This window comes from Callorhinus ursinus, unplaced genomic scaffold, assembly GCF_003265705.2.
Source record: "Callorhinus ursinus isolate GAN/ISIS: 27379988/994484 unplaced genomic scaffold, GSC_fseal_2.0 scaffold64, whole genome shotgun sequence".
In the NCBI taxonomy this organism is placed as follows: Eukaryota; Metazoa; Chordata; class Mammalia; order Carnivora; family Otariidae; genus Callorhinus; species Callorhinus ursinus.
In genome coordinates, this window is record NW_027397126.1 from 600,532 (window position 1) to 663,911 (window position 63,380).

Sequence of the window (63,380 nt, forward strand, 5' to 3'; positions counted from 1 at the left end):
CTGGACTCCCTCCCCAGAGACTGGGATTCAGTAGGTCTGGGGTAGAGTCTGCGATTCCGCATTTCTGACAAGCCCTCAGGTGTCAGTGCTGCTGCTGGTCTTGATAAGAGTCTGGCCTGGGACCAGTGGGGCCCCAAGAAGCACAGAGTCCTTCTCTGTGGAGGAGGTCAGGAAGAGCTTCATAGGAGAGGTATGTGAGCTGCAACAATGTAGAAGTTTGGGCCCTGCCATCACCAGGAGGAGTTGAAGTGCGTTTATTTATTTATTTTTTTTTTGTGGTGTTGGCAGCTGAAACTAGATTGGTCATGTGGCCATTGACATTGATTGTTGACACGAATGTAATGAACGCATCTGCGGTGCTGGTGACCATTCCAAGGAAATACTGATTTCAGGTAATGCAATCTTAATGCATGTTGTTAGTTTTAGTAAGTAGATACGATGGGGGAAGATGAAGATTTGAAGGACCCTTGGTTATTTCTGAACTGTGAATTTAGATTATGGGAATCCTAATTCATTTCTAATGCCTTTTTTTAAAGCACTTTTTTGGTTTATTTTTAAATTTATTTTTATTTTCTTTTTAAATATTTTATTTATTTGAGAGAGAGAGCACTAGAGACAGAGAGAGAGCAAGCATGAGTGGGGGGCAGAGGGAGGGGAGAAGCAGGTCCCCGCTGGGCAGGGAGCCTGACGTGGGGCTCTATCCCAGGATCCTGGGATCATGACCTGAGGCCAAAGGCAGACGCTTAGCTGACTGAGCCACCCTGCTGCCCCAAAGTGTATTTTTTCTTTTTTAGTAATCTCTGCACCCAAGGTGGGGCTCAAACTTAACGGCCCTGGGATCAAGAGTCACATGCTCTTCTGACTAAGCCAGCCAGGCACCCTCTAAATCATTTAAAAAAGAGGAAAGGGGGAGGAACATGAATATGTTTCATTTCCTACCATAAAATATAATGAATTAAAAAAAATTTTTTAATATAATAAAATTTTAATAAATACTTTAGGTAAATATCCACTTCACCTCCTCCAGAAAACCTTTCCTTATTCAATAGCCGAAGACTCTACCCATCAGATGAAGAGAGTTTTGCTGAACCTCCTTATAGACTGAAACTCTTTAGTTTGGTTTAATTTTGTCTTGCACTTTTTTTTTTAGGATTTTATTTATTCGTCAGAGAGAGAGAGAGAGAGAGAGAGGGCGCACACAAGCAGGGGGAGCAGCAGAGGCAGAGGGAGAAGCAGGCTCCCCGGTGAGCAGGGAGCCCGATGTGGGGCTTGATCCCAGGACCCCGGGATCATGACCTGAGCTGAAGGCAGACACTTAACCGACTGAGCCACCCAGGTGCCCCTAATTTTGTCTTGTTTTTAAATTAAGCAAAGACCAACAGTGTTATCAATCTCCCTGGAGTTTCGTGCAGATGAACAGTGTTCATGTTGAAACCTCGCGGTTGCCCTGCAATTACCTTGTTATAAATCTGAAATCTGTTTTTGGGTTACCTGGCTGGCTTAGTAGAGCGTGCGACTCGATCTCACGGTCGCGAGTTCAAGCCCCATATTAGGTACGGAGCCTCCTTGAAAAAATGAAACATTAAAATCAAAAATCTGCTTTTGTTAAATGCAAGTTTATTTTTGCATATCTTTTAGTATTCCTTTAAAATAGACTTCATAAAGTAGCTTTCCCGCATCATAAATCATGTGTATTTTACATTTTGATTGATGCCACCAAATTGCCCTCCAGAAGTGTAGAACTCACGCCACCACTCAGAGCAACAGTGTGCAAAGGCGTTCAGTCTCCCCTAAAAGGAGGTCTTAGGAGTGAAAGGAAGGGGGGGAAGCAGAGATAGTGACCAGCCGTGGACAACAAGTTCAAGAAGGGTTGCTGAAGAGGAACAGAGGAATGGAAGTGGAAGCAGGTGGTTGAGAAAAATGGGAGATATGCGGGCATATTTGAACCACGACGGAAACAGTAGAGATGGAGAAATAGAAGCAGGAGAGAAAGGGGATAACGGAGGGTTAAAAGCTTCTAACTTGATTCATGACCAAGTGCTATTATCTCCGTATCATTAATTGATTAATCCCATCTGTTTCCTACTGATTTGAAATCTTAAAAATATGAAATTTTCAGGGTGCCTGGGTGGCTCAGTCGGTTAAGCATCTGACTCTTGGTTTTGGCTCAGGTCGTGATCTCAGGGATGTGAGATCGAGCCCCGAGTTGGGCTCTGTGCTGGGCGTGGAACCTGGTTGAGATTCTCTGTCTCCTGCTCCCTCTCCCTCTGCCCCTTCCACCCTGCTCCCACTCTCTCGCTCTCTAAAAAAAAAAAAAGAACTTTTCCCCGTGTACTTTACAGATTGTTCCACTGATCTTCCATGACTTGGGCTTCCAAGTTACTAAGACAGATTGCAGGTTATGTCCATTGCTAATTACGTCATATTTCAGCAATTATGTTACCAATTTGTTAGAACTCTGTCTCACTCCCTTGATTCCTTCTTTTTCATAGCGGACTGATTTTGTTCTATGGATGCAATATTCTCTTGGACATCTCTCCAGATACTGATTTGAATTTTTAAAACGTTTTCCACATTAACTTTTCCCTGAAAAGTCAGTGGTTTTGCTTATTCATCTTAGTTTTTCTCCGCCGGGCTGTTGGTTTTGCTCAAGTGTCTGGTGATTGGCCATTCATAGGAAGGACTAGATCACTACGGTGTGGTAAGTGGTTTGGGGTCCCCTGCGGTTGTGAAGGTCACTGTTCACCTGACGGGTTTTCTCTCCGAATGTGACAGAGCTGTGCAGGGGAATGGTTGGGGGCATGCCCATGGGAGGCTTCCCATTTATGAAACCTGCATAGGGAACAGGTTGCAGTCAGTGTCTTACCAGATGCATAGATCTTTAGGGGATTTAACTGTTCTGCCAAGATGTCTCTACATTCTTACGGCCGGCCCCCCAATTACCTGGGCACTCCCTCCTCTCTCCTACCACAAAGTCCACGCTGGGCCCCCTCTCTGGGCACAAGATGTGCTTTATTTAGAAAGCTGTTCTCACTGGCGGTAGCCAGGGGTGAAAACTACAGCAAGACACTGTGCACAGAGTTGGAGAAAGGCCCATTTGCCTTGGCAGACCTTTAACTAACTTCTCTGCTTTCTGCTCCATGACTCACTCTAGCCCCTACAAATTCAGAGCTTTTTCTGGGGCTCTATTTGGAAGATTCATAATCATTCCTCCAATATCCTTCTCTTATTCCTGTGCTAACAGGGTACGGGTTCCACATTATGATTTCCAGAAATTTCTTTTTGTTTTCGAAAGGTCACATAACAGCGGTTTAGTGCACAGACTCTAGAGTCACACGGCTTGGCTTGGACAGCTTTTGATCTCTCTGTGGCTCTATTTACTAACTGTTTTTACAGTGTTAAATTTTATTTCGTTGATATTGCCTCATTGGGCTAGCCCTAGCATCAGCAAACATTTGTTTTTTCTTTTTCCTTTTTCGTTGAAGTGTAGTTGACATAACAATATATCAGTTTCAGGTGTACAACATTTATATACATTGACCACACGGTGTTGTTACAATATTATTAACTATATTCCCTATGCCACTTATTTTATCACTGGAAGTTTGTATCTTTTAATCCTCTTCCCCTTTTCGCCCACCCCCCCTGTTTACTCATCTTTCAATTTGGATAATAATAGTACCTATTTTGTAGACTACTTAAATGGCTTAATACATGCAAATGGTTGAGTGTTGTGGAGGGCCCGTTGGAAACACTGAATAACTATCAGCCATTACATTTCTCTGGTCTGCGAGTGAGACCTTTCCTGGTTTCCCAGCACTGCTCTGGGTTTGTTCTTCTTATTTTTATATTTCTTCTGGCATTTTAGTGGGATTTGGGAAGGAAGATGAGATGAAATCCATGAACTCTGTCCATCACCTTGGACTGGACGTGAGCACTTGCATTTGAAAAGGGTAAAAAGGAGCCTTCTAGGTGGTTAATTTTCTACCATTTTGAATTTCACATTCTTGGTTTACTTAGAATAGCGTAGCGACAGGAAACCTTGGAGACCATCTAACAGAGTACTGTCTCTTTAAAAAGGAGCAAAAAATGAGACATACTTTCCCCAAGCTTGCGGATCTATTTAGAGGGACAGATCCTTGCTTCCTAGTCCAATGTCCCTACCACTAAAAATAAGTGTCTACCAGAAGTGCCCATCTTGTGCTCCTTCCTCCCTTAACACCAGCACAGTCCCTCCTTCCATCCAAAGCCAGTCCTTTCACCCGGACTTCACCCCCTCCTCTCCTGCTTTCCTCAGCATTTTCTATTATTAGTAATACCTTCTTTTTGTAGCATATTCAACCTCTTGCTTTTAACTAGATCCTTTAATCATGTCAAAATCTATCCCTTTAAGAAAAAATAACAACAGGGGCACCCGGCTGGCTCAGTCTGCGGAGCCTGTGACTCTTGATCTCAGGGTTGTAAGTTCGAGCCCCATGTTGGGTGTAGAGATTACTTAAAAAAAAAAGAAAAAGGAACAACAAAACTATTGGACCCCTCCCCCCACCCCCAGACTCTGTTCCATTGTTCTAGTCCTTTTCACCTCCAAACTCCTGCAAAGTACCCTCCCCATTGTGCTTTCCTCCCCTCCCATCCCCACTTGAATCTGCCTCTGGCCTCATCACTCCAGGACACATCCCTCATTAAGATCATGTGTGACCTCCATGCCCCTCAATCCAACAGAACATTTTCAGGCACCAGATTCTCCCAATTCTCAGCAGCATTGGACCCAGGTGACCAGCTCCTCCTTCGCGAAACCTGTTCTTCTTTGGGCTTTGGGACGCTAACACCCTCCCCTCTTTTATCCCACCTCCTTGCCCATTCCTTCTCAGTAAGGTTTGCTGGCTCGTCACCGTCTACCTGGCCAGTCGATGCTGTGGTCACACAAGGCTTGGTCTTAGTTCTCTTTTCCATCATTTTTAAAAGTAGCTCAATTCTTTCTGTCTTACTCTCTACACTCCCTGGGTGAGTTAGAGCCCAAGGCTTCAGTAGCCTTCTATATACTGTCAGCCCCCAAATTTAGATCTCCAACTCAGACCTCTCTCTCTCCTCACTGACTACTGTCATGTCTTCTTAGATGGCTCGAGGATGCCTCAAAATCAACACGTTATTTTCTCTCCTCTCAATGTTTCATAGCTCGGTGAAAGGCACACTCACTAATCGATCGAGTTACGCAACCCCCGAACCAGCATTATCCTTGGTACCCCTGATCCCCTAGATCCGATTCAGCACCAAACCTGTGTATTTTATTTTCTGAATATGTCTTGAATCCATCTGCTTCCCTCTACATCCACCCCCTTCCCCTCCCAGCCGCCGGAGGCAGCTAGCTTCATCTCTCCCCTAGACTCCTGGAGCCGCGCTGGGACTGGTCTGTGCACGGGGCCGTGGCCTTGATCTCGCAATCCGTTCTCTACACCGCAGCCAGACTGATGGCTTCAGCACACATCTGCTTAGGTCACTTCCCTCCCCTTCCCCTTCCCCACGCCCCTCCACACAGACCCCCAGCAAGCCCTCTAGTAGCTTCTCTTTATTCCTAGGAAAAAGACAAAATGCCTCAATATGGCCTGCAAAGCCCGGCCGGCTCTGGCCCCCCGCTCAGCTTTCTAGCTCATTCCTCATGTAGTGCTCCCTCTAGCGTCTCCAACGCCAGCACTGCTTCTTTTCCCCCCAACACTGTTTGCCAGGCCCCTCCCACCACAGGGCCTTTGCACTAGCTATTTTCCCTTTGTGTGGTTAACCCTTTCTCAGCCTCTCCGACCTCAGGCTCAGCATTATTTCCACAAGGAAGACAGTCTTCCCCGAGGAAGTCAGAGCTTCTTATCAGAGGCTCTTCTAGTACCAGACACTGACTTAGTACCATTGCCGTTGTACGTTTACTTGTGTGACTAAATGATTTCTCTCTCCCCGCCACTCATTCATTCATTCATTCAACAAATGTTTACTGAGCCCCCTACTGTATACCAGGCATTATTTTAGAAGGGGCGACGCGCTGTAAAGAAATAAATACGCAATATGACGGCAAGCAGTGAAGAACGGGGAGGCAGGGTAATAGGGCGGAGACTATATGCGAGGCTGCTGACTTGGGTGGGACGGTTGGAGAAGGCTTTCGGGAGCGGCGGGCAGGGCAGAGATGTAAATGCAACGAGAGGCCAAGTCCAGAGGGCGTGTGGGGGGGTGGTGGGCATCCCAGGGAGAGGAAATGGGAGGGTCAAGACAAGAGGATGTCGACCCTATTCAAGGAACAGCCGGGAACCCTGTGGGGCTGGAGTGGTGCTGAGGAGAAATGAGGGGCGCTCAGACTAGGGCGAGCCCGGGGGAGGTGGCGAGAAAACACAGCATGGAATGCATTTTGAAGGTAGAACTTTCGGGATTTGTTGATGGGTTTCTCCAGACCCTCCAGTGGGTTTCCTTTTCACTTCGGGCAAAAGTCAGAAGCCTCGGCAGGGCCGGTGAGGCCTGTCTCCCCTCCCTCCCTCCTTCCCCTTTGGCCATGTTGGCCTCCTTGCCCTTTTGTGCGCACAGACCAAGCCCGAGACCCCTTCTGCATTTGGCCTTCCTTCGGATATCAGGAAAGCAGATACCAACGTGGTTGGCTCAAATGTCACGTTACCGGAAAAGCCTTTCTCGGTGGTCCTATATGTCTCCCTTCCCTGCTTCCCTTTCCCGGTCAATTCCTCTTTGTTGTACTTATTAACCACCTGGCCTACGCATACACTGAACGCCTGTAATATGAACACCCAGGCATATAAGCGGTGTGCGTGTTTATTCCACGAAGGCAGAGAGAGACTTGGTCTGTTTCATTCACTCCAGAACAGAACTCCCAGAACAGTGCCCGGCACACAGTAGGGGTTTACTAAAAAGTTTGTGAAATACTGTTGAAACGGAGAAATGAATGGAGCAAAGAATGGCTCCAAGGTCTGGGACCTGAATGACGGTGCCGCCGCCCGAGGTCATCGGGAAGATCTTTCAAGGTGAGCGTCGGGACCGCCGGCTCCAAGCCTCCAGCTGCAGTCCCTGAACTGCTTCGTTCTGTCCCAGGTTCAGAGACGCACGCCCTCCCTCTGGGGCCCACGGAAGGCCGCGACACGTCCAGAATTCTAGGAGTCTGGGCTCCCTTTCTCTTCCCACGGCGAGAGAGGGAGAAAGTTGTGATGAGCCAAACAGACTTGCCCAGTTCCTGAGAGTGAAGGTGTCATCAATGTTTCAGACATTATTGACTCTGTGTGTGGTTTCCGGCAAACAACTGACCGCCTACTTTAAGAGACAATATCACTAAGTGCTTTTTTTTAATGCAAAAAAGAAAGAAATAAAAAAGAGCTACCTATTTTCCTCATTCCTGCAGGTGCCCAACCCGAATGACTTGTCGGAGCGCATTTTCTGCATTCTTAATAGATAGCCAGCAGGAAATGCCTCTTATAGCCCGGGCTGGAGGGGTAGAACGTAGCGAGGGGAGGGTACAAAATCCCCAGCCCCAGCTTCCGCAAGCACTGAGCTGCTCCTAGGTGGGCCAGGCAACTCTGACCATCACTTCGCACCTTTGCTCAGCTGTGGCATCTTGCTGTCTCAGTTGATGGTCAGGAATTAAGGTAGGAGAAGCTGGCGAATTCTGGGGGGCGAGGAGGGATGGAGAGTCAACTGGGCAGGAATCGGGGCAGGGGGGAGCGGTGAGCATCACATGCTTTGCTCACCGCGCTACACTCTGGTCCTTTGGGGGCTTTTGTTCCAAGTGATCACTGTGACAACCTCTCCGACACCACCCCCCCCACGCCCGAGGTGCTGGATAGCATTCTGCAGCAGGGTGGTAACCATGTCCTTACAAGCAGACTGTGGTAAAGTTGAGGCCCAAATTGCTGGCATTGGATTCCGTGTTAGAACATTTGTGCAGAAGTCTGGGCATCATTCTGAGGTCGAATTGGAGCGCTAGGTGTTTTTATTGTTTGTGCATTGGGGAAAGGTTGCAAGGTGCGGTGTACTTTTGTAATTCTGCTATTCTAACTGCACAGCTGGTAAAGCTTGACCTTAGGGTTTTGTCCGCAAGAGGTTTTAACTACAAGCCAGGGACTGGGACAGGATCATCTTCTCCTGGAAAGTAACCCCCCCCCCGCTCCGCCTCACGGCTCTCCCCTCGGTTCCAGCTTTACAGCGCCCCTTCTCTTAAGCCAGACTCCAGCCAATTCACGCCTGCATCAGGAGACCCCTCGCAGAGGGCTCACTTGGGGATGGAACTGTCCACGTTTCTGCAGAGGTGCCGTGAGATGCAGCTCTGCAAAGGCTGTAGCCAATAACGGTTCTCAGAATCTCAGTATCCCCGAGAGGCACGTCCTCTCCGCTGAGGTCTGAGTGCAGCCCGGAGAATTGCTTGTGACCTAGATCCAGAGAAGTAAGCCGTGTTCTCCTTTGAAAGGTGTGTCCGTGTGTTTGGGGAGAGGTAGCACTTGTACCCCAATCAGGATCCCGGTTGCCTACGGTCCGATCCCTTGAGAGACATTGCCTCTGACTTTCTCCCTCTCCAACCTTTCCTGGCTGTGGCCAGTGGCCTGTGGGCTCTGTGGTCCTTACCCGAGGAGACTAGGAGCATGATCCATGGCCCTGATATCCCAAGGGTCCGGCCGGCTGCCTTCCTTATAGCTTCAGGGAGAGTCTGCAAAGATAGATTTTGCAAGCTGTTTGTCAAGCCTGAGCCTAGAGCAGTGGCCATTGGCATCTCCAGGACTAAAGCCGTGACTCTTACAAAGGTGCTAAGCAGCGCTTGCAAGTAGAGGCTCTCAGGAGAAGCCTGGAGGGAGTGGACAGATGTTCTGTCTGTGCTCCCCAAAGGAAACCAGATGACCGGCTTATGGCCTGGCTCAAGGTTCCCTAGAGATCAGAAGTCAAGGCTTCACATTTGATAAATGGGGAGACTGAAGTTCATAGAGGGGTTCTGTGAGTCCCACCGGGTAGACAGCAAGGGATGGTGGGGAAGGGACGACATTGAAGCCAGAGAGCCCTAGGTTCAAATCCCAGCTCGGCCCCCACCTAGCTGTGTGGCGTGGGCAGTTCATTTCACTTTCTGGGCCCAGATTTGCTCATCTCTAAAATGCGGACAGTAGGACCTCCGTTGAGAGTTGCAAAGACTGGAGAAAATATGCATAGAGCTTCTGGCACAGAGGCGGTATTTTGTAAACTGTAGCCTTAGGAAAAGGGCTGGCTCCAACATTTGTCATGACTTTATAATTTGTAACACCTCCACTTTCTTTTTTCTTTTTTGGCTGTGTTTGGGAAATAGATTTGATGTTATGACTGTGTAAATTTAAGGTGTTACATGTTAATTTGATAAATTTATATATTGTAACATGATTGCCATTATGGTGATAATTAGCACCTCTATCACCTCGCACCATTATCCTTTCTTTTTAGTAGCTGGAATAATTTAGTCCTAGTCTCCTTGCAAGTTGGAAGACTGCTACGGTATTGTGCCTTAGATCTCGAGGGCTTCTTTACCGCTTGTAACTTTGTGCCCTGAACAACGCCGGCCCGATCCCCTCACCGCCCCCCCCCCCGGCCCCTGGTAACTATCATTTTACTCTGTTTCTAGGAGTTGGACTTTTTAAAATCCCGCGCCAAACTGATATTATAAGTACAGTTGACTCTTGAACTCCATGGGTTTGAACTGCGCGGGTCCACTTAATGCGAATTTTTTTACAGTGCAGTGCTGTAAATGTATTTTCTCTTCCCTAGGCTTTTCTTTGCATTTCTTTTCTCTAGCTCACATTATTGTAAGAATACAGCGTATCATACATAGACCAAATATGTGTTAATTGACTATGTTGTTGGGAAGGCTTCTGGTCAACAGTAGGCTATTAGTAGATTAAATTTGGGGGGAGTCAAGTTATATGTAGATTTTTGACTGTGTTCAAGGCCAATTGTACTTGCCTTTCTCTGACTCCTTATAATGTGCTCAAGGACACCTTTGCTTTATTCTTCCTCTCGATGCTGGGCATTTGGCTCGTTTCCACTTTTTGGCTATTTTAAATAAAGTTGCTGTGAACCACATGCACGAGTCTTTGTGCGGACGTACGTTTTCGTTTCTCTTGGTTGTATGTGCCTAGAAGCAGGGATTGCTGGGCCATAGAGTAAGCGTGTGTTTCACTTGCTAAGAACCTGCCCAACAGAGTGGTTGTTTGCGTGTCTTTTGGAATAAGGACACAATGGATTCGTTTTTCAGGTAGTGCCTGGTTGTGCTCAGCATGGCTGTCAACCGGGGGAAACAGAGTGATGTGCTCAATGGAAGGCTTCTGTAGGCAGCAGGACCCAGTTATGGCTGGGGCCAGAATGAGTCTGAAAGGAGACCTTTTAGGAAGGGTCCCCTGCTCGCTGCCAGATTCCTTCCTGACGTCTCTAGCAGGACCATGAAAGAATAGGCTGCAGAATTCATACTCTCCAACCTCTTAATTTTACGCAAGAGGAATCTGAATCCCAGAGAGGCCATGTGCTTCCGCCAAAATCACACAGCTGAGGAAAATCCCCAGGTCTCCTGACTCCTAATTGGTCTGATTTCCCTGCATTGTGCTTTCTCTGCATGAAATGGAACTCCGGCATTCAGCCATTTGTTTACTGACCTGCTTATGCTAGGTGCTAGGGATAAAGAAATGAATAATAAATGGCCCCCACCCTCAAGGACTAGAGAGGAACAGAGACTATTAAACTCTAAGCAGTTGCATTAGATTCCCAAGAATGAATAAAGTTGCCTTTAGCCAGAGCACACTGCCAAGTCTGGTCAGGTGGCCAAAGGTAAAGAAGCATCTGGACAGGGTACTTCTCTACTAAAGGAAGGCCGCACAGCATGTCTCGAGTGACCACTGTATGCCTGGTCCTGGCTTTGGTGCAAGAGGACAGCCCCCTCTCTAAAGGAGCTCGCGGTTAGGATGCTATGATGGAAGCCAAGTTTAAGGCAACTCAGCAAACAGCTATTGAGCATAGACACAGAGTCTCAGGCACTGTTCTAGGTGCAGAGGATATGGCGGTGAACAGGGTTGACAATCTGACAATCTTTCAGGAACTTTTCACCAATGTTGCCATATATATTAGTGTAGAGAATGTTGGTCTTTAAATCTGTACTTGGTTCAGAATATATCTGTCTGGAGGCCTGAGGACTGGTGTCCTTTGTAATTGCCCGTTTCTAGTGGGGGGTGGGGGGTGGGGGTGGGACACCATCCTAGGTAGATCAACAACAACAGCGGAGTAGGAGAATTTGATGTGTTTTATTCTCTCGCATGCAAGGGGTCAAGATGGAGAGCAATGTTTATTATGAAAAGTGAGGTACCCACTGGATTGCTTAGTCAAGCTCTCCAGGGGGGCCCAGGCCTTTGTCCAGGAGCATCTACATGCAGTTCTGGGTCAACCTTCCGCTCATTTGTTTTTGGAGGAGGAAGGCACTTCCCCAGAAGGCAAGTTGCTCTTTTGTCCTCAATGGCCTTTTTTTTTTTTTTTTTAAACTTCCTGCTGATCTTCTACTGTGTGAGTTGCCAGATAATTCTCCTGCGTGGCTCCCGGGGGCCCCTTCAGCCCTTCGTAGACCTCTGTCTTGTTCCCAGAACATCGATCAGAGGAGGCTCCTCACCCTGGTCCTCAGACCAGCGCGCATGGTGGTTGAGCTTCCTGGCACCGCTCAGGAGCCCCCAAAATGCCTCTCCTCCAAACTATAGCCAAGCCACTTGGAAAAAATCGTGCCAGTAACATTTTGTGTTCGATCCACAGCTGTCCCCTACCTGTGTTGCTCACCATGGAAGAGATGGGGAAGACTGATATCCAGCTGCAGAGACCTATAAAGACTGAGTGGAATCCCCGGTGTGTCCTCTTCACCTATTTCCAAGGGGACATCGGCAGCGTAGTGGACGAACACTTCTCCAGAGCTCTGAGCAATGTCAAGAGCCCCCAGGGATTGAGCCCCTTGAGCCAGAGCACAGATGTGATCCTGAGGAATGGTGAGCATGTTGGGAGGGAGGAGGCTGGAATTTTCGATCAAGGCTACCACGGAAAGACCTGTTCTCCCAAGCCCTTGATGCGCTGACACGTGTGTGTATTTGCAGAAGGCAAGTCACACCGTAAGTGAGAAGCTGCACCCATTTCTTGGAAGTTTAGTGTGAAAATCAACACTGTGTAATCAAGCTAGTTCACCTATTTCGTTCTTTCCTTAATTGCGTTCAATGCTGGGTTCACTGCTTAGTACACAGTTAAGAGCGCCGTGACGGTTCGCTATTATCAGCCTTCATTATTTATGTATTTATTTTAAAGATTTCATTTATTTATTTGTCAGAGAGAGAGAGAGTGCGCGAGAGCACAAGCAGGGGTGAGGCAGGCAGAGGGAGAAGCAGGCTCCCTGCTGAGCAAGGAGCCCGATGTGGGACTCGACCCCAGGATCCTGGGATCATGACCTAAGCCAAAGGCAGATGCTGATAAATAGATAAATAAATAAGCAAGCATTCTTACATCTCTAAACAATTATTTCAAGATAGCTGTGTCAAAGAGTGCTCATGAAAATACCCAGGTTTGGAGAAAGCTATAAAAATTAAGCTGTCAGGGCTCTAGTAGGACTTTCATAGACCCTAGACATTTCTGACTCTATGGGTCTCTTCCTCAGTACAGCTATGAAAAAGGACATTTTGTGACTCTGCATTGGTATAAACACAACTTTAATCCAGGCTGGATTCATTTTTATGTATTCATTTTTTTGTTATATTCATTTTTCTTCTAATTTTAAAAGACGTTAAAACATTTTCATGGGCTCCTAAAAAGTATCTGCGGGCCCTAGGCACTGTACTTGCTGTGCCTCATGGAGAAGTCACCCTGCAAGATGGATGGGAGTCCATTCACCACTTTGAAATGTGCAATAGACCGGGGTCTGCTTGATTTTAAGAATTCTCCGTTGTAGTTGCCCAGCACCCACGTTGAATGCCTGGCCCCCATGGGAGGATGTACATGCCTCCAAATGATTGTCCACTTTGTGCAAAGATGCCAAGTGGGGGGCCATCTGCCGGTGGGGGGAAGATCTCCTCTCTTTTCAGAAGCCATCACTCTGGCTTTGCTCTTTGGACCTGGTTGGGGAGTTGGTGTACATCACCTTTGCAGAATTTACTTCTGTCCTAGAAATTATTTTTCCAGTCAGGTGATGTGATTTTCTGAGACTCTTGGGAGTTAAGCAAACATGTGGAAGGGCACACGGTAGCAGCAGACACTAAAGGAAACGATGCAGTTTGCAGTTGCAATGGGCACAGTGGGGTGGCTGGAGGTTGGGGCTGTGATGTCCAAAGGTGTGTTGAGTAGTTCAGAGCAAGAGCAAGAATGACTGACTGAGTCATTTGGGGGAATTAATGTGTAGTTAAGAGCTGATAAATGGGGTAAGTGGGTTTCAGAGGATCTAATCAGCTCCTTGGAAGAGTCAGAACCCCAAGCTCTTCATGTGTGGACTTCACATGCATGGACTTTGGCTATTTGGCTTTGACTGAGTTGTGAACACGCTGGCTTGGATTCATTATCATCACTCCCTTGTAAGTGCCATCTACCTACAGTCCCTCACATCCTCTGTCCCGCTTGCCTGATAAAACCCAGCCTGAAATAAAACCAACTCTTGGCCTCTTGCCCCATTTCATAGGAAGACTCAAAAATTACGCCCATGCACCCTTCCTCTTCCTCTACTGCTTTTTGGAACTCCCTCCACTCAGGCTTTCATCCTTATCGCTCCGTAACCACTCTCATCAAGGTTAGCCAGTGACCTCCACTTGCCAAGTCAATGGTCTTTCCCTATCTCCATCTTTTTTTGACCTGTCAGCAACATTGGCTGCAGGTGGTTGCTCCCCCCTCTTAGAAATGCCTCTTTCACTTGGATCCCATAACATCACCTTCTCTTGGTTTTCCTCCTTCCTCCTGGGTTACTACTCCTCAGTCTCTTCTGCTGGACGTGCTCTTCTTTTCAGCTTCTAAATGTTTGGAGGCCCCAGTGTTCGGGTCTTAGACAGTTTCTCTATCTACACTCACTCCCTAAGGGATCTCTTCTGTCTCTTGGTCTTAAGTACCATCTATATCAATTTCAAATGCATTATTTCCAGCCCAGACTGCATCTCAGTCCTGTCTAGCCCGCTGCCTACTTGATCCCTTCACATATCTACTAGGAATCACAAACAATGAGTCTCAGACTGAGCTCTTAATTGCCTCCTCGACCCGCTCTGTCCACTGTCTCCCCATCTCAATATATGGCAGCCGCCTCCTTCCAGTTAACTGAGAGTCATGTTTAACTCCTCTCTTCATCCCGTACCCCATACCCAGTCCTTTGAAACAGTGGCAGTTTTACCTTCACAATATATCCAAGGTCTGACCACGTCTTCCCACCTCTGCCGCTATCGTGTTGGTCCAGGAAGCCGTCATCTCAGCCCAGGATTTTTGCAGTAGCTTCCTGACTGGTCTCCTTGCTTCCACCTTTGCTCCCCTTCCGTCTGTTCTCAAGATAGCTGTCAGAATGATATCACTAAAAGGAAAGTCTCGTCCTATGTCTCTTCTGTTCAGAACCCTCCAGTAGCTTCCTGTCTCACTTGGAAGCAAATACAGAAGTCTTGCATGGGGCCCTGTTTTCATTCTGATTTCATATCCTACCACCCCCACCTCATTTCATCCAATCTAGCCTCCTACTATTTGTAAAACATGCCAAGTACAATCCTGCCTCAGGCCCTTTGCACCTCTCCACCCCCTCCCTGAAATGCTCTTTCCCCCAGATAACTGCATGACTTCCCCCTTTTCTCCATTCAGGTCTCCATCGGAATGTCACCTCTCCAGCCAAGCCCTCTCTGCACAATCTCTTTAAAAAATAGAAACACCCCCCCTCCTGCGTCACCCTCTGTCTTCTTACACTATTTTATTTTATTTAGCATTTGTTACCACTGGGCATATTATATATTTATGTGTTTTCTTTCTTGTCTCCCCCCATTCTCTAAACTGAATTCCATGGTAGCAGGGCCTCTGTGTTAACTGCTACTTCCCAAGTCCCTAGCCCCAAGCCTGACACATGGAAGGTGCCCCGTAAATATCACTTGAATGAATGAAACTGTGATTCGCATCATAGGGTACTGATGTCTGCCATGGATGGAGTCACCGAAGAGAGTGCGGTGTGTGGTTTTAGAAACAGCTCCACCATTTATTGACAATGTGGTCTCAGGGCACATCACTTCCTCTGTCTGTGCCTCAGCTCCCTCCTCTCTAAAGCTGAGGATCACTTAACTATAGGAGGGGTCCATGAGGTCGTGCATGGCCGCTGACACATAGTGCCATGTAGGTGTTCGTTATGTTTGCGTGGTGGTATGAAAGCTTGACATGTTTTTTGAGTGGTGAGAGTGGGTATGGGGGCCTGCTTTCAAAGCACTAAAATCACAGAGCAGCAAGCACCTCCTGGAAGCCTGCACGTTTTCTAGGGGCTTCTGCCATGTGACAGCTGTATGGTTTCCTATGCCTTCTTACTTCATTCTATTCTGTGATGCTCCTGTGCGTGAAGGGAACTTGGACGTGGCTCTGTTTCTTGCCCAAGCCAACCTTCCGAGGCCAAACAGAGAGACAGCCATCTTCTCTGCCTACCTTCTTGGTTGCATTTACCCTGTGAGAATCTCACGGGTCCCTTGACTGTGACGATGTCTTCCTCACAGAGTGCGGGGCAGGTGGGGCAAATGTTGGTCCAGCTGACTGAGCAAAGGGAGGTCTGTCTTCCTCCAGGCCTCTTATCACGGTTAAGAGTCAAGTTTCTCATAAGCTGTGCTGCCTCACGGGAGGCCCCATGAAAGACCAGTCCCCCAGCAGTTCTCACAAGAGGTGTTATGTGAGAGCCCCACAGCTTCGGAAATGGTGGGAAATCCATAAAGTGGCCTTTCATTACTGCCCGTTAGCAACCTCTCAGGCCCTGCAGGCCAGCCCCAGGCCGCCGAGCCCTGGCTGAACCATGCCCAACAGAACAGGCTCCCATTCATGGGCTCCCGTTACCGACGCGGCCACTTTCTAAGGGCGCTCTGTCAAGCCAAATATGCAAAGCCCAAACACAGAGGCCCATGTGGCTAGGAAATGCCATCGAATTTCCTGGCTGTTTTTCCCAAATCCAAATTATTTTTTTATTTACTTATGTATATTTTATACTGGCTGGACTTTAGAAAAGAAAACACAGGCTGAAGGCATTTTTGAATTATCTCCCTTCTAAAAGGACACTTGAGGATTTCAGAGTAGGTGACCAGAGAAGCTGCGGTAGTTGCCACTTCTGGGGGGCGGGGGGTCAGGGTCCGGATGCACATCCCACCCCACTGAGCTCCCAGAGGTCTTTTGTAGCGAGACTCAAAAGATCATACCTCCTCCTCTCTCCTCTCAACCATAATCCAGTAGGGGTGGGGAAGAAACACTGGTTTGTTTGTTTTGAGTGTGAATAACCATTTGAGAGAGAGTCATGCTAGCTGTTCCTGGCCCTTGTGAACACTGACAACCTCGCGTCTTTCTTTCTGGTGAGGGAGAGGCATCCGCACCAACGCAGAGTGAGGCCCCACTGGACACTAGACACCATGGGCCAGTGACCAGTCACTTCAGTCCTCAAAAGCCACTGTGATTTCTGAAGGTCAAAGATAGGCAACCTGAATCTGGTGTCAGAAGACAGGAGAGCGGTTACCTCCGGGGAGGTGGGCTTCCCGGGGTGGCGGCCATGTTCTGTTCCTTGATCTGGGTACTCGTTACCTAGTTTGTGAATACGCCCCTGGTGGCACACTGGCACATTTTCCTGCATGCCTGTTGTATTTCCCAAAGCCACTTTACAAGGGATATTAATGTCCTCACTTCACGGAGGAGGCAACGCAGCCCAGCTAGGGTTAAGTGTTGAGATGGGTCACACAGCCTGTGAGTGAGGGCTACAGGTTGAAACCCAGGTCCATCGGACTCTTTACTAGCCCGCTGTCCTGCCTTTGTAGACCCTGACAACACCCCAGTGAGAGGGCTAATACTGTTGTCTATGGCTAACAATGATGGAACACGTCCTGTGTGCGGGGCCCTTTGCTGGGGGCTCCCACATGGATTAGCTCATTGAATCCTCACACCAGCTATTGGTTAACCCGCACTGTGCCCATTATCCTGGGGAGGAGACTGAGGCTCAGAGAGCCAAGTGATTTGTCCAAGATCCCACCGCCAGTAAGGGGTGGCTATTTGAGACCAGGCCAGTTTGACTCCGATCCTGAACTCTCAGCCACTTGCAAATACTGCACACGCTCTGTGTTTCATCTTCATTTTCATCTGGATAAAGGCTCTGGATAGTCAGCAAAAGACTGGGTACCCCGGGGAGGCGACGGTAAAGGAGGGAGTGGGGCCGAGCAGGCCGCCCTAGTGCCCTGGAACAGGACCGTGTCCCGTAAGCTGTCCTGTCCCCGGTGTTGTTTCAACCTCGGCTTAATACAAACAACATCCTCTTTGTTTCTGGGGTGAATGAATAAGAGGCCAGCACCACTAGCCAAGAAGGCAGAGAAGGAAAAGTCAGTGCGTACAGATCGGACAGGCCGAAGGTTGGACTGTCACGGTGCAAGATGTTCAGAGGGTGCTTGGTCTTAACCTCATCATAAAGCAGGATTTGTATTAAAGGCAGAGACAGAGAAAGGGGAAGAGGGCGAGAGGGAAGGGTGGGTGGAAGGAAAGCAGGCCATTATGGATTGGTCTTTTACAACTGTGACTCCAATTCAGTGAGTCAAATGGTTTCCTCAGTTTTTACTTAAAAAAAAAAATAACTTTTTCGGGGCGCCTGGGTGGCTCAGTCGATGAGCATCTGCCTTCGGCTTGGGTCATGGTCCCAGGGTCCTGGGATCGAGCCCCACATCGGGCTCCCTGCTCCGCGGGAGGCCTGCTTCTCCCTCTCCCGCTGCTGTTCCCCCTGCTTGTGCTCTGTCAAATAAATAAATAAAAAAATCTTAAAAAATATATAACTTTTTCTAATCACAAAAGTACTGTTATTTTTTGAAAATTAGAAAACAAAGATAAGCATTCAGGACATAAGCACACGTGCATCTATGCACACATGCGAAGTTTTACAACGAACGTAACATCATTTTGTACATAAATGATCTCCCAGGATCATGACCTGAGACGAAGGCAGCCGCTTAACTGACTTGAGCCCCCCCAGGCGCCCCTACAACATCATTTTAATGGCTCCAGAGTATCCTTTTTATAGATGTACCGAATCTATTACAATTTTTGGACATCGGGTTGTTGCTAATTTTTCACTATATTGTAAATATCCTTTTGACGATCCTCGTAGCTACATTTTTTGCACACATCGTTGATTATATCCCTAAATTGTTATAAGGGGAATGACTGGATCAAAGGATGCATTCAAATTGCCCCAAGAGATTTTATGCCCACCTGCCACCGTCCAACCCCAGGAGTGTGTGAGAGCGCCCAGCTCACTGCAATACCGAGAGAGGGAGCTGCAAAGGGCGCGAGTTTTGGAATCAGCCAGCCAGAGCATTGGCCAACTGCGTGGCCTTAGGCAAGCCGCTCCAAGTCTTTATTTTGTCATCCGGGTCGCTGTGAGGATCACGTGAGCTCATGTGGGCAGAGTGCTAAGCAAAGCGCCTGGCCCATAATAAGTGCTCAGTAAACAAAACTGTTGTGGATTTGCAACCGCTCCTATCCGCCTCTGGTGTATCATTTCCTGGAAATGGACGTGCACTGAGCAATGGCTTCTGAAAATTCTCTTCTGCAACTACTGTCTACACCATCCACCCTCCACATCAGCCCTCAAGTGTTGTTACTGCTGCTGTGGGCTCTTGTGCTCAGCCCAGGACGCGCCCCCCCGCCCCTTCCCCGGCACTCTCTGAGGTTAGGATGGGACTGCGAGGCAGGGTCTAGATGCTCAGAGTTGGGAGTATATGGAATGGAAGCCTTTTGTATTCCTACTAAAAGGAAAATCCAGGCGGCCCCAAGTGTCCTAGAACCCAGATGTTCCTGGACTGGTCTCCATTCATTCATGTAGTCTGGGGTTTGATAAAGCAGCACTCTTCCCCAGGGCTCCCTCTCTCTCATCTCTAGAGGTAACTAAGAGTGGGGGACCTTGGGTAAGAAAGGGTCACCAGGGTCACTTCTAGCGGTGGCAACAGCCGCTTGAGCCAGTCAGGACTGTGACCTAGAAATGCCTTCAGAGTTCACAGGGTAGGTGAGCGTGGTTGCTGGAAAGAGTGCCCCCCCAAATTCAGGGTCTCCACCCCGTGGGTCACCAACATCCAAGTCTGCTCTGGAAAGATGGCTTTTGCCAGGTCACCCAGGGTCCACTATGGGGTTGCTGTGAATTTGGGATTTGGGACACTGCCTCCCCCCATGCTGCCGTCCAAACTGTGCTCTAGTGCACTCCAGATGGACCTTGGACAGTGGCATACCACCCACTCCCCTGAACATTTCGATCACAAAATTCTGGAAGGCCTAAAAGAAAAAGAAAAGAAAAGAAAATTCTGGAAGGGAAGCAGTTAAAAGAAATATTCAAAAGCCACTGGGGCCCTGCCTTGCCCATTTCAAGCATTCAGCCTCTAGGTCATATGTATGAGATCTGTAAGGCCAGTTCAGATGGAAACTGCCCGCTTGTCGGGCTACACATTGTTTCTAACTTGTGCTCAGAACATGCAGTACCCTTATTGAACGTGAAGCACGCCTAGTGATTATACTAAGTCAGCTTAATCACTCTCTTTGTGCTACACAGTGCCCTGAATCGCTACCAGTCTGTAGATATCAATTTTCAAAAGTAGCATTCATCCCCAAGAACAAATTTTAACGTTTTCATGCCCTTGGTTTCATTAAAAGAAGCCAACCGTCGCCCCCCCCCTCATTGTGAGCAATGTGAAATGTTGGGTGAATGTCTGTGCCACGTAAGTTACGACTTCTTTTGCTCTTCCCGTCTGTATTACATGAAAAGCTATGATGGGAGGGCAGGCGGGGGGCGGCGCTCCAGTGTCACTGTGCAGACCACTCAAGATGCTTTTATCTTGTACAACAACCAGGCAAGTGGAACATTCAGGAGAGCTGGGAGAGACACACGTGGGGCAGGGGAGGTGGGGAGGGGACCAGACAGTCTCTCCAGCCCTCCAATCTTCCTTTGTCTTCACGCCCACACCCCTCCTTCATTATCTTGGATAGATGAGAGGCTCTAGGCTTTAAGCACCATCTGCCAGAGCACTCTCCCTCCTCCTCTCTTGCCTGAGCGGGTGTTGCGAATGGGGAACACATCCATCCATGTCGTGAGCTGCCCTAGACTTTTGGAACACTCAGATTCAGCTGGTACCCTAGGCACAATTAGAAGAGTATCTATGAGACCAAAGGAGACTCCATCCCCCCTTGCTAGTCCACATGAACTTTGCGAGAAGAAACTGAGTCACCGCTTGACCTTGAGCATTTTGCTTTTGCAGGAAGAGATCCAAGCAATCACTCACCGCTCCAGTTCAGATCCCTACTTGACTAACCTGCTTTGCTAACTTGGTCCAGTCTTAGCATCCCCATGCCCCTGATCCCTCTAGAAAATGGGGTTTCGACCCCTAGACTTGTATGAGTGACTTATTAACAGGTGAGCATTAAACCCTTTATAAAATTCTGTGGTGTCCTTCCATTTGGTGTATTCAAACCACGAGCTATAAAATCAAGCCAACCAGCAATGACCAAACACAAATCACCTTTAATCAAGCAATTTTACTTCTAGAAAAGTTTCCTTGAGGGGCTCGGTGGACACGGGTGCAAAGATGTTCATCACAGTGTTGTGTATATAACTGAATAATACTGTGCTGGTGCTGGCTCTGTTCGTTGCCAGGGGAGGATATTTGTGATCTTTTAATGTTGCAAAAGCCGCCTTAAAAATCCCATGTGATGTGAAAACCATGTGGACCTGAATAGAAACAAATCCTAGAAAGAAGTATACCTAAAAGTAGACATTGGTGGTCTCTGGATATTGGAGTCAGAGTGGGGTTTGGTTTTTGTTTGTTTGTTTGTTTGTTTGTTTTACTTTTTCTACACCTTCTTCATGTTAAAAAAATAGAGTCTGTAGTAACCAGAAAAAAATTAAGCTATTTCCATTTTGAAAACAATAAATACCTAACATGTCTTGTAAATCTTTCCTTCCCAGATAGTGACATGCCTCCAAATCAGTGGCGTTTCTCTTCTCCGTGGACAAAGCCAGAGCCAGAAGCATCTTTTGCATATGGTGCCCCCAACTGCAGTCTCATGACTCCGGATCAGTATCCACTGTCCCTGGCGGGGAGCCCCTCCATTCAGTCTGATGAGCTGTGGCATTACCCCTCCCTAGGCAACCCCAGCTCCTCAGAGTCTGGCTACTCTCAGGCCTACTCCAGTGGGCACATGGTTCCAGAGCCCCAGCCTGAGGGGAAATATGAGCCTTTCCTAAGTCTCCTCCAGCAAGACCGACACCTAGCCCATCCTCAGGAATCCACAGTGTGGGAGGATTGCAGCTCTGCCCAGGTAGCCAGAAGTGTGGGATTGCTCTGTGACTTGCCTCCCAGCTCAGCCCATGGTAAGGAAATGCCTCCAGATACCTGGAGGACTGCCTCTGATTGGTTGTAGTTGAGAGGGAGTTGGCAATGAGATGGGGCGCTAAGGCTAATTGCTCCCTCTTCAGACACGGGGCTTCTGAGGGATGGAATGTTCTGCTTCAATGTTCCATAGATCTTCACTAAGCTTCATCAACATTCACAGATTAATGATTCAGGGTTACATAGATAGCCAGCCAGATGGACTTGGCCCCAAATGGTCACCCCAGTCTGTTGACTTGGACTTGCACTAGAAAAACGATTTAGGCTGCTGCCTAAAATCGCAGCGTCCTGCATTCACCTCGCCGTCAGACACCAAATAATCCACTTGTAAAACAGAACTCTCCGACATACCTACAGGCTCAAAACTCTATCCTCTAAACAGGTTGGCAACTTGCAGTGATGCCAGGTTCCTGGGCAGAAACAAGGGCAATCTATACCAACCGTCTGCTCCAAACATTAAAATTCAAAGTCGCTGTAGAAGCTGTCCCACAGCAGCCTGGAGACCGCCACGGCTCGGTCTCCCTTGGGTGTCTGCGCCCAGGCCACCACCCCTCCCCCTGAACTAAAACCCCCTTAAGGCTCATTCACTTCTTCATTCACTCATTCGCCCAACAAATATTTAATCAGTGCCTACTAGATGCCAAATGCCTACCAAAAAACAAGACTCCCTTCTTTGTAAAGGCTCGGGGAGAATTGGCCTGAAGTATACTTTCACCAACAGAACAACCCAATCTGCTACAAGATTTGCCTTTCATATGAAACATTGGTAATAATATATATATTTTATGGTTTCATGGGGCCAAATCCACATCCTCTGGCATTCTGTACTCTGGACAGATTTTCTTTTACAGCCCCCTAGTCCATACATGTCTATAGTTCTAGTGTTCTATGCCTGAAAGAAATTGCTAGACGTTGCCTTTACTCGGAACTAACTATACAGTACACAAAGGGCCTGTTCAGCATAGCCTACCTAAGTCAGGCACTGTGTTCCAGCCTAATGTCAAAAACAAATTTCTCATTAAAATACCACTCTATCATTTCCAGAGTTTGATTAGGAATGTACTTCAAGAGTAAATCATAAAAATGTCATGCATGGGAAACCCATGAAAATTCCCACTCCGGTACTCTTTTTCAAAAATTTGTTCCTGCTGGATTCAGAGGAAAAATTAGGCCAACTGTGTTCGCATACACACAGCAGTTAGTTAGAACACAGATGGCTCAAATCCTCACCTCCCAAACATAACAACTATACAGTTCAAACCCAATTCAGCAAATACTTAGTGAACATCTACTATACGCCAGGCACATCATGGCAAAATTATGATGCAAGCATGATCCTATTTCTGAAACCTCTAGACACATTATTACATGTCTATCACCAAGTCTGACTACTGAAAACTTCACGCTCTCCTACTAACATGGACGTCAGTTGTATTCATTGGCCTGATGGTCTAGGATCTGTTGGGGAAGTCAGGAACATTGCCTGTAAGATGGGAACAAGACCCCAAGGTACCTTAAAAACAGAAACGTCTCTGTTTTTGTAACATCTGATAAGAGAAAACATGCTCGGGGTTTATAAACTGAGGGGCAGGGGGCGCCTGGGTGGTGGCTCAGTGGGTTAAGCGTCGGCCTTCAGCTCAGATCATGATCCCAGGGTCCTGGGATTGAGCCCTCCCCCGAGTCTGGCTCTACACTCAGCAGGGAGTCTGCTTCTCCCTCTGCTTCTGCCCCTCCCCCTGCTCATGCTCTCTCTCTCTCTCTCTCTCTCTCTGACAAACAAATAACCTTTAAAAATAAACTGAGGGGCAGACCATTTGGAGTCCCTGGAGATTTCTAATCATGTGTTCTTCCTTTCTAGATAAGAAAATATATTTCCCCCCAGATGGTGGACCTGCCAGTGCCAACCTTGCAAGTGAAAGTCGGTATCAGGTTCTGCCTTAGATACTTTGTCCCTACAGCTTGGGAATAAAACTTGGGGAGAAGCTCATAGTGTGAAAACCAGGCTCTTCAACTGATAAGACCTCGATTTCTGTTACTTAGTATTTTCATGGCTGGAATTTGTTTCATCTTAGTCTCAAAGAGCCCATGTACTTTGTGCCTTGTAAAATGTCTTGACCATTTTTTTTTAAACCATTTTCTTATTTTGCTATCTGAGCAGCTCTATTGCGTTCTCTTACCCGAGCTAGATTTAACCCAGATGACTCAGCGAAATGAGCAAATTCATGAGGATTAGTTTGCTTGTCCCAGATGTTTAGTTTTCAGCCTAGAACATAGGGCTACCCCAGGACTCTGAGGCCCAGGAAAATGTCACCTGAGGCTAAGGGCCAGGACTCTGGGCTCCACGCTCAATTCAGAAAGTGTCAGTAGTAACTTCCAAATGGGAACGATATGGGTCTGGGGGGGAAAGGCATGAGGCTCTTTATGGCCTGGCTTCTAATCCGGGCTCATGACTTACTAGCTTCAGAAACTTGGGCACATTTCTTAACCTCTCCGCTCTTCAGTTGGCTCATTTGTGAAATGAGGATTAAGATAGGGTGCCCCCCCAATAGAGTTTCTATGAAGATTAAAATGAAATAATATATGTAAATGCTTAGGATCTAGAATGTTAGCTCCTTGAGGGCCAAGACTTTGAGGGGTGTATACCCACATCCCAGCATCTGGAACAGAGCCCGGCACAGAGGGGAATACATATTTGTTGAGTGGATGGATGAGAGAGTGCTGGAAACAATAGAATGGTGAAGAAGGAAATAGTAAAAATACATTGCCAACACAGTACAGATTCTTTTGTTTGAAGCCTTTGTGTAAGACAGACGAACGGACAAGCCATAAGCTCCCTTGGTGATTAATTGGCCATGCCCAAATGAGGAGATGGATTTAGGGCTGGTTCAAGAGCTTTAGCGTGGCGGAGTCAGGCTTCACATCAATCTCTACCCAAGAGGATGAGTTCTGCTGGCCTACTAATTAATGAAAGTCAGGATTATAAAGTCTCCTCTAAGTACTTGTTAATAGTTTGTACATTTTTTAATGTTAAGCCTTAGAATTACTGAAAACTTGATGCTTTAAATAGTTCCTTTAAAAGGCGAAAAAAATAACAGCAACACGTACGGGTGGGGACTATGAGCCGGATCCCACACATGCCGTCCTGCTCGGTGCCCACAGTGACCTTGTGAATTGTGTATGTGCATATCTTTGGTGCCTTACACAACAGGTCTTCAGGGAATAGGGATTGAACGAATGCATAAATATTCTCATTTTGTACATGAGGAGACGGAGTCTCGAACAGGCGACAAGACTTGCCTTAAGATCACCCAGCATCAGGTGGCAAGGGGTATTCCTCTCTTTGCTCTCAGTCTTAAAGCCATCCTCAATCATAAATGACAATACACATTAATCCTGAGAAACAATTCCAAGTTAAATCAAGTGTACCGTAGTGAGAGTTGGCAATTGGTAGGATCGTTTCAGGGCATATGGGTTCACGGTCTATCCGTGGCCAGGACACCGTCCTAGAATAAGGGTAATATGGGACAGCGGGCACGGGAACCCTATTACCTTGGGCAAAGGGCAAGGGGATGGACTCCCCGAGCCGAGACTAGTTGAGGGGAGATGGGGAGTGGGTACCCGGCTATGCCAACCGTCCCAAGTCAGCTCTCCTGCCACTGTGGCTCTGGACAGAGGGAGGCAGCAGGGCACGGGCACTGCTGGGCACGGCCACTTCCGGGCACCCCAGCAAAGTCCCTGCTCCTCAGCACACCACCAGGCTCCCAGTCTTGGCTGATGGTGAAGACCACGGGGGAGCTTGAAATGCACAGATTCCACGTCCTCACTTCCGGTAGATTTGGCATGGAACTCCATTGCCTCTAAACGTTTGACTCTTTGTATATTTTATATGAACCTGGTTTCCAAGTGAGCTCGATGAACGTTTCAGTAGGAATTTCAGTAGTTCTGAAAGGTTTCCTGTGTGAGGCCCCAGATAAAGATTGGTCAAAGGAAAGAAGGAAGGTCGAGTCTCCTCCTGCCCCTCCAATATGGGCCCAGTCCCCTCCTGCTGGCCGAGGCAAATTACTTAACCTCTCTAAACCTCCCTCAGCAACTTTTCCTCTCCCCCCATCCATCACGCTCACCCGCCAAAACCTCCATCCCGGATGAACTTCACTGTCTCCCTTCTGTGCATCACGCTAACCAAACAGCACTCAGGAAAATCACCCCACCCCGCTGTTTCTACTTGCGACTCCTGACCTCAAACTTCAGCTGGGCACTCAGGAAGCTGATGACTCCCATACTTGCCCACTTTTCGACCCCCAGATTTGCACTCTCAGCTGAGGCTCTTGCCCCAGAGTTGATGGAGAAAACAGAGGTCATCTGCTCGGCGGGGTGCCTGCTTCTACCTCTCCCTCTCCTCCCAACTCCTGCTCTCTCTCACTATCTCTGTCTCTCTCTCAAATAAATAAAATAAAATCTTAACAAAAAGATTTTATTTATTTGACAGAGATAGACAGCGAGAGAGGGAACACAAGCAGGGGGAGTGGCAGAGGGAGAAGCAGGCTTCCCGCGGATCGGGGAGCCCGATGCGGGGCTCGATCCCAGGACCCTGGGACCATAACCTGAGCCGAGGGCAGGCGCTTAACGACTGAGCCGCCCAGGCGCCCCCGTTTTTAAAGATTTTATTTATTTATTTGAGAGAGAGAAAGAGAGCAAGGGAAGGAGCAGAGGGAGAGGGACAAGCAGACTCCACGCTGAGCGCGGAGCCCGATGGGGGGGGCTCCATCCCGTGACCCTGAGGGTATTTGCAAGTGAGTGACTGTAACAAGGGAGCCTGGTCTCTGAGCTGCACAAAGAAGGGAAAGGAGGCCAATGGGGGAAGACGGGTAGTGGAGGCTGATGGACTGGAGGATTAGGTTATGGAAACATGTAGTGTGAAGACTACTTAGGCCAATGACATGGGAGGTAGTGGGTGGAGAGTAGATGTTTGAAATTGAAATGGCAAGGGTGCCGCCTGTGTAGGCGATGACAGAGTCTAGCTGTCTGGCCATAGGAATGGCTGGCTGAGGTGGAAGGAAGTAAAAGGTCATTAGAGATGAGAACGATAAGATTCACGGAAGTGAAGCAAAATAAGAACCAGTAGCTACCTACAAGGCAGGTGCTATTTTTAATCCTCATTCACAGGATGGGAAAATTGAGGTTTAGGGAGGTTAAGTAATTTGCCCAAAGTCAAGGTGAATGAGTGCCAGAGTCTGCTTTCTCTGACTTCCAAGTCCTTATCTTCCCTACAATGCCAACTCTATTCTACTACATATGAAGACAGTGCCTCTTTTTAAAATATATATAAAGATTTTATTTATTTGAGAGAGAGAAAGAGAGTGTGTGTACGTGTTGGGGGAAGGGGCAGTGGGAGAGGGAGAGAGAGAGAGAAGCTCAAGCGGATTCTCTGTGAGCACTGGGCTCGCTCTCACGACCCTGAGATCATGACCTGAGCCAAAACCAAGCGTCGGATGCGTAACTGACTGAGCCACCCAGGCGCCCCAAAGACATGCCTCTTTAACAAAAGAGTAGCTAACATCTATTGAGCATATATGTGCCAGGCACTGTTTGAAGTGCTTTCCGTGTGTTTAATTCACTTGCTCCTTTCCGGAATCTTGGGAGGTAGGTTGCATTAGTGGCCTCGTTGAACAGATGAGAATGTGGGGCTCAGACAGGCTAGGTAACTCGCCTGAGGTCACACAACGAGGCAGCGGTGGAGTCAGGATTCAAACCGCTTCTTCCTCATCACGCTTATCCTGTTTTTCAGAAAGCCAGTCTCCAGAGCGAAGAAATGTGTTCTTTTATTGAACCTCAGTCCGAAGAAGAGAATTCCTTTTTCCAAACCTGCTCGTGATTTTCTACTGTGAATCTAGAGGGTCTAGAGACTGCACCGTCCTTTTTTCTCTTTCTGTCACTACAGAGCATTGCGCCAGGAGCACGTTGCTGTTCCCCGCAAAATCTGACACTTCTCTTCCTTGGCACCTGCGCCCTGTGGCAGGAGTTTTCCAACTTGAGTGACTCACCGGCACGTGAAATGGTTAAAAGAGCAGTTCAGGGATGGGAACCATAGAGGCCCCCCACTGCCTGCTTCTCCCACCTTCCCTGCACCTGCTGCCCTCCTACTTAGAAATCAGTCCCCTTAACCCTCTACCAGCAGGGTCTTTCAAACCAAGACACCATATGGTGTGCTATGGGGTTGTCCCACTTTGCCAACTGAATGGAGGAGATACCAGGAGTGGCCTGAAGCTGTCTAGCCTTAACCCAGACTCTGGCCAGCCGGCCTCATGCTTCTACCAAAGGCAAAATGAAAATGGGGTGGGCAAGACCCATGGAGGAAGTTGAGGCTGGGCATTCCCTGCATCCTCAGAGTCTGGAAGGAAGCTGAAGAGGTTCGGGAAGGCTCTCATGAATGAAGTCCTTTCGCTTGGAATTTTTGACTCCTCAGTTCTAAAAAAAAAAAAATGATTCCAAATGGAGTTGCTGAGGAATCTGAGAACTAACTTACTGGAAATTAGTTAGCAGACTGCCGCATCCCAGGCTGGGCCTAGGCTAAGTTCTGTGCCAAGAGCATTTCTTAGTTGCGGCTCCATGAGTTTCTTTCTGCCCTCACTTTGAGGATGAGGACTCTGGCATCTGACCCCCCCCATAGGTGTTCAGCTGGACCTTGGTGACATCTTCCAGCCTTCCACAGGAGCCCACCTGGCTTCCACAAACAATGAAGCCTTCCCTTTAGCTCTTTCACTGTTAGTGACATCTGGGAACCATTAGCTCTTTTCAGCACAGAGCCTTTGGGGCCACCCATGTGGATAGCCACCGCATCTTAGATGTGGCAGCAGGACCTCCCCACAGATTGTTCCAGATAAGATGACAAATTTCTTCAAACTCCTTCATGTCTCTAATCTAGTAGAAAGCCTTGTGGCCAGTGTGAGCTTGGTGCTTAGCCCGTGACAACCCCAGAAACCCCTGCTGTCAATGTTCGCCATCCAAGCAGCACCCCTCCCCCCACTTGCCCCTGTGTAATAGCTCAGAGGGTGGACAATAAAATGACTTTTTTGGGTTATGCTCTTCTCTGTTCCAAATTCTTTCACATCATGATCTCATGCCGCCTTCCCAGCAACCCTGGGCCTGGCATTACCTCCATGTAATACATGTGGGTACTGAGGCTTGGTAAATGACCTGCCCAAGGTCTCCCCACCATACTACTTAACAAAGGTTAACATTGGCCTGGCTCTTCGATCTTTGTCCTCCCATCTGCTGTGTAAATAAAGACCACAGCTCTTGCATGAGTGAATCCATGACCGTGGCAGTTTATTATTATTTTTTAAAGATTTTATTAGAGACACAGCGAGAGAGGGAACACAAGCAGGGGGAGTGGGAGAGGGAGAAGCAGGCTTCCCGCCGAGCAGGGAGCCAGATGTGGGGCTCGATCCCAGGACCCTGGGATCATGACCTGAGCCAAAGGCAGATGCTTAATGACTGAGCCACCCAGGTGCCCCTATTTATTTATTTATCTTAAAGATTTTATTTATTCGTCAGAGAGCACAAGCAGGAGGAGTGGCAGGCAGAGGGAGAAGCAGGATCCCTGCTGAGGAAGGTACCCGATGCTGGATGATGTGCTGGACGATGCAGGACCCTGGGATCATGACCTGAGCTGAAGGCAGATGCTTAACCGACCGAGCCACCCAGGCATCCCGACCTTGGCAGTTTAACATAGTAACGGTCTCAAGACTACAGTTTTTCCAGTGTGTTGCATAGGTTTTCTAGATTAGTGAGAGAAAAGATACTTGGCTATTAAGTTTCTCTCAGAGTTATTTACCTTCTAAAGCCATGTTCTTTTTTAGGTGATGGTTGGGGAAATTCAGGGTGGGGGCTGATTCTACCACTTGTGATGCTTAATTATACAAGTGTGTGTTTCTCTTGGCTCACGCTAGAAAGATTCATCTGTGCTCAAAGATGATAAGTACCATCAGGATTGAACTCTTAATATGCTATTTAGGGAAAAAGAAATGATTCCAAGAAGGCTGGCATCTTCTGCAGCCTGGTAAAATCTGGTAACATTTCCTTGCAGATTCCGAAGCTCGCCCTTGAATAAAGCTGAAAGCCGGAATCTGTTTTCCCTCTATAATAAAGAGGGAAGACAAGGCCTGCCTCTGAGAGGCCCCTGCCCCTCTGACATACACCAGTAAATCCCCACCCAGATCAACTCCTACTCAATCCTAGACTTAGACTTGTGCCTTTCTATACACATCCTTTCCTTTCTCACCTCACTTCCAAAAAAGCTGACTCGAAAAGCATTTCTTTGACTCACCTTGGCAATTTACTCTCAGAATTACAAATTAACACTCAAAGGTGGGGTAGCTGGCCCTGTGTGTTGTCTGTGGTTTCATCTACACTCCTAGTTGATAATCTTGTGAGATGCTAGTTTGGAGGTGAGGGGTGTAGAATTAGCAGATGGATCAAGGTTTGAACCTGGGAAGTCGGAGCCCAATAGGGCTAGAGTCCACAAACCTCATTCACATCTTTATCTACAATTTTGGGAAATGGGCAAGTGACCTGATTGACTGACTCACCAGCTGCCGCCCCTCCCCCCCCAACACATGCCCATTCCTGAACTTGACAGCCGGGAAGAATGGAAATTGCTTCAAATGGGAAACTCCCGCACTTGAATGATGCCTGTACCGAAAAAGCAAGAAAAAGGTGACAACTTCCTTTTTCTAGTAGCGAAAACCATCTTAAGAATTCCAAGTCAGAGGGGTGCCTAGCTGGCCCAGTTGGAAGAGCCTGTGATTCTTGATCTAGGGTCATGAGTTGGAGCCCCATGTTGGGTGTAGAGATTACTTGAAAAAATAATTTAAAAAAATTTTTAAAGATTTATTCATTTGACAGAGAGAGACACAGCGGAGAGAGGGAACACAAGCAGGGGGAGTGGGAGAGGGAGAAGCAGGCCTCCCGCGGAGCAGGGAGCCGGATGCGGGGCTCGATCCCAGGACTCTGGGATCACGACCCGAGCTGAAGGCAGATGCTTAACAACTGAGTCACCCAGGCGCCCCCCAAAAATAATAAAATCTTTAAAAAAAAAGAATTCTAAGTAAGAATGTTGTTTGCAGATCCAACTGAGCCTGGTGTTGGAGCACTTTTCCATTCTACAAATCAGCATCACAGGTAGTACTGGAAATAAAGTCATCCCTCCACAAATCAATGCTAACTAGAATATAACCGTTCTCTCTCTCCCATAAAAACGATTTCTGCCCTTTCCATATGGTTTCCCTAGCTTGATATAATGCATTGAAAATAATTTAGTAAACCATTTGTATCTTCCACACGTGCAGTTAATAATGCAATAGCCCATCTCCATGCCTTTACTTGGGTAAGATTTTAAAACCGTATGTCGCTGTGAATTTTTACAGATTAGTGGGGATGAAGTAGGCTCTTGCATTTTTATAAGGCTTACAGTTTTGTTGCTATTTTTTAATAAATTTAATTAAGATTAAGTCTCAAAGATCTTCTCAAAGAGCAGTCTGGTTATATTTTTTTTCTTTTAATGATTATGCTTTGATGCAAGTTGAGTCTATTTATAGCAGTGATGGTTACTTTTTTGGTAAAAATGGTGACCCTCCACTAATCTTTCCAAATGAGCAGCCTTTTTTTTTTTTTTTTAAGATTTTATTTATTTATTTATTTGAGAGAGGGAGAGGGAGAAGCAGGCCTCCTGTGGAGCAGGGAGCCCGATGTGGGGCTCGAGCCCAGGACCCTGACAACATGACCTGAGCTGAAGTCAGACACTTAAACCGACTGAGCCACCCAGGCACCCCTCTTTTTTTTTCAATATTTTTAAATTTATTTTAGAGAGACAGTGTGTATGCGAGTGGGGGGAGGGGCTGAGGGAGAGGGAGAGGGGAGAGGGGAGCAGGGAGCCCGACAAATGTCTCCATCTCATAACCCTGAGATCATGACCTGAGTGGAAACCAAGAGTCGGACCCTTAAGGGGCTGAGCCACTCAGACGCCCCTGAGCAGCCTTTTCCTAATGCTGCTGCAAACCCTGAGTGAGGACCCCCCACCCTCCCGCCGTGTTCCTGTCCTGACTCCGCAGGTCGCTAGCTGTCCTCTTGATTGAGGCCCCCCACCCTGCCAGGTCTCCGTTTCTCTATGTGGAAAATGAGATGATCCCTAAAGTCATTTCCAGCTCTGCCGAGCTACATTTTGAAACAAATGTATTTACAACAGGGCCTAGCAACAGTTGCTATCCTGGGGCTCAAAGAAGAGAACAGGATCGGGGCGACTGAAGAGCAGAAGGGAGAAATCCGGCCCCAGATTTGCCGTTCGGCGGCAGGAAGTGCAGTTCACTGTGTGCCTGGTTCGAGTCTCTCTCTGTTCACCTCTGTTCCCTCCCCCCTTATACCTTTCACAGGTTGAAGCCCCCCAGAAGCTCGCCCCCCTAACTTTAGTGCCTGGTTCCTCTTCCATTGTCAAGGATCCTTGTGATTACCTTGGGCACCAGATAATCAGGATAATCCCCCTGTTTTAAGTGAACCTGATTGGCAACCTTAATTCCCTCTGCACCCTTAGTTCCCCTTTGCTGTGTCGCTGGAGATAGTCACAGGGTCCTGGGATTAGGACGGGGACCTCCCTGGGGCTATTATCCTGCCCTGCTGCATCAGGGCTGGCAATCGCCTACCTACCTCTGAATGCCCCCCCCCCCCGCTATCATATCGGAGGACCCCTGTGTAACAAATCTGCATGACAGAATTGGCAGTTTTTCTTTGAAATGAAGCGGCCACTCCTCCAAATAGGCATACCCCTTGGCCTGGCAACCTCACCTCTAGGAATGTATCTGAGGAAAATAATTTGACAAATGCACAAAGATTTCAGTGTATAGGTGTTCAACACTGCATTGTTCATAATCGTGAAAAATCAGGAACAGCATAAATCCCCAGCCGCAGGGCATTTGTTAAACAAATGACGTTTCATCTGTCCAATACGATATAATGTACAACCTTTAAAAACGATGCTATAGGGGCACCTGGCTGGCTCAGTCGGTGGAGTGTGTGACTCTTCATTTCGGAGTTGTGAGTTCGAGCCCCACATGGGGTGAAGAGATGACTTAAATAAATAAATAAATAAATAAATAAATAAACTTTTAAAAAATGCTGCAGATCTATAGTCATGAAAATGCATATTAAGTACAAAAACTGTCCACACATGCACTGCACACATACGAGTACTTAAAGCTCATTGTAAAATATATGCCTATAATTCAAAGAGGTGTAATTGTTTATTACAGTATTAGTAGTAGCAAGAAAACTAGAAGTGGTCCCAGTTTCTGTCAAAAACAAATTGGCTAAATAAATGATAATACATCTATACAATCAAACACTGGGGAGCAGGTACAGAGAGTTGGGTAGATTTATGTATGCCGAAATGGAAAGCAATATCATTAATTGAGAAAAGCAGGTTACAAAATAGCAGTTTGGTATTATCCCTTTGTGGTTCTTTTGGAAAAGGAGATGTTAGTGTGTGTGTGGGGGGGAAGTTGTTGCTTTGCACCGTATTACACAATTTCAGGGGTACCATTCACATTTATCATGATGCTTTTTTTAAAAAAAGATTTTATTTATTTATTTGACAGAGAGAGACACAGTGAGAGAGGGAACACAAGCAAGGGGAGTGGGAGAGGGAGAAGCAGGCCTCCCGCTGAGCAGGGAGCCCGATGCGGGCTCGATTCCAGGACCCTGGGATCATGACCTGAGCTGAAGGCAGACGCTTAACGACTGAGCCACCCAGGCACCACTAATCATGATCTTCTATGTGACTAAGGCTCTCTCTGAAACACAGGGCGGGTGTATGTATATGCAGGCACGCATGTGTGTGTATGTATATATGTAGCCAGTATATGTGTGTTTGTACATGTGTGGCACATGCATAGATAATTAGTGGGAGAATCTCAGACAATCTGTCAACGGTGATTTCCTTTGCAGAGTGGGTTCGGGGAGCTGATGTGTGTGCAGTGTGTATGTGTGTGTGGTGGTGTCGGTCAGGGCCATTTTACTTTTCACGATATACCCTTTTGTGCTGTTGGAGCTTTTTACAAGCATTTTCATAAGTGTCTTACACAGAAAATTCTTAGAAAATGAACAGTGGTTCTCTCTGTGGGGTGTGATCACTGGGAAGCACCAAAATCGGTTCTGTTCTTTCAAAGCTCCGCTGATAACCCAGAGCCATTCTCTTTTTGAGTCCTGTTCCTTTTGTGAGACTGGAAGAGAGTGATCCACTCCCCAGGTCAGACAAAGCTTCGAGAGATGACCCAGGCCAGACCAGGCCCCTGCCTTCAGATGCATACGTTATTTAAGTGATCAGGACAAATCACTGTTTATCAGGACAATATTAATAACCTTCTTTGGGAAATACTAATTACCTGTATTCAATGATTATTTTCTTTCTTGATTAGTTACAACTCTGTAGACTTAAAAATGAAATTTTTAAAATATGAAAATTTTAGAAACATCTATTGTCTGTTATGAAGTTATTTCATAGGCATTGCTGCATTTTGAACCTCACAGTGACCCGTGCAATTGACAGACAAGGAAACTGAGGCTCAGGGAGATATGTATACATATTGCCAAAAACGGGAGAGGGGAGGGAATGAGTGTTTAATGAGCACCTCCTATGTGCCGGTTACAGCACACAGCTTACTTCATTTTATCTTTAAGACAGGTAGGTATTGTTATTCCCATCCTGCAGATGAGGAAATCGAGGCTGTCGGAGGTTCAATAATTTCCTTCAAGGCCCCTGTCTTGTTCCATCAGAGTTGCCATAACGAATTACCCCAGACTGGGCGGCTTATGAACCACAGAAATTTCTCACAGTTCTGGAGGCTGCAAGTCCAAGTCCAAGGCGCAGGCAGATTTGGTGGCTTGTGAGAGCCGGCTTCCTGGGTCATAGGTGGCCATCTTTTCGTTGTGTCCTCAGGGGGTGGGGGGGGGAGAGACGAGGTTGCTCTTGGGTCCCTTCTATAAGGGCACAGTTCCCATTTGTGAAGCCTCCACTCTTAGGACCAAATCACCTCCCAAAGGCCCCATCGCCAAATACCGTCACTAAACACTCAGGGATTAGGTTAAAGCCTAGAAGTTGGCGGGGGCTGGGGGGGAGGGGGGGAGGCAGACAAAAACACAGCTGGAAACTTGGTCGAGCCTCAATTCCAAACCGGCTCCTTCCTTTCTCTCTATTAGCCCCCTGGTGAGCCTGGAGTTCCTTTGACATAATCCTGCAATTAAAAAAATACTAATTTTAACTTTTTCTTTTACAGAATCCTGCATTTAAAGCTCTTGAAACTCCTGCTCCCAGACTTCGTGAGCAAGGACGGTTGGCAAACAGGAACTCCGCTCAGAGATTTGGTTAACAAAAGATAAGGCCTCACGACTTCAGAATCATTCTTTGGTTCCCGAGGTAGTAGGTCGGGAAAAGGAGAGAGCCCTTTGTTTTTGTGGCGATGACTGCTTTTTTCATGACAATTATTCATTATTCACATATTTCTGTATTATAATTTAATAAGAACGGTAAAAACACGGGCCCTTAGAGGAATATCCGCCTGCAAGTAATCCGTTGGTAAACTCGGTTAGTGGAGGAGGGGAAATCGGGAGCTGTGGTTCCCCAGAAACGGTTTCCATTTTGCGAGATGAAAAATTCTAGAGTTCTGTTGCACGACAACGTGAATGTACCTGATACCACTGAACTGTACACTTAGAAATGGCTAAGGTAGTCAATTTTATGTTATGTGCTTTTGACCACATTAAAAAAATCGTTTTAAAAGCCGCTTACAAAGTTCTGGGAGTTTTTAAACAATGTCCAAGGAAGAAAAAGAGCAAAGTGGTGAACACGTTCTGTTCTTCGCTCTCACAGTGTGAGTGTGTTCCTCGCTCTTACTTTGTGGTTAGTGCAGACCTAGTAACTGCAGACTGCAGACCTGAATCTATCGTATTCACGACAGGTGAGGAATCAAAGCCACAAAGCTCAGAATAATAGCAGGGTGAGGAAGCTGACCATCTCCTTGCACCTGCAACCTCTGTATGAAACAACCCTCAGAGACTCTCTTAAAGAACTGTGAACTTAAAAAAAATTTACGTATCAGCTGTATTGGGACGCACCACTAGATGGTACAAAAAACCTAGATTTCTGGTAATGATTTGCTCATGCTGTGAAGGCAACAGCAGGGTATGTAATTTGAAGTACTCTAAATCCATTCTCTGTTAGCTTGCTTTCCTCTAGCTAATGACAAAAAAGCACTTTGGGGGAAGCCAGTTGGGATCCATTTTCAAAGATTTCCAACCCTTTGGCTGGGATTTTGTGTCTCAAAACCTAATTGCAATGGTGAGATGTCCACTCGAACGGACTTAACCCCAGCAGCTTCCAGCATTATTGAAATTATGAAAGGAGCCTTTCCAATTCTAGGTCAGAAGAGCTTGGTACCTTGAAAGTATACTGCCATTTGTACTGAAAAGAAATACTTTGGACTTCCAAAAGAGGAAGTAGCAGGATTCCATTTACATACAGTTTAAAAACAAAAGCCGGGCAGAACAAACCTATGATGTAAAACGTCAACGTTCTAAAAGGCATAAGACTACAACTGAAAAATGAAACCAAAAAAGATAAACCTCGGTGTTAACATGTCTGCTCATATCACTGACATTTGACTACACCCTCAAAAGCCGAAGGTCGGTCTTCAAGACCCCATCAGCTAATAGCATAAGGTACAACCATGCCGGCAGGTTCTGGAAATGCAGGGACACTTTCCTACTCGCAAACCAACGCGTTCTGTGATGCAAAAAGAACAGATAATCAATGGATGTTTAAGCCAGGCAGAAACCCAACCAGTAGGATCTTCAGTCTTAGTTCTTGTGTTGTGTTACCGCAGCTGATCCAGTTGATCATTCTGAATAAACTGAAAAGCATCACTGCTGCTACCTCCTAGAGAAAAGAGCCAGCTTTCAGAAGGCAATCCTCATGCCTGAGTCATCTCTGTATTTTATCATGCCTAGCACGGTGCCCGACACAGGGACCTCATTCAGTAAATTGTTGTCCAATAAATAAATGAATGAAAATAGCATTGCGCAATGCTAGGCATGATAAAATACAGAGATGACTCAGGCATGAGGACTGCCTTCTGAAAGCTTTACGGATCCTTCTTGGACCCCCACTTCGCCCCCACCCAAGGCTCCCACAGTTGTCCCTTAGACGGGGGCGCAGGCCATTCCCTGACACCTGGGCTCTGAGAGACTGAAGGCTGGAGGAAAGAATGGGTTGTTCCTCTAGAACAAAGTTGACAGGGGAGATTTCGCTCTAGCCATCAGGTGTAAGGCCTTTTGGCTTCAGACACACAGGGTTTGAGGTCCATCTCCAGCGCTTTATGACCAACTTTGGGCCATCTGAGCCTTGTTTCTTTGTCAGGGTTTGTTGCGAGCATCTTATCACTGCTGCCATGGCCCACCCTCAAGGTGAACGCATAAGTGTGTGTGCGTGGGTGTAGACTTCTTAAACTATTTGAGTAGTAAGTGCTCCGATTTCCCGCGTACTCACCGTGCACCAGGCTCCGGGCTAAGTGCTTTAGATGCATCAACTCATTGAATCATCACAATAAGCCTACGAGTCATGAATTAGAGTCACTCTTTTGCAGAGAAAGGAAAATAAAACTCGGAGTGCTCAAGCGAGGGACCCGGCCCACGCAGCTGGGAAGCTGCAGAGCTGGGATGGAAGCCCGGTTTTGTCTGACTCCAAAGCGCATACTCTTAACCCCTACACTCAACTGCTGTAGCATAATTAAGGGGCATTAAAATGGAACCCTGTAAAAGCCAGAGAATAAAGTAAATAAATAGAAAGCTTTTGCTTTCGCTTGAAAGGCCATTAGTCCCAGCGGCCTTTCGGTGTCAAATGGGAAAGATAATAAGGTCGGCCCATCAGTTAGTAGAAGCAGGCAATCCACTTTACCAGTATGCTGGGCCCTTCTTCCCACTGCTCGCTAAAATAATTACCGTTCATTCAGCCACTTTAATGACTCCCAACCTAGGCCTGGGCGGCTTTCATTTGGCTCTCTACTTCCCTGTAGAACATCAAATTATATGTAGATAGGCAGCCCTCTCGAAGGGACCTTTGAAAGCGCTATTTAACAACAACAGCAACAAAAAAGCAGAACTTTCCAGTTTCCAATCTTCTAAAGCCAGGACTTCTTTCCAAACTGTGCAAGACCTTTTGTCAAACGCATTCAAGTGGGCCGCTCTCCTGCCCCGCAGAGTTTGACTCCGTGGATGCTGTGCCGAAGTTCACACTGGGAATGGCCTTGGTGACTAAAACTGCTCCCGTTGCCCTAGTTTCAGGCCGAAATTTGCAAACTGCTTAGGTTCGGGGAAACATTTTAGTCAAACCGGGCCCGATTTCCACCCCTTTGGAGAGAGGCCAAACGCGCGCACGGTTAGAGAGGGAAGGAGGCCCGGCCCGGATGCAGGCGCGGGGCGGGGGGTGGGGGTGGGGTGGGGAGCGAGGGGCGGGGGGCTTGTGGGCGGAGGGGGCCGGACTCGGGGGTCTCTGCTGCTCTCTGCAGGCCGGTGCTGAAGACAGATTCCCAAACAGAGACTTTAGAATCGAGTGCAGTTCGTGCGACGAGAGAGAGAGCATCGAACAGGATCTCTGCGCTCTCTCGAGCCGCATTACTGAGCCGCTACTCGGTGTCACTGTCAAGTGAGAGTCCGTGCGCAGAGCTTTACTCCTCTTAGTACACATCTCATTTGAGCATCACAACAAACTGGTGAGGTATGCAGAGCAAATATGAATATCCCCGTTACATAGATCAGGCAACTGAGGCTCAGACGGGTTGCCGGCGTTGCCACATGGGGCATGGCTGGCTGCCAGGTTACAGAGCTTGCCCTTGACTGACTTCGAACCCACTCCCTTCGCCGCAGCACACAGCTTTATGCTGCTTGCCGAGAGCTTGGAAGAGCAACAGTGAAGGCCAAGTGCTCTAGCTGTGTAGTAGCGTCAGGCACACTACTTCTCTTTGCCGCGTTTCCCCCCTCTTTTTTTATTATTATTATTTTTAAAGATTTTATGTATTTTTTGACAGAGAGACCCCGAGAGAGGGAACACAAGCAGGGGGAGTGGGAGAGGGAGAAGCAGGCTTCCCGCCGAGCAGGGAGCCCGATGCAGGGCTCGGTCCCAGGACCCTGGGACCATGACCTGAGCCGAAGGCAGACGCTTAACGACGGAGCCACCCAGGCGCCCCTCCCCACTCTTTTAAATGGGAAGAAAAACAGCTCAGTTTTCAGTCTTCGGGGGGATGATACCTTTTCCTCTTGTCTGCAAGAGTCCCTGCAGGAAGAACAGAGCTACGGAAGCGGGAAGAACTAATTCTGCCCTGGAGAGGTGACCTCTGCCGTTCTGAGGGCAGGGGCAGGGACAGGCGGAAACTGCCAGAAGGATCAGGATGTAAGAGAGAATTGTAAAATATTCTTGTTAAAAACAATCTCAACAGGGGATGGGTGACCTGTCAGTACTGCGCCGGACTCATTGGTGAAGAATTGCATGCCATTCCTATCAATGACCAGACTTAGGGCTTACACATTAGCAGTCTGTTTCAATTATATTTTAAAGAGACAAAAAATGCATGGTATACATTTTAATAATTAGAATTGGCTCTGATTCGCAGCCCATGTATCAAAGAAGGTCCTTATAATACGGATACACATATGCAGTTGGAGAATTTTATCTGGCTGGAGGTAAATGCATTTTGTAGCAAAAGGGAAAAAAAGAATTGAAAAACATTGAAAAAATTCTCAAGAGAATTTTTTAAACTATAGAGAATTTGTCAGTGGACAAAATTCATCTTATCCATAGCTACAAAACAAGGTCAGTAGGGGTTGGTCTTGGGAATGTAGGCGAGGACTTAATTCTACAACAGCACTGAAATGGGATTGTCTCCCTATCCCAGCGTTCTGGATCCCATGACAATCCCTGCTCCCCATTTGCTCTTTTCCTTAAATCTCTCTGAGACTCCTCTTTGGCATCTTCAGGAACTCTTCTTTCCCTACCATCTCCTAAATGTTAGTGTTCCCCGGGGATTTCTCGTTGGCCTACAGCTTTCACATACTACACCCTCTTTCTAAGTACATCGTTTCCCATAACACCAATGACCACTGATGACCGAGATGATTGCTCCAGAATCCCTGTCTCCTGCCAAGACCTCTCCTGGGAGCTCCAGACTCGTCACCCACCTGTCTTCTGGACATTGGTACCCAGAAGTCCCACAGGTACCAGCCCTTCCCAAATGTGTTCCTCCACCTGTTTTCTCTGCATCATTTAGTGAAGCCATCCTTAACCTAGCCAGTCAAGGTTAAGAACTTGGAAGTCATTTTTTTTTTAAATTGAGATATAATTTGCATAACCACCCTTTTACAGTGTTCAATTCAGTACTTTTTAGCAAATTCACAGTTGTGCAACTGGTCCCACAATCTAGTTTTAGAACATTTCATCACCCCCAAAAGATCCCTCCCCATTCCCTGCTCCTTCCACCCTTGAAAACAATGAATCTACTTTCTGTTTCTTTGGATTTTGCCTATTCTGGGTTTTTCATATAAATGGGATCTTACAGTGTGTGGTCTTTTGTGACTGGCTTCTCTCACTTAGCCTAATGTTTGCAAGGTTCAGCCATGTTGTAGCTTGGATCAGAATTTCATTCTGTTTTATGGACCAACAGTATCCCATTGTATGTATGTACCACAGTTTATTTATCCATTCATCAGTTGAGGGACATTCGGGTTGTTTCCAAATTTTGGCAATTATGAACAATGACGCTGTGAACATCCACCTACAAATTTTTGCGTGGACATATATCTTCGGTTCTCTTGTGTGCATACCTAGAAGTGAAGTTTCTGGATCATACGGTAATCTATGTTTAGGTTTTTGAGAAACTGCCAAACCATTTTCCAAAGTGAATGGGTTGTGGTATGCCCACCAGCCTTGTGTAAGGGTCAAGTTTCTTTGGGAGTCAATCTCGATTCTTCCTTCTCCCTGAGTTCACACGCAGCTAATCAATCACCCAAGTCTTGCCAGTTGAACAAACTCAACATCTCTCCAAACTGTATCTTCTGCTCCAGTCCTCCTACTATTGCTTTGATCTGTCCTACATCATCTCTCACCTGGACCACTGCAATTGCCTCCAGACTGGTTCTTGACTCTGCCTTCTCTCCTCCACTCACTGTCACAATGGGCTCTCTAATAAAACAGGCACTTGACAATATCCTTGCCCTGCTTGTGCTTGAAACCCTTTAATGCAGTGCCTCTCAACCCTAGCTGCATCGCAGAGTCCCTTCGACAGATTTCTTTTTTTTTTTTTTTAAGATTTTATTTACTTGGCAGAGAGAGAGAGAAAGCATAAGCAGGGGGGGAAGCAGGCAGAGGGAGAGGGAGAAGCAGGCTCCCTGCTCAGTAGGGAGCCCAACTCGGGTGAATCCCAAGACCCTGGGATCATAACCTGAGCCGAAGGCAGACGCTTAACCGGCTGAGCCACCCAGGTGCCCCACCTGGACAGATTTCTAATATCCTGATGCCTGAGTTACACCCAAGGCTGATTAATTCGGAATCTCAGGGGTTGGGAATCCAGGCATCAAGCTCTCCCAGTGATTCCAATACGTAGCCAAATAGGAGGAACACTGCTTTCGTGGTTCCCTATTGCTCATATGATAGAGTTCTGGCTCCTTAGCATCCAGATTCTTCACCATCTGACCCCTGTCCACCTCTTCATCTGCATCTCTTTACCCCTCCGGGCCTCACACGGAAAACACCGGCAAGTTGACACTGCCAATGTCATGACTCTGGGTGCTAGGGTGGTTTTAGATCCCCGGCCCAGGACTTCCTCTTATGTCCAGGATCGTAGAGACTACTCCAAGGGCATTATTTGGACCCAATAGGGGACCACCTCCACAGGTTTCCTACCTCTCAGGACTTTAAGAGTTTATTCCCATTGTTTCACCTCTATTTGCAAAGGAGACCAAAACCCACTCTTCTTTGCGGCTTGGCCTTTTAAAATCCTCCCTTCTGGCTTTAATTTTTGGCTTGTTCTTTCCTGTGTCCAAACTGAAAGCCCAAAGTGAGAGAAACCCACGCTGCAGAGTGACTCGCTGGGGTTTGGTGCCAAAAACCTTACGACGCCCACTTTCCAATCAAGGGTGACTAAATTATGAACTAGCACCACCCCCACCCCCTCCTTTTTAGTTCCTCACTCGCCTGCTATCACCTATTTTATAATTAGTAGTTGATTAGTATGAAAAAGATCTTCCTTCCTGAATGAGGCCTCACAATTGGGTTTTTCAACTTCTGACCCAAATTGCCGGACAATTTAGGGTTGTTGTTTGCTTGCCTGCTTGCTGGCTTTTTCTTTTCACTTGCCAAATCCTTGAAGCACATTTGGAACAAAGCAGCTTGAAAGCAGTTAGCCTGTGTCTGCACACAAACAGAAGAGCACCTAAGTTCGTCTTTCCACCAACGGTAGAAAAACTACTTTTTCCTTTTGTAGGAAAAGATAGAGATCAACAGCCATGGCGACCAAAATTGAAGCTTCACTTGAGGGGAACCGGATTCCGTTTTCCACGTAACACTGGGTTTGTCTTCCCAGGGCAGGACTCTACCAAATCAGGGCTCTCTCATTTCCCGGCAGCATGTGGATTCTACGCAGTGGGTTTTTAGGGTGCACCGATGGATGGCTTTGAAACGTTTTCCCACCGGTTTATTACCGGCCAAGACAGAGGTAGCACTGACGCTCTTGTCCCTGAGAAGGCTTCTCTCACAAAGCGTCCCACTTCCTTTGCAAAGTTTACTTATTTTGCTCATCAGCAAGAACGTGAAAATGTCTTTTTCACTTCTTTGTGATCATCTCCCCAGCTCAGCAACTTCGTGTGCCCCTGTCACTTTGATTTATTCAAATGATGAGAAATGTCAACCTATTGAGATCTGGAGGGGACCGTGGGTAGTGTCACCCAGTGCCCTGAAAAGCCAACGGATTTCAACTCTCTGAACGGATGTCAGAGAGGGGCAAAGCTGAGCCCGTGGGACCTCTTCTTGCCATGCTTCTCAGTGGAGTGCTTCAGGGTGATTTGAACACACTTACTGAGGAAGCCACATGGCACCATCTTGGCCAAAAAGAAAAGAGTCACTGAGAAAACGAAGCAGAACCTGTTGGTCCCAACCACCGTCTGATCTTACTGGATGGGCAACAGCCCCAGGGGAGTGACAATCTTTGTGAGGGTGCCACTGGTGGAGGACTTCATGGGAGGCCCCATTAATTAGTCTGTGAGGATGGCATCTCACGGTGCTTGGCACCAAGGTAGGAAGCCCGCACTGCTCGTTAGTTCTTGCTATGATTAATAAAAGTTCATTTCCATAGGGTGCCGCTAATGGCTGACCTGGCCTCAGACATGCTGTGACCCTTCCCGGAGTTCTTTCCTGATGGTGGCCGGCCTGGTGCTCTGGTGTAGTCAAAACCATTACAAGGACCCTCAGGGGAATGTCTCAATTCTCCTAGTGGGCTGGAATTCAGGGAACTCTAATGGGTCTTGAAGTAACTGGATCCAGGTCTGAGGCCCAGAAAGGCAAAAGTTCTCTTTCGCTGTATGGGATTCAGTGCGAATTTCACAGGAAGACTAGACCTATAGTACCTGAGGAAGCAAGCTGGTGGTCACCCCTCAAGGAAAGGCTAAGACACTCGGCAGAGCCTTGCGCTGTCTGTCAACAGGCAGTGACATATTAGCTCAGCGTGAAGGAAGTCGGTCATGAGGTGCTATATATAACAGAGCTCCGACCTTGTTCTTAGCTGAGGTCAGGTTGGCTTCCTCTAGAGCCCTTGCCAAGTGGCCTTTGTTGTTAAACAGCACACTGAGCTCTCTCTTAACTTCTTTAGAGGGAAGACAAAAGGATGGATTTGCCGGGCTGGCTGCAGTGAACGTTAAGTGAGTGTCCTCCGTAAAGAGGGCTGGACGGGTCCCAGCCAAAGTCCACCCGAAATTCACAGTCTAGGTGGGGACGCAGACGGTGACAGGTTGCAGCCAACTCCTACTGGCTCAGGAGAGTTCATAAGTGTTCGGGGATATTGGAAACCGGCTGTGAAACACACGGGTATTACAAATTAAATTATATAAACTTACCATTAGATAAAATAGAATTAAAACAAAGGTAACAAGTACTCAAAGTTATCACTTCCTAACCCTTTTTTCCCTGCCTTTTATTATTCTCTGTGCTCTTGAGGTAATCTACGGCTCTTGGATCTCTATGGTGCAAATAATATATACAATATAAAACATAATAATATGATATATAATACCCCATAATGCTGTGCTGCTGACTTTTCTTCCCAGCTCAGTGTTGAGGGACCTCACACTGGTAGCCTGAGATGGGCCACGGCAGGAGTACTTATATCATGGAAATCAGCGATCATTAGAATGGAGGATTTTTTTTTTCCTTCCAGAAAACCAGTTATTAAACATTCACCAGCGCTGCACCAGAGACAGACCAGCACATGGGTGATTACGGTAAATCCAATGGGCCCCACAGCTATGGGATTTCAGCGTAGGAGGCGGGGGGGGGGGGGGGAGTGTGAGGAAGTGTCACAGAAGGCTTCAGAGAGAAACCAGTGCTGAAGCAAGCCCCTGAAGGATAATTAGGAGCAAAGGCCCAGAAGCCAGAACTGTTGGAAGTGTTAAGATGTGTTCTTTGCCCTTGGGGCCTTCTCCGTGGGGTGAGAGAGACCAATGAAGAAATAGGTGGAAGGAAATGCAGGGTCAAGGGCGCTGCTGGGGACTGCGGGTCGGGGGGACTGCTCTGGAAGCACAGAGAAGGGCACCCCGTTAGTGGGGGGGGGGAAGGAAGGCTTCCTGGAGGAGGTGATGTGATACTTTATTTTTAAATGATTTCTTTAATTCTTGCTGAACTATTTTGTAAAGCTTATTTGTTTGTTTGGGTTTTTTTTGTAATCGCTACACCCGACGTGGGGCTCCTCACAACCCTGGGGCAGGAGTTGCGTGTCTGGGGCGCCTGGCTGGCTCATGCGGCAGAACATGCGACTCTTAATCCCGGAGTTGTAAGTTCGAGGTCCACGTCGGGTGTGGAGATGACTGAAAAATAAAATCTTAAAAAAAAAAAAAAAAAGAGTCGCATGCTCTTCTAATTGAGCCAGCCAGGTACCTCTAGGATATGATATCTTAAGCTGAGCTCGAAAGATTATTAGGAGTGGCCATCTCTCTTGGAAACAGGTAGAAAAATCATGTCTTCTTACATATTAAAATGTTACCCAACATATTCTTCATAAAAGAGTAATAATTATTCTCCCACACGATGTAGGACTTTGCTTTATATCAGCCCTGACCGAGGGCTTCCAGCTTCTGCCCCTGAATATGGGTGTGGTTGGGGGGGTAGAAATTGGGAGCATTTGTTGAATTCTGACCTAAATGGGACCAAATCCCTTGTTTGGGGGAGTGATTACTAAATCCTATACTCAAAGGTCTGGTGTTTGCTAAGCCCTTGGATTTCATGGACAATGCATAAACCACACCGTTCTCTTCTCAATACTGTACATTCCTATAAACACCACGGCCTGACTTATCCAAGAAAAACTGGCCCCGGATAAGGATGGAGTACATTCTGGCATACGCATCAGGATCAGGCCCTTTGAATTGTGAACAGGTCCCTACCTACAGAGAATCTAAGAAATGGTGTTGTCTCACTTTGGTAAGAACACTTGGGGAAAATACCTACTCTCTCTTTGCATTTGGGGCCTTAAAAAAAAACCCAAAAAACTAAAGGTCAGATTAGCAACCTAAAAATGAAACTAGAATGGAGGCGAGGCAAGGAGTGGTGTAACATTTGAGTCCCTGCTGAGAGGAGGCCGATGGAGTTATCCAAGCACCCGGATGTGAAATGTTCGCCCTCCGTGTTACCAACAGGATTAACCCCTCTGCAAATAAACTCTTGGAAAGAAACCTGGGCTCAGCTTTCGCAGACACTTTGAGTTTTCATTTATTCCTTTGCGTTCTACTCAAGTTTCTCCTTTGCAAGGAAGAGAAACCCATCAAGCTAGTTCGGATAAAGGATGGGCGGGGGAATTGAATTAATTCAGAAAGCTTTACTGAGCATCCACTGTGTGCCAGGTTCTGCGCTAGGAGGCCCTGATAAGCAGTGACTAAGATGGACACAGCCCCTGCCCTCCGAGAGTGTACCATCTAGCAGAAAAAACAAGCACCAAACTCAGAATTACACACTTTATCAAGGAACCGTAAGCGCGATGTGCCCTCTAAGGGAAAGGAACCAGAGACTGTGAGATCCCATAGGATCCCCACCTAGTGGGACTGGAGGAAGGGTCAAAGAAAGCTCCCCTAAAGAAGTGACATTTATCTCTTCATAATGTATATACATGTTGAATCATTATGGTGTACACCTAAAACTAACATAATATTGCATGGTGACTGCACTTCAATTTAAAAAAAAAGTGATATTTGAAAACACTTAGGAATTTGCTTTTAGCTGGGATAAAGGTGGCACATCTGGTCCAAAATCAGGATGAAAATTGAAAAAATTAAAACTCAGAAACAAGGTAGAAAAACAATCTTCCAAATCTATTTTATTTTATTTTTTGTAAGATTTTATTTATTTATTTAACAGAGAGAGAGAGGGAGAGTGAGCGCACAAGCAGGGGGGAGGGGCAGAGGGAGAGGGAGAGGGAGAAGCAGGCTCCCACCAGAGCAGGGAGGCCGATGTGGGGCTGGAGCCCGATGTGGGGCTCGATCCCAGGACCCGGAGATCATGACCTGAGCCGAAGGTAGACGCTTAACCAACTGAGCCACCTAGGTGCCCCCACCCCACTTTTTAAAGATTTTATTTAGGGACACCTGGGCAGAGGGAGAAGCAGCTCCCCACCCTCTTGATCAAGGAACTGGATGCGCAACTCCAACCCAGGACCCCAGGATCATGACCTGAGCCGAAGGCAGACGCGTCACCGACTGAGCCACCCAGGTGTCCCTAAATAAAATCTTTAAAAAGTGGGGTGAGGGGCACCTAGGTGGCTCAGTTGGTTAAGCGTCTGCCTTCGGCTCAGGTCATGATCCCGGAGTCCTGGGATCGAGCCCCACATCAGGCTCCCTGCTCTGCTGGGAGCCTGCTTCTCCCTCTCCCTCTGCCCTTTCCCCCTGCTTGTGCGCTCTCTCTCTCTCTCTCTCTCTCTCTCTGACGAATAAATAAATAAACAAATACAAATAAATAAATAAATTAATAATAATAAATAAATAAATAAAATCTAACCTATTTTATACTTGCAGGATCCTCCAATCAGAACGCTCAGTTATGTTCCCAGATCTTCCATTCACCCAGGGCATTACTGTTTGGCTATTCCTGACAAAATGCCATCTACTATGGCATTTCAAATGTGTGCATCTACAGGGCTATACCCAGCCAGCACCCCAGAAAGGAATTTTCATTGGTGAATGGATGGTCTTAGTCATGAGAATGATAGGACCCAAAGGCTGTGGGAGTGCTGACGGTTTAAACAGGACATTATTGGATTTTAAAATTTTGACTCTCTGGCTTCACCAACGACTGTCTTAGTCTGTTCAGGTTGCTTTAACAGAATACCCTACATTGCAGAACAGAAATGTATTTCTCATGGTTCTGGAGACTGGGAAGTCCAAAATCAAGGCACTAGCAGATTCAGTGTCTGGTGAGAGCCCTTGTCCTGGTTTATAGATGGCCTTGTGTTGCTGGGTCCTCACATGGTGGAAGGGGCAAGGGAGCTCTCTGGGGTCCCTTTCAGAAGGGCACTGACCCCATCCATGAGGACTCCACCTCGTGACCTCATCATCTCTCAAAGGCTTCATTTCGTAAGACCGCCATCTTTGGGAGTGTGGTTTCAACATATAAATTTGGTGGGGGGGGACACACTCAGTCTATTTCAACAGTGATTTATTTTCCCAGTGCTGTAAAGTTAATAACACCGTTGACTTGAGTTTCATTACTTCACATAGCAGGTATCATGTGCTTTTGAGAGTGCTGCTGTGTTTCCATAGTTACTTCCCATCTGAGAAGTTGGAGAGGAGGCATTGGCACTGACGCCTACCCATGATGGCCTCATCAAACTTGCCTCTGACTAAGAACGAGTAAGAGCAACCACCTAAAGGTGCCTGAATACATCGGCAAACACTGAGTCACTGGACAGGATCCTATCTGTACCACTCTTACCAACATCTCTCTGTCAACCCCCCCCCCCCACCGCCGCAAGATAACTGCTGGGTAGAGAAGAGGGCCTCTTCTCTTCCCCCAGCTAGTTCTCTCTTCAAGGCATATGGCTCTTGTGGTGTAGACAACACAGTTGTCTAGCCTAGGAAAGCCAACTGACCCAAGGTTTGTGCGAACCTCAGCACTTTCCATTTTGCAGAAACTTTTTTCAGTTACATTTGCATAAAAGAGCCTTTCCTCTTTACATTTCACTTTGAATTCTACCTTTGGCTGAACCCAAATATCAGAGTGAAACTCAGTCAAAACCACAGTGTAGACCCCAAAGAAGTAAAGGTTTACTTGAAACCTGAAGATTTTCTCAAAAGTTGTTGGGAGGGTACAGACAGAAAGGACCAGCCTTACTCAGATTTACAATAAGGACTGCAATCTCAAACCATGGGTTCTAAGGCCTTGGCTACCACTAGAGGTAGGTGGTGAAATAATAATGATGATACCACCAATAACAACAACAATCACGACGACTACTAGTAGCACCACTGTGCATTGGGCTTTTACAGGATGCCAGGAGGTGTCATGCTAAGCATTTTTTTTTTTACTCTCACTGGCTCATGCAAACAACCATCTGGGGTAGTTATGATTATGACCCCACCTTACAGATGAGGAAATGAGGCTTACAGAAGTCAACACAAATGGCTCACGTTCTCACAGCCTGTCAGTGTCAGAGCTGGGATTTGAACACACGTTTACCTTGACCGTGACTGTGTTCTAACCCAGACCAGGTAGAGTGGGAAATATTTGAACTCATCCTAAGCTCATTTCCAAAGCAAAGGAGCAGAGTGCCATTATGTCTGGATTCCTATAAAATAATGACAAATATCACACCTCTTATATATACAATTATATATACATATAGGCTCTCTAAAGTTTAGGATGCCGGCGCTCTTGATAATTCTTGTTCTGACTAGACATGAAGTTCACCCTTAGGCAAGTGCTTCTTATTGTGTTAATAAAAATGTGTTTTCTTGGGATGCCTGGGTGGCTCAGTTGGTTAAGCGTCTGCTTTTGGCTCAGGTCATGATCTCAGGGTCCTGGGATCAAGTCCCGCATCGGGCTCCTTGTTCAGCAGGAAGCCTGTTTCTCCCTCTACCTGCTGCTCCCTCTGCTTGTGTTTTCTCTCTCTGACAAATAAATAAAATCTTTTAAAAAATGTGTTTTCTTCCCTGTCTTGAAAGCAAGGAAGGACTAAGAGGAGGCAGCCTGATAGAGGACCTCATGCTTTAGCCAGGTTAAAAAAAGAATCTTGGTTTTCCTTGGGTTGACCACACTGGGCAAAGCCGCTCACTTTGGCAATACTATTTGGGGCTGTTATACGTGGGGACAAGTTCGGATCAGGAAGGTAGGTGAGTAACAATAGCACTAATAAAGAACATATATACAGACCTCAGTTGATGAAGGACTTCATATATGGAGTCTCTCACTTGGTCTCCAGATGTTTTTTGTACCATTTTATGTTGAAATAATTATAAATTCCTAGGAGGTTGCAAAGAAATGCACAGTGAAGTCTGAAGCAGTCTTCCCCTAGCTTCCCCTAATGTTGATATCTGACACAACTCTGGTACAATATCAGTCAAGAAATTGACATTAGTAAAATCCACAGAACTTATTCAAATTCTACCCGTTATACACATATACATGCACTCGAGTGTATGTGCTCGCACTTGGGTGTGTGTGTGTGTGTGTGTGTGTGTGTGTGTGGCTCTGTGCAATCTTGTCACGTGTGAAGATTTGTATTAACCACCACCACAATCAAGATACTCAACTCTACCATCACCACAAACTCTCTTGTTTTACCCCAGAGCCACACCCATCCCCCCCCCCCCAGCCATCCCTGGCAACCACCAGTCTGTTCTCCATCATTATAGTTTTGCCATTCTGAGAATGTTATATAAATGGACTTACACAGTAGGGACTCTTTTGAGATTGGTTTTTTCTCCCTCAGCATGATTCCCTTGAGACTCACTCAAGTTGTTGCATTTATCAGGAGTGCATTCCTTTATATTGCTGAGTAGTATTCCATAGGGTGGATGCCTGCCCCCCTCAGTTTGTTTAACCAGTCACCCATTGAAGGACATTTGGGTACTTTCCAGTTTGGGCTATTACGAATAAAGATGCTATCAACATTTGTGTACAAGTTCTTGCATGAGAATTTAGAACCATGAAGTTGTTTGTGGTATTCCTTTATTTTTCTAATGGCTGTAGCCTCTGCTGTGATATCCTTATTTCATTCTTGATATTGGTGATTTGTATCTTCTCTCTTTTCGCCTTTTCAAACTTGAGTGGTTTATCAATTTTACTGAGTTTTTTTTTTTAAGAACCAGCTCTTTGTTTCATTATTTTTCTCTATTGATTCCGTTTTCAATGTCACTAATTTCTGTTCTTACCACTATTTTTTTCTTCCTTCTGATTTCTTTGTATTTATCTCGTTCTCTTTTCTAGGCTCTTAAGAAGGTTAGATTATTGATTTGAGATTTTTTTCCTTTTCTAATATAAGCATTTAGTGCTATAAATTTCCCATTTTGCACTGCTTCAGATGCATCTCATACAAGTTGATATATTTTCATTTTTATTTAGTTCTCTATATTTTCAAATTTCTTTTGAGACTGCATCTTTGACTCATAGATTATTAAGTGTGTTGCTTAGTTTCCAAGCGTTTGGGGATTTCTCTTTTATCTTTCTGTTATTGCTTTCTAGTTTGATTTTGATCAAAGAACATACTCTGTATTTCCATTTTTTTAAATTTGTTGATTTTTTTTTTTTTAAATGACCCCGGACATGGTTATCTTGGTGAATGTCCCATGAGTGCTTGAAAAAGAATGTGTATTCTGGGATGCCTGGATGGCTCAGTCAGTTGGGTGTCTGCCTTTGGCTCAGGTCACGATCTCAGGGTCCTGGGATTGAGTCCCGCATCGGGCTCCCTGCTCAATGGGGAGCCTGCTTCTCCCTCTGCCTCTGCCCCTCCCCCCCTGCTCGTGCGTGCTCTCTCTCTCTCTCTCTCAAAAAAAGAATCTTAAAAAAATCTTTAGGGTTCCATTTTATTTATTTATAATGCGTTTCAGTAATTTGCTTTGTATAGTTTTCTTAGTGGTTGCTCTGACCATTACCACACACATACATATATTATCACAGATTTCTAATGTTAACATTTTACTACTTTGAGTGAAATATGGAAACCTGAATTCCATTTAGGTCCTTTTACCCTCCCTACTTTTCAGATATAATTGTCTTAAATATTTTCTCTACCTGCATTGAGCTCCAGTCAGATAGTGTTATATTATTTGCTTCAGCCATAAAATATTATTAAATACACTCATGAGATGAAAGATAGTCTATAATGTTTACTTCTATGTTTACCCATTCCATGTTCTTTTTTCCTTTTTGAAGGTTGCTGCCTTCTTCTGTTATCATTTTTTTCCTCTTTAGAGATCTTCCTTCAGCTATTCTGTCATGAAAGTTTGCTAGTGGCAAATTCCCTTAGTTCTCCATAATCTGCGGATGTCTTGATTTCCCCTTCATTCATGAAGGATAGTTTCAATGGATACACAATTTGTGGTTCACAGGTCTTTTCTTTCAGGACTTGAGAACTGTTGTGCCACTTCCTTTTGGTCTCCATGATGTCATATGAGAAACCCACTGTAATTCAAACGGGGTGTTCTCTATAGGATTATCTACAATTTTGTGGTTCTCTTTGGCTGCTTTCAAGACTTTTTCTTTGTCTTCACTTTTCAGAAGTTTGATGATGCTGTGTCCTGGTTTGAATTTGGGGGTGTGGGGGGTTTATCCTAACTGAAGTTTGCTCAGCTTCTTGAATCCATAGGTTTATATCTTTTGTCAATTAGGGGGAGTTTTCATCTATTATTACTGTGAATGGTTTTTTTTTTTTTTTTTTGGTCCCAGTCTCTCTGTTTTCTCTTCTTGGGACTCTTATAATATGGATGTTTTTATGTGTTTCAAGATAATTTGTAAATTCAAGAGAATTTTCAATAGGTTGTTGACGCATTTTTATGGCATCTGCTTTAAAGTCCTTGTCAGATAACGGCAACATATGATTCATCTCAGTATTGGTATCAGTTGATTGTAATTGTTTTTTTCACTCAGATTTTCATTTTCTTGGATTTGGTATATGACAGGTGATTTTTAGGTAATTTTTTATTGTATCCTGTACATTTTGACTATTATGTTAGGACACTCTTGATTTTATTTAAATCTCCCTTTTTATCATGTAGTTGCCCTGCTTAGTTTAGCGTGTAGGTCCCAGTCTATATGTATGGGCTCTCGTGGCAATGAAAAGTTAGTTTTCTGAGCCTTTAGAAGCCATCATCTTGTAGGCATCTGTTCTAGGTTTAGGCTGTCTCTCAAGATTTAGAAACTCCCAAAGGAAACTGATTTTAGTGTTCCAAGCTTCTATGAAGTCCAAGGGGTTTCTGTTCAACTAGAATTTTCCAAGACCATAGAGCTACAGCTCAAAACCCACTGTTCTGCTAATATAGCTGCCAGTATTTTAGTAAATTATGTTAACTACAGAGGATTTTCTCACAATAATTGTGATCTTTTTGTCCACTCTATTTAAAGTTGGTCTATGCTGGAAATTATACCTTCCTAAATGTCATGCATATACCCTTTCCTTACTAACAGATTTCCTTACAGAATTTGCTCTAAAACAGTTTTCCCTCTGTCAGCTTCATGAAATGATGGTAGTTCATTGTATATATTTATTGTAAACAAATACATTTTAACTTCAATTAAGAATTTTCAAGGATATTCTTTCTGATGGACTAAGAAGAGTAATACTATATAACTTTTCTATACTCTCATTTTTAAAAATTATTTTGCTCTCCATCATAAAGAAAGTAGTGGGTGCAATTTTCGATAGGGTAGTCAAGGAATGCCATCTCTAAAGAAGGTAACATTTGAACTGAGATGACACAATGAGAAGGCAGCTATACAAACATCTGGGGGAATGGCCTCTAAGGCAAAGGAAACAGAAGTGCAAAGGCTCTGAGATGGGAACATGCTAAGCGGGTTTGAGGAACAACAAAGAAATCAGTGTGGCTGCAGCAGCATGAGCAAGGGGGCAAGTAATAAGGGATGAGATCAGAGAGAATAAAAGCAGTCAGTCCTAGAAGACCCTATAGACCATCGTCAGGACACTGGATTTAATTCTAAGGGATTTCACTTAGGTGGGTAGCAAGGCATGGAGGGTTTTAAAAAGATTTTGAAAGACATGATCTGACTTACAGTTTAGAATGATCACTCTGGCTGTGATGTAGAGAATGAAGTGGAATGGAGCCAAGAATAAAATCAAGGAGGCCAATGAGGATGCCATTACAGTGGTCCAAGCAAGGATGGCCAGTTTCTCTCAAACATACTTAAACTAGGGGGGTGGGTAATGATGAAGATGATGAGAGGTGGTCAAATTTTGATATACTTTTTAGATGTAGCCCATTGGAATTTTTGAGGGTTTGGATGAAAGGGATGAAGAGAATGTAAAGAATCAAGAATGACTCTTGGGTTTTTGCTTGAATGACTATTGGACTATGGTGCTATTCACTGAGATGGGGAAGGATGTGACAAGGATCAGGTTTGTGAGGATGGGGTAGAAGACAGGGAATCAAGTGTTCTTCTTTGGCCATGTTAAATTTGAGATGTCTATTGTACATCTAAAGAAGTAGTTAAGCAGGAGATAGTATATATGAATGTGGAGCTCAGAGAAGAGGTCTGGACTGAAGATAAAAACTTTGGAGTCATGAATATGCATAGATAATATATAAAGCCATGGGATTGGATGAAATAATTTAGAACGTGTAGGTAGATCTAAGAGTTCAAGGTCAAATTCTAGAACATGCCAACACTTATAGATGGGATTAAAGGGAAAAAACCAGCAACAAAATTGAAGGAAGCAAGTAATTTGGGTAGGAAATTATGGTGTCACTGAAATCAGGAGAAGTAATTATTTCAAAAAAGAAGGAATGTTCAATCATGTTGAATGCTTAAGAGTTCGAATAACATGAGAATAACAAAGTGACTACTGAATTAAGCAATGTAGATGTCATTAATGACTTTGACAAATGTATTTGCAGTGGAGTGGTGGAGATGAAAGCCCAGTTGGACAGTATTGAAGAATGGATGGGTCAACTGATGAATGGATAAACAAAATGTGGCATATCTGTAAAATAGAGTATTATTCAGCCATGAAATATTTATCCATGCTACAACATGGATGAATCTTGAGACATTATGCTAAGTGAAAGAAGCCAGTCACAAGATACCACATATTATATGATTCTATTTATGTGAAATGTCCAGAATAGTTAATTCTACAGAGACAGAAAGTAGATTAGCGGTTGCTTAGGGCTTGGTAGGATGGGAGGAGTATAGAGGGTGATAGCAAAGGGTACAGAAATCTTTCTGAAGATGAAAATGCTCCACCTCTATGAGTATACTAAAAGCCATTGAAATGTACCCTTAAAATGGTGAATTGTATGATATGTGAATTAAATCTTTAATAAAGCTGTTTTTTTATAAAAAAAAAAGAGTGAATGGAAAATGAAAAAGAGAATATAGACTTTTTTTTTTGCAAAAATTCTTTGCAAAAATTTTGCTTTGAGAGGGAACAGCTGGAGGGGCATGTAGAATCAAAAGGGAATTTTTTTTTAAAGATTAGTAATTATTAGAGTATGTTTGTATGTTCATGGCCTTGATGCAGTAGAAAGAGAAATTGGTGATGTTTTAAAGAAGGGATCCCCACAGATATTTCCAACTACCTGCAGGATAGCTCCACCTGGAGGTCCTATTGGCTGTAACTCAAAATTTTATCCCAAATCCATTCAGTGTACTCCACCCCCGCTTGCTATGGTTGTGGCCCACGCCATCAGCATTGCTCACCGGACTCTTGTAAAAGCCTCCTAACCTGGTCTCTCTGTGGCCACTCTTGGTGTTCTCAAATCCATTCCTTACCATGCAGCCAGAGTGATCTTCCTAAACTGTTGATCTGATCTCAATTCCCCTACTTAAAACCCATCAGTGATTCCCCATTGCTCTTACAATACAGTCTGAGCTCCTTAACTTGGCCTATAAGACTCTCCAAGATCTGATCCTAAGTCTATGTCCTCCTCCCTGACCGTTATCACCTTTACACATTAGGCTGCAGTCATAGTGACCTTCTTTCTGTTCCTGGAATTCATCCTCACGTCTTTTCTCACCTCTGAACCTTTGCACATGGATATTCTCTCTTCTCACAACTCATTTCTCACCTCATCACCCTAGTGGCATGCCTTACTTCTACTCATCCTTTAAGACATTTTTTCTACGTTGTCTTCTCTGACCACCTATATTAAATTAGGTCCCCCTTTTTTTATTCCCATAAATCCCTGAGCTCTTGCTCTCACAGCGGGTGGCATACATTTTTGTATCTGTTTATCTCTCTTCCTCACTAAAGTATAAGCTCCAGGAGGACAGAATCTAGGCTTTCCTTGTTCACTGCTTGTGTTACGTTGCTAAGCCTACTGTTACGAAGTACCACAGACTGGGTGGCTTAAACAGCAGAAGTTTATTGTTTCACAGTTCTGGAGACTAGAGGTCAGAGATCATGTGTGGGCAGTGCTGTTCTTCGGAGGGCTGTGAAGGAGAATCTGTTCCAGGCCTCTTGCCTAGCTTCTGGTGGTTTGCTGGCCATCTTTGGCATTCCTTAATTTGCAGATGCATCATAGAGATCTCTGCCTTCATGTTCATATGTGCATCTGTGTCCATGTGTTTCTCTGGAGACTGGGCCCCTAGTCTTCCATCAGATCCTCAGTAATTTGTGGCCCTACAAGTGCTAAGACCCACTAGTTTATAGGGCAAACACTGCTTTGCTATGATATAGGAGCCCATCATATGGCCCCACCTAGCTTTGCTGCCTGACCTTTTACATGTCCAACACCTTGTCTCCAGTCACTCTGAATGAACTGTGGATTCCCTTCATGAGCCATTCTCTTGCTCATCTCTGAGCTTTTGTATATGCTGGTGTCACCTCTGCCTAATCCAGAATCCATTTTAGTTCATCTGGCAGATTCATACTCATCTTTTAAAAAATCAGCTCTGGGATTAGCCCCTCCAGGAGAACTTTGACCTCTCTGGAGAGAGGTAAGTATTTCTCCTTTTGGGTTCCCATGTTCACACCTTCAGTAAAGAATATACCATAGACAAATACGTCTGTGTCTTCCACTGGACGCTGATATCTTGGAGAATGAGGACCAACTCTTACCTCTGAATCCCTACATTAGATGAGTGTCATTTACAGAATAAGCCTTCAAGAATGAATTTTAAAAAAAGAATGACTGCCCTGAGGAAGACAGGTTCCAACTTAAAGAATAAGTTTCTCACTCTAACAATAAAATGTTATTTTTGCCTCTAGACACTGCATGGCCACTCATGATGGATGATACTCTAGAAAGAGGATATGCACAGGTGAGAGGCTGACCTGCATCTGGCCGCCAAGTTCTCGTCCAAGTCTGAGAGTTTCTGATTCCCTGAAAGCTTGACCTTCATCTTTAATTTCCTTCTGACTGGAATGGGGCTTATGAATTGGATGACATGTCACCTTTGAACTGACTGATTAGGCCAGGGTTAGAAAAGGTACTTTCCAGAAGTTCACCATCCCAGGCAGACTCATAGTGCCTGGCTTTGTCTTCTCAGCACCTCTGACTTCCCATCTGAAAACTGACTAATACTTGCTAATTTATGTTCTGAAATCCTTTGATGAAAATGCCATATATGTAAGTATCAAGTAGTGTTATGAATAATAAAAAATGGATGAAGTTTCTATTGCTCACTCCTTGAGTGGCACTATAAAAAATGGATGGCTTTTGCAAAATTACAGGTCATGTCTGCATTGGAGAAAAGAGACTGGTAAAGCATATTCAATCCCTCAATCCTTTGAATTCAACATAGCAATGTATTTGCTTTTCCAAGACTCTCCTGTCTTAGTCCATTCCGGCTGCAGTAACAAATTACCATAGACTGGGTGGCTTTTAAACAACAGAAACTTATTCTTCACAGTCCAGGAGACTGGGAAGTCCAAGATTAAGGCACTGAAAGATTCGGTGTCTGGTGAGAGCCCACTTCCTGCTTCATAAATGGCCATCTCTTGGCTGTGTCCTTCCATGGCTAAAGGGTGAGGGAGCTCTCTGGGGTCTGTGATCAAGACACTGATCCCATTCATGAAGGCTGCATGCTCATGACCTACTCTCCTCCCAAAGGCCCCACCTTTTAATACCATCACATTGAGGGTTAGGATTTCAACATATGCATTTTGAGGGGGTCACACACATTCAGTCTGTAGCATCTCCTGATTATGAAAATGCCATGGAACCTTTCAGTGTCACTGTGGGCTGTGCTCAGCAGACTTCCATCCCAGACAATGGAGCCTCACCGCAGTGCCTATCCAGTGCTCTGTCTACTCAAAGCCGTGCTCCCTTTCTGGGAAACGCTCCTTTCTCCATTTTAGCCATGCATGGGAAGGACTACAGCTATGTTCTTAGAGAACTCTGTTACCTGGGCACAGTGACTGGTATAGATATGGGCACTTGATCCAAGGTAGGCCAATCCTTCCTAGGATCTTTTAATACTTGACATTAGAAAGAGCGAGTAGAAATTCCTCTCTGGCAGAAACTCTGGGAGGTCTGAGCACAGAACTGGCCAGCTGCCATGCATCCGGCTCTGCGGAAGAAATTTTCTGAGAGAATGAAGCTGACACTCAGTGAGGCAAGGATGGGAGTCAGAAAAAGAAAGGGAGAGGAAAAAGGAAAGAGAGAGAATTCAAGTCCTTCATTCCAGTTGTCTCTGCCCTTCCCATGACTTGGTTATGTGAACGAGTAGGTCTTTCTTTTTTGTATAAGCAAAATCCCAGCTGGGGTTAAGTCGCTGGCAAGCACAAGAATCCTGAGTAATATACACATGGAACATGCTATTAGCTCTGGAAATGAGTGAGGAGCCTTAAGCCTCCAAGTACTTTCAGCTCAAGAGAAGGTATTTTCTTTTTTCTTTTTCAAACCACTTTATTGAGGTATGACTCACATATGAAGAGCTATACATTAAATATCAACATATAAAACTTGATGAGTTTGGAGATAAGTATATGCCTGTGAAACGATCATCATAATCTTTTTTTAAGTTTATTTATTTAAGTAATCTCTACCCCCAACGTGGGGCTCAAACTCATGACCTGGAGATCAAGAGTCACATGCTCTTCCAACTGAGCCAGCCAGGCGCCCTTTATAATCTTTGCCATAAACATATCCATCACCTTCAAAGTCTCCTCCTATCCTCTTTGTCATCATCATCATCATCATCATCATCATTATTTTGTGATAAGGACACTTAAATATAAGATCTATCCTCTTCACCAAAATTTCAGTATGCAGTGCAGCATTGTTAACTATAAGCACTGTGCTATACCATAGAGCTCCAGGGCTTATTCATCTTACAACTGACACTTAGTACCCTTTGACTAATAGCTCCCGGTTTCACCACCCCCAGCCCCTGGCAACCAACATTCTACTCTCTGCTTCTATGAGTTTAACTATTTTAGATTCCTCATTTAAGTGAGATCATATAGTGTTTGTCCTTCTGTGTGTCTGGCTTTTTTCACTTTACATAGTGTCTTCCAGGTTCATGAGACAAGACATTTGCTATCCAAGGCACTTTTCTCAAGACTCAAGAACGTCTCCTCCTCCCATGGCAATAACCTGGGCGGGGGGCAGTGTAATAGGAAAGAGAAGGAGCTGACTTGCACATGAAAAGGGCCTTACAGATCACGTGGTCAAGGCTTCATTGTACAAATGGGGAAATGGGGCTCCAGAGAGGGGATGAGATGATGCTCCCAAAGTCACACGGTAAATCAGCAACATAGCCAGAACTAGATTCCAGTCTTCCTCATTTCTTCTAACTCACTGGTTTTCCATCTGAAATTATATAAAGGAAATTGTAGTGCATTTTTGAAAAAACACCAAACTTTGTTTTCTTCACAGAATGTGCATCAACCTCTGATCCCACTTGTTCTATCCTTTCAAGTTAATGACTGTGCAAAATGTCAGGAATTTCAATTTATGTATCTGCTGGAGAGTTATGGCCATGACACTTAAAATTTTAGTTCTGCCAACTACTTTGACTCATATCCAATTCTCAACTTTGGCATGAAAGTCTAATGAAGGATCAGGTCCTTAGTCTGTCTTTTTATTTTTCCTCTTATAAAACTACTGCTCTATCTGGCCTTTAAAAGAACGATGTGACCAGCTTTTATTTTGATAATTGTATCCTCAAGACTTCCACAAACTGATGAAGCTGTCATTGCTGTGGAAGTTTCCTGAAGCCATTAAGAAAGTATAATAGGTATTTTGGAAATGACGAGATTCATGTCATTGTCAGGCCCTTAAATATTTCTTCAGAGGGAAATGTGCACAAGTAAGATATTGCTTGTTATCAATCAGTTCGTTGGCCAATCAATCAATCAGTGAGTGCCTGGTAGGTACCTAACACTGCTCTAGTTGGGGAACAAAACAAGTAAGGCCCCTGAGACACTTAAAATATATTACCGTAGATATGTTTCCCATTTTATTTTTTTAAGATTTATTTATTTATGTTGGGGGGAGGGGGAGAGGGAGAGAGTGTCAATTAGACTCCGTGCTGAGTGCAGAGCTCGACGTGGGGTGGGGCTCTACATAGGGCTCAATCTCATGACCCTGAGATCATGACCTGAGCTGAAACCAAGAGTCGGTCGCCTAACCGACTGCACCACTCAGGCACCCCAATATGTTTTCCATTATAAACATGCAGCAGCTTCTCCATGGTGGTTTACTCTTCTTGCAATAGGAAGCTACATGGTAGACTGGAAAGATCCAAGGCTTTGGAATCAGGCTGTGGTGGAACTGAACGAAGTTTACTAATTGTGCAAACCTGGAGAAGTTACAGCCCATTGCTGCCCCTCACTCTCTTCATCTATAAAGTTATAATAATAAACAATATATGCATTAATAACTATTGATAAATAATAGCGTTTTAATTAATCGCTAATAAGTCACACTGTCAATTAGTACTCAACATCAACATCATTAATTAATGCTAATATTATTAATCAATATTGTTAATAATACTAACATTAATAATTACTATTAACATTGACATTAATTGATATTGATGTTGATATTTGTTATAAGAAATAATTTATTATTCTAGCAATTATACCTACCCTTTAGGGTTGTTCTGATAATGAAATGATATCATTTCCCTGGCATATAGTAGGTGCTCAATAAATGCTAACTAGTATTATGAAGAATGACTGATACATGTTTATGTCCAATTGTTCACGAAAGTGTGACAACTCAGGGAAGCAGGCAAGACAGTGTAGCAATCAAGAGCATGGGCTCCCGAGTCTGACAGAATTGGGGTTCAGTCCCAGCCATAGCACTTGAACTACCTGTGTGACCTTGGACAGACCACCCAACTCCTCAAATCTCAGTGTTCTTGTCTCTGGGATGAGGATAACAGAAGAACAGAATCTACCCCATAGGGTTGTTGGCACAGTTTGATGAGATGCGAGCTGGAGAGAATTGAGCACCGTGCATTCGCTCAAGGATGAGGTTGTCAGCATCTCTGCTGTAGAGACGGTGTGGTCACTTTACAAATCACTGTTATTTAGATACCATTTCCTTTCCAATAATCACAGGTAGAAACAACTGAGTCACTCATTTTCATCTGCTTTTGTCATAAGGGTCTGAAACAGCAGTAAAAAATAGACTTAAGGATACTTTTTAAAAAGCACTTAAAGATTTTCAAGATGATGCATCGAATTTTCAGCAGACTATTATTTTTTTCAGAACGAGAGATCCAGATCTTCAGCAGCAACTCTTCTAGACACTCATGTAAGTAAGTAATCTAATGTTTGGGGGACTTTGAGAGAAGACGCACACTGTGAGTATATAAAAGTGTTTACAATGAAGTGAAATTAGTCCTTTAGGCACTCTGAGATTGTGTACAACTAATATCTCATCACGAAAATCCAACTGCTAATATAGTTCTAAAGGAAAGATAAGGCAGGCCAAAGATTGCACTGTTTCAAACACATCTTGTAAAAAAAAAAAAAGATGAATTTAAACTTTTTCACTGCATTAAAATCTTAATTTCCCTAAAATAAATCCATTTCTGAAATAAAAAAAGAAGATAGCTCTGGATGCAGCGTCAGGGAGGAAGCAGAAGAGGGAAAACAGTCATTGACTATCGGCCCCATTACTCGGTCTCTCTCACCCTCCCAGCAGCCCCATGAGGTGGCTGCTCATGTTATCCCCATTTTGCAGAGGAGAAAACAGGCCCAGCAACATGGCGGAGCTTGTTCTAGAGCACACAGTGAAGCAGTGATCTGAACATGGGTCTATTTAATTCCAAACTGCATATTTACTCCAGACCTGACCCTTGCACTGCCACCTGTGACCTCAGGGCTCTTGAACATGTCATTTTGTTTATCTGTGTCTTGTTGCTTAGGTTGCCTTTAGCTTCATGTAGTAGAGTAACCAACACCAGTTTAAACAATAAATTTAATTTTCTCAAATAATAAAGAACTTTGGAAACAGGTGGTTCTAGAGAAGCGACTGCAGCTCGAGCCCCCAGTTCTCTCTTTCCACTCTGCCATGTTTGGTGGGAAGGCAAAGTCTCCCACTCAGCATTGTACTCAGCAGCTCCAAGCATCACACAAGCACCGGACAACTTCCAGAAGCAGGAAGTGGGTGGAGGGAGGAGACTTTCTACATGCCCCTCTCTCTGATGAGAGAAGAAAGCCTTTTCCAGAAGCCTTCCCTCACCCCTCTGCCAGTGGACATCTCCTTTGTCTCATTGACCAAATTAGGCCACATGACCAGCCATAAACATGGCAAGAGAAAAGGAATCACCATGCTTGGCTTGGACAGTAATGACAGCAGCCGGGGACACCTTCCCTGAGGTCAAGAGCTCTTGGCTTGAAGGCCTGATACAGTCAGGGTTCTGCTGTCAGGGAAGACACGGAGGTGGGAAGGCCAATGAGCAGTATCCAATAGGGTCTGACATGGGCCTCCATTTCCTTTTCAAGCAGTGAGAAAGTTGTTCTGGGCCACCTCTCTCTCTTTTTTTAAATTTTATTTTATTATGTTATGTTAGTGACCATATAATACATCATTAGTTTTTGATGTGGTGATCCATGATTCATTGTTTTCGTATAACACCCAGTGCTCCATGCAGTACGTGCCCTCCTTAATGCCCATCACCGGGCTGACCAATCCCGCCTCCCCCCTCCCCTCTAGAACCCTCAGTTTGTTTCTCAGAGTCCAGAGTCTCTCATGGTTCATCTCTCCCTCCGATTCCCCCCCTTCATTTCTCCCTTCCTTCTCCTAATGTCCTCCCTGCTATTCCTTATGTTCCACAAATAAGTGAAACCATATGATAATTGACTTTCTCTGCTTGACTTATTTCCCTTAGCATCATCTCCTCCAGTCCCATCCATGTGGATGTAAAAGTTGGGTATTCATCCTTTCTGATGGATGGCTGAGTCATATTCCATTGTACATATGGACCACATCTTCTTTATCCATTCGGCTGTTGAAGGGCATCTCGGCTCTTCCCACAGTTTGGCTATTGTGGACATTGCTGCTATGAACACTGGGGTGCATATGGCCCTTCTTTTCACTACATCTGTATCTTTGGGGTAAGTACCCAGGAGTGCAGTTGCTGGGTCACAGGGTAGCTCTATTTTTAAATTTTGGAGGCACCTCCACACTGTTTTCCAAAGTGGCTGTACCAGCTTGCACTCCCATCTGGGCCACCTCTCAATGAGATGGAGGAAAGGGCTCTAGGTGCAGTTAAAAAACAAAACAAAAAAACCCCTCAAACCTGAGACAGATAAAAACACACCTAATGAACACATACAAAGTCCACTCAAGTTCTTTCTCCATCCCTCAAACTACACTGGTTTTTTTTTTAAAGTTTGGTTTTTGTTTTTTTTTTTTTTTTAGATTTTATTTATTTGACAGAGAGAGACAGCGAGAGAGGGAACACAAGCAGGGGGAGTGGGAGAGGGAGAAGCAGGCCTCCCGCCGAGCAGAGAGCCCGATGCAGGGCTCGATCCCAGGACCCTGGGATCATGACCTGAGCCAAAGGCAGATGCTTCACGACTGAGCCACCCAGGCGCCCTTACACTGGTCTTTTATAAGTCCTTTTCCCCATCAAAGCTGCACTTGGCATTCCTTTTAAACTAGTTTGTGAAGATGGTAGTCCTAGGGGTGGGAGGGGGTAGATAGGACCTTGTCCTTCCTTGGCCTCCCTCCTCCCTCCAACCCTAACATCCTAACATCTGATCACCATCAATCTGGGTATAGGACTAGTCCTGTCGAAAGGAAGGAAGGAAGGAAGGAAGGAAGGAAGGAAGGAAGGAAGGAAGGAAGGAAGGAAGGAAG

General features: G+C 45.6%; 1 protein-coding gene across 3 annotated transcripts; it reads left to right on the forward strand.

The window, feature by feature from the left end:
* The first annotated feature begins 344 nt into the window (after positions 1-344).
* Positions 345-28,711, forward strand: VGLL1 (vestigial like family member 1). Of its 3 annotated transcripts, none has more exons than XM_073885661.1 (5): positions 345-392; positions 11,776-12,002; positions 21,173-21,577; positions 23,455-23,514; positions 27,382-28,711. In XM_073885661.1, the coding sequence occupies exons 2-5, from the start codon at positions 11,801-11,803 to the stop codon at positions 27,420-27,422; spliced, it is 708 nt and encodes a 235-aa protein (XP_073741762.1). In that variant the 5' UTR covers positions 345-392; positions 11,776-11,800; the 3' UTR covers positions 27,423-28,711. The 3 variants fall into 3 exon arrangements, with proteins under 3 accessions (XP_073741762.1, XP_025717356.1, XP_073741763.1); XM_025861571.2 differs by lacking the exon at positions 345-392 and adding an exon at positions 2,475-2,701 and having other exon boundaries at positions 27,382-28,710; XM_073885662.1 differs by lacking the exons at positions 345-392; positions 23,455-23,514 and adding an exon at positions 2,475-2,701 and having other exon boundaries at positions 27,382-28,710.
* The last annotated feature ends 34,669 nt before the right edge of the window (positions 28,712-63,380 follow it).

Bases quoted from the DNA above. Each gene is read 5' to 3' on its own strand.
- VGLL1 (XM_073885661.1), top strand. From the start codon at position 11,801: ATGGAAGAGATGGGGAAGACTGATATCCAGCTGCAGAGACCTATAAAG. The intron at 12,003-21,172 runs GTGAGCATGTTG...TTTCCTTCCCAG, and splicing joins AGATGTGATCCTGAGGAATG to ATAGTGACATGCCTCCAAAT. The intron at 21,578-23,454 runs GTAAGGAAATGC...CTTCCTTTCTAG, and splicing joins GCCTCCCAGCTCAGCCCATG to ATAAGAAAATATATTTCCCC.